This window comes from Oryza sativa, chromosome 5 (assembly GCF_034140825.1).
Source record: "Oryza sativa Japonica Group chromosome 5, ASM3414082v1".
NCBI classification, from domain to species: Eukaryota; Viridiplantae; Streptophyta; class Magnoliopsida; order Poales; family Poaceae; genus Oryza; species Oryza sativa.
This window is the reverse complement of record NC_089039.1, coordinates 16,536,282-16,606,870: the sequence shown is the minus strand read 5'-3', so window position 1 is coordinate 16,606,870 and position 70,589 is coordinate 16,536,282. Positions and strand designations below refer to the sequence as shown.

General features: G+C 44.2%; 4 protein-coding genes, 3 long non-coding RNA genes and 1 pseudogene across 11 annotated transcripts in view; 7 read left to right on the top strand and 1 right to left on the bottom strand.

Moving 5' to 3' along the window:
* The window catches only part of LOC4338498 (chlorophyll synthase, chloroplastic-like), a 5,773-nt gene extending 3,180 nt beyond the window's left edge, over positions 1–2,593 (bottom strand). Inside the window, exons 1-6 of one of the 2 annotated variants that reach the window (XM_066310234.1) lie at positions 2,396–2,593; positions 2,246–2,293; positions 2,073–2,158; positions 1,207–1,294; positions 613–698; positions 395–481 (exon numbers count right to left, since the gene is read on the bottom strand). In XM_066310234.1, coding sequence (XP_066166331.1) covers positions 395–481; positions 613–698; positions 1,207–1,294; positions 2,073–2,158; positions 2,246–2,293; positions 2,396–2,510 — 510 coding nt within the window. In that variant the 5' untranslated portion in view covers positions 2,511–2,593. The remainder of the gene's footprint in view (positions 1–394; positions 482–612; positions 699–1,206; positions 1,295–2,072; positions 2,159–2,245; positions 2,294–2,395) is intronic. The other variant, NM_001402519.1, reaches the window with a different exon arrangement.
* A 5,441-nt stretch (positions 2,594–8,034) lies between these two features.
* Positions 8,035–11,577, top strand: LOC4338497 (nuclear pore complex protein NUP50B). Its single transcript, XM_015784487.3, has 2 exons — positions 8,035–8,264; positions 9,807–11,577. Exon 2 carries the CDS (start codon positions 9,826–9,828, stop codon positions 11,242–11,244), a length of 1,419 nt encoding a protein of 472 aa, XP_015639973.1. The 5' UTR covers positions 8,035–8,264; positions 9,807–9,825; the 3' UTR covers positions 11,245–11,577.
* A 14,471-nt stretch (positions 11,578–26,048) lies between these two features.
* LOC4338495 (probable AMP deaminase) lies at positions 26,049–37,033 on the top strand. The gene is made up of 20 exons (XM_015784515.3): positions 26,049–26,518; positions 27,524–27,705; positions 28,449–28,638; positions 29,072–29,250; positions 29,336–29,387; positions 29,483–29,610; positions 29,706–29,885; positions 29,988–30,055; positions 30,155–30,297; positions 32,528–32,589; positions 32,680–32,793; positions 34,204–34,344; positions 34,969–35,121; positions 35,193–35,246; positions 35,315–35,425; positions 35,596–35,769; positions 35,974–36,054; positions 36,236–36,334; positions 36,435–36,557; positions 36,673–37,033. The coding sequence occupies exons 1-19, from the start codon at positions 26,071–26,073 to the stop codon at positions 36,501–36,503; spliced, it is 2,628 nt and encodes an 875-aa protein (XP_015640001.1). The 5' UTR covers positions 26,049–26,070; the 3' UTR covers positions 36,504–36,557; positions 36,673–37,033.
* A 1,681-nt stretch (positions 37,034–38,714) lies between these two features.
* LOC107281031 (uncharacterized) lies at positions 38,715–39,907 on the top strand. Its single transcript, XR_001545917.3, has 2 exons — positions 38,715–38,918; positions 39,037–39,907. It is a non-coding gene; the product is annotated as an uncharacterized lncRNA (long non-coding RNA).
* A 527-nt stretch (positions 39,908–40,434) lies between these two features.
* LOC112939071 (uncharacterized) lies at positions 40,435–41,619 on the top strand. The gene has a single exon (XM_026025796.2). It carries the CDS (start codon positions 40,519–40,521, stop codon positions 41,491–41,493), a length of 975 nt encoding a protein of 324 aa, XP_025881581.1. The 5' UTR covers positions 40,435–40,518; the 3' UTR covers positions 41,494–41,619.
* Positions 41,620–41,851: 232 nt separating this feature from the next.
* LOC107280831 (uncharacterized) lies at positions 41,852–46,614 on the top strand. 4 transcript variants are annotated; one of them, XR_010741710.1, is made up of 4 exons: positions 41,852–42,754; positions 42,862–44,343; positions 44,436–45,780; positions 45,900–46,614. It is a non-coding gene; the product is annotated as an uncharacterized lncRNA (long non-coding RNA). The 4 variants fall into 4 exon arrangements; XR_010741708.1 differs by having other exon boundaries at positions 44,433–45,780; XR_010741709.1 differs by having other exon boundaries at positions 42,862–44,598; positions 45,267–45,780.
* Positions 46,615–47,988: 1,374 nt separating this feature from the next.
* Positions 47,989–48,914, top strand: LOC136356652 (phospholipase A1-II 6-like; annotated as a pseudogene).
* Positions 48,915–50,999: 2,085 nt separating this feature from the next.
* LOC136356705 (uncharacterized) lies at positions 51,000–51,629 on the top strand. Its single transcript, XR_010741620.1, has 2 exons — positions 51,000–51,444; positions 51,552–51,629. It is a non-coding gene; the product is annotated as an uncharacterized lncRNA (long non-coding RNA).
* The last annotated feature ends 18,960 nt before the right edge of the window (positions 51,630–70,589 follow it).

The following is a 70,589-nucleotide window of genomic DNA, read 5'->3' as shown; positions in this document are numbered from 1 at the left end:
GTAGTCGTGGTGGCAGTAAGTCTGCCATCCCACCACCACTTCTTTAATCGATGAGGTATTGTGTAGATAGTTGATCAATAAATATATATGGCTTGTAATAAGATTATTAGTTTATTACATGATATATATATATATAACCTTTTCAATTTTACGACTTATGGTATATTGGTATACCCCCTCTATTTTTCTGTATGATGTTGGTTAGTCTTATAAAGAAAAATGGAGGGAGTATTTTGTCAGAAACCCATTGCTAAAGGTGCTTCCCCAATGTTAAAGTGATAGCTGATGGCACATAAATCAGCAGAGTAGTCATTTGTCATTAGCTGATGAAACTAAACAAAACTGTGAATAAATATGAGCACAGAAAAGAAAGGAAAAAGCTCCATTGGCATACCTCATTTTCTGATATAGCGCCTGAAGGAATAGGACGGTAAGGTTCATTTATCGCATCTATATCTCGATCATACCAGTCGTTAATTGTCTACAGTCAGGAACATTTGAAAGCTGACATATTTGTTAGCAGCAGTGCAAAAAGTTCTCCATGCAGCATAATATGAAGTTATGAAGAGAGTCGATAAAAGTATAAAACATATCCAAGTCCTAACAGCAAACCTGTGTGTATCCTGTAAGACATGGACCAGACATTATCATGCAGACAATAGATTTTGCAACATCTTCAACTGTCCAGTGGAAATTTCCTGAATACAAGAGGTTAGAATAAACTATAAGCAAATAATAAATTTATGGTTGTACACCAGGAGGAACACTGTTCATAAGTACAGGTACTGTCAGCAATGAGCTAATAGTATGCCATTGCCACCCTAAAGAACTCTTTTGGCTGGACTTATCTCGCATAGAGCCTAGCCCACATATATTCAATCTTTTGGCTGATTCCACTCTAATACAGCGATAATCAGGAAGTAACTTCATCACAAAATAAGTTGCAGACCTACAGATCTTGTAAATTATGCAAATTGGCAACACAGTAAAATTACTAGGGTTCAGTAAATTCATCATTTAGGGACGATGCACACTTTTAAACCGTTGATTAGGTCTTATGAATGCTTGCAATGTAGTGACAGGCACACATGATTATAAAGTAAAAAAAGTAGTTTACCAATTCTACAGGTGCTCAAATGATTATTAGGAAGTAGAAGAATAAACTCTCCAAACAGATAAAATCAACGAAAGGTACCATAGGCATACCAGAGGCAGCTGCTCCACAAAGCACTCCCCATACAAGCGGAGGCCATGTCACTGGCTTAGTAAGTTGAAGGCGAATCTTCCATATGTCCTATATGCACCATGTGAAAGAGTTAATTGATTAGCAATATAGCATTAGTTGTTTCCATACATGAACATATTGATTGCAAAAAGAGAAAAAGATGCATATCTTATCAGCTTCTAGAAATGTGAAGTAGAGTGCTTAAAACATGGTTTTGGGGGAAAAGCTTGCAAACTAAGGAATGCTTCAAATTGAAATCCTATTTTCTATTTTGAATGATTATGTATCGACATTCCAAGCCTTCCACAACATGAGCCATTAGTACTAAACTTGTCACAATCTGGAGAATCGTCTATTGCCTTAACAAAAACTGCGAACTACTACAAACAAGAAAGATGCATAGAGCAAAGCGTATCACTAATCATCAATCTATTGAAGAACGAACGGCATGAATGTCCATAACTTGGTCAAGGCACCTAGCTAGTATACACATAACTAAAATGACCCAAACAACAACAACGCGGTAAGGTAGGGCGTGCGCCGGCGTGGCATCATAAGCCGCAGCTGCATATAACATTTGTGAAAAATGCTCCAATGCTCTCCCAAAAAGGTAGAGAAAGGGCCATGTATGGCATCCAAAAACAGGAAATTTTCGAGGAGGACGCCACTGGGTAGCGCATCGGCAATCCCGCTACAGCACACACCAAGAACCCAGTGTAGGACATGCTCAATGCCCATGCATATATGCAGCGCTCTATATGCTGCTAAAACCCCAGTGCCCAGTGCTCTATATGCATTCTGCAACCAGATTAGAACGTAGCGCAAGGGAGCGGGATGGGAGACTCACGTTCTCTTGCTTGGCGCCCTTGATGCCGAGCAGCTGGTTGAAGCTGGAGCCTCCCGCGGGAGCTTTCTCGGGCGCATTGGCCTTCGCTGCGCAGCCAACCCAAACCGCACATTAGGAAAACCCGAAAACGCCATAGAAATCAATCGAACAAACAGGGAGACGCCCGAGCTTACTCTCTTTGTCGGTCTCGGCCGCGCGGACCACCTGGAAGTGGCGCCTGCCTGCGAATGGAGGAGCTCAGACGCATCAGCCACACACAGCGGGGCTAGCTGCAAGAACAAGAAGCTAGAGAGAGAGAGAGGGAACTGAGGGGGAGGCAGTACGGTTGAGGCGGAGAGAAGAGGGCGGCGGGGAGCGGAGGCTGAGGAGGGGAGGGCGGAAGGTGGCGGAGGAGGCGGCGGTGGAGGAGGCGGCGGCGAGGAGGTGGGAGGTGGCCATTGGAGACTGGGGGTGGGTGGGGAAGACGCACACCACCGAGGCGAGAGGAGGGAAGGATAACGCGATGTTTTTGACCCTTTTTCGGCCTCGTCCTCATGCGTGTGTTCATGCCTTGTGCCTGTTCTCCTACTACAGTACTACACAAGCACTCCGGTCATCCGACCAACCGTGATGGCGTGATCGCTTGACCGGAGTACTCCCTCGGTCCCTCCCTCCCTAAATCATTTTCATGCAATGTGACATATTAAAATAAATCTGAATAGACATCCTATCAAAAATCTCTTATATTTAGAGACGGAGGGAGCACATAACTATACGTGTTTCCTATGTCTCTTTCAATCTTAAAGAAAATTCCTAATGTTTGTGACCAACATTGTAAGAGATAAAATTAAATAATTGATATTTGTGATTGGATGAATAAGTAGCTGAAGAAAATAAAATCAACGATGGTTGTGATTGGTTGAGATGAGCTTAGATGAAGAAATTATTATATTCTTCGAATTGGAGGATTCCAACAAGATTTTTAGAGGATACTGTGTATGAGAGCTTTTTTTAAAAAAAAATTCCTTTCTTGCTGTTCGGATGTGGAAACAGATCGTAGAAAATCCAAAGGAAAATTTCATTTAATGCTAATTTCACATGAAAAGTACGAGAAAAATCCAACCACCTCAAGCTCTTTTTTTTAATTCATATCCTATAATCCGAATGCTCTCAGCTTTTATATTCCTTTGTTTTTCATTCTTATGTTTTACAATTGGATTTCTTTTCTATTTCTATCGTAGTAATATGTTTTGTCTATCTTGTAATCCGAATAAGCTCTAGATATAACTATATTTTTTGGGTAGGGAAGGAAATATTATTTTTGGAGACTAACTAGCTTGCATTCCACAGATTTCAGAGTCGATATTACACAGAATTTTCAACCCTTAGATCAAGATCCGACGCACATCAATAACAGCTACAGTAACTACTTGATGGGCTTCAACCTAACTGGACCAACCAACGGTGCTCGCACGGGCTAAAAAAAATTATAAACAGACTCATAGTCAAACTTTTTTTATCACAACTTATTACAATATAACTGTAATATAATTACACTGAAACTACCATAGTACAGTGTATCTACACCATAATTACAACCATAGTACATAGTACAGTGTATCTACACCATAATTACATTGGAGTTACTCTGTAATTATTGTGTAATTTTGGCTATGCAACTAAATTAAATTATTCACTTGTTCCACTGGTGAAGTGCAAGTTCTAGCAATTGGAATTCATATGCTCATCCCACAAAGGCATTTGCTAGAAGATTTTGTCAGCCTACATTAACACTAGTCGGTTACTATGGTCAACAGACAAGAAAACTTATGTTTTGATGTGGTAGGTCAAAGAAAAAAAACCGTGTGATTTGAAGTAAGAAATCCGTCGATATATTTATAGTAAAACCGTTAATTTTTTTTTTGCACCTGCTGACTTTATTTTTAAAATACTACGACAACCAGTATCAGACAATCATTTGGGATAGAATAAATTATATAAAGGTCCTAGATTTTTCAAGGCAGGACAAAAGAAAATCTAAAAAACACAATCAAGACCTTCTTGATTTGTCTTACGCAATTGCTTCATCTATGTTGATGACAAAGGTGGCAAGAGCAACCATGGCAAGCCGCAACAGAACAAGCATCGGCACGTTTCCAGACAGGGCCTTACATGGCCTTGACCGGTAGAGAATCATTTAGCATTGAAAAAAAAAACACCGTCGAAGATACAATGAGCAGGCAACCTTGCAACCGATCTGGTTGCTAGAACGATCCCACCAGGAGCAAAGAGAAGCAAACAAGCAACAACAGAAGAGGCCTAGAAGCTTACCCTGATCGGCCTAGGAACTAAAATCCAAAGAGTGGAGGTAAATGCTCCTTCAACCATTCTTTTCTAGCCCAGCAGTAAACTTATTTTTATTGGGCCTGTTCAGCTACCATTATTACGGCAACGCTGTAGCTGAGACGTTTTATATTGTACGGCTGCAGCTAGCTGCAGAAAATGCCAATCGAATAGGCCCATCAAGACCATTGATATCAATCCTTGATGAGCAATTTTTTATTGACTTGATTTGCTATAAGGTATTGTAGTGTTACAGTATCATAGGACACGCAATCCGTTATTCCCAACATACTTGTATCACGTCTTTTATGATTAAACCATTGGCACATACAGTTTAGGGTATGTTAGGCTCGGCTGAACAAATTCAGGTTATTTTGCCACGGAAAAATATGAGTAAGTATTAACTATTATAACTTAGATAGATTTATTAATTATTTTAAAAGAATATCTCCCCGATCTGTCCTCTCCTTTTCCCCACACGGGCACACGGCGATGGCGGCAATGAGCTCGAGCAAGGGCCGAGGGGACACAGGTAGACGGTTTTGGTGGGCCAAGATCTAGGTGCTAGCATGCCCCGACAAGCGACGATGCGGCCTCAAGGCGGAGCGGTTGAGGAGGAGAGAGCTGGCGGTGAGGAGGAGAAGGAGGAGAGAGCGCCACCGCCGGCTCTGCCATGCCACCCTATGTCGTATCCCCTCCATCTCTGCCTTCTACAAGCTTTACCGATGATGTTGGCCTCCCCGATGCCATACTCCATGGCCGCTGCTAGCTCCGCCGATGCATCCCTTCTTCTTCCCTGACGATGTCGTTCTCGTGCAGCACAATGACTTTAGCACGTGCCTTCTCCCTTGCATGCGCGGGAGCGGAGGGAGATGGGATCAAGGGAAATGGTGTCGATGTGGCCTAGCTCGTCGACCGCATCTTCGCTGCTCGCCGAGACACTCGGAGAAGGAGCCAGGGCAAAGCGACTCGAGGTCTACCACTGTAGGGAGAGTGGGCTTTGATGGTACACAACCCAAGTGGCGGTGGTGGCCTTTTCGTCTTCCTCCACCATCCTCGCTGCTCGCCTCCTCGACTCTTCAGTGCAGGGGGACAACGATAAGCGGGCCTGCACCGCTGGATTGTTGCGCCCATGTGCGAAAGAAAGAAGAAAGAACGACAATAAGAGTGGGATTGACATGTAGGCCCCATGGTTTTTTATTTTCCCCCCTTGTTACTTACATGTGGGCCTATATCTATTTTTAATTGCTTTGATGACTGGATTGTTACATGAACACCATACCAGTAAAGATTGCCCTCAAAACAATCGATGGGGACGTTTTGTATGGTTTTAATAATTGAGAGGGTTGATGGATATGAATTAGATTCGACTGATATTTGAGGAAGTCATGGACTGTTTTCCTATAATGTATGGCCTATTCAGATTGTAGCCAAAATAAATCTTACCAAATTTTGGCAAGTTGACAATATTACCAAAATTTTGGTAGGATTTCTTATGTATTTACCAAAATTTGACAACAAACTAAACGTAGAGACATTTTTAGCAACCATGCCAAAAAATGGTATGGTTAAAAATGGCATCAATCTGAACAGCCCCGTAGTACTCTCGAGCTAGGTTGGAAAAAGTACACTGAAGGTCCCTCAACTTGTCATCGGGATACAAAATCGTCCTCCAACCACAAAATCAGATATGCGAGATCCCTTAACTATACAAAACCGGTCACAGTAGGTCTCTCGGCGGTTTTGATCCCGGTTTTGTTCTACGTGACTGCTGAGTCAGCGTGGGACCTACGTGGGCCCCACATGTCAGCCTCCTCTTTCTTTCCCCTCTTCTCTGCCTTTTCTCTCTCTCACTCTTCTCTCTGTGGCAGCGTCCTTGACGCAGTTGCGGACGGCAACGCGGTTGGCGGGGGTCGGGGCCATCCGGTTGAGCACGCACGAGGCTGTTGCGGCAGATGCCGTAGGGCGTCATCCCGGGGGTGCTGGCGAGGTATGGCATGCACGGCGCCATCAGCTGCGTCACCTGCCCGCACTGCACCGCCGCTGACGCACCCCTGTCGCCGCCGCCTCGAGCATGAGGATGAGGAGGAGGAGGGGCACTGTCTGAGAGGCCATCGACCGGCGAAGCGAGGACATCCTGTATCTCGACGTCGTTCATGGATGCAGGCAATCTTGGCGGCGTTCAGGGCCTTGTTCCGACGACCCTCGGCGAGCGTGCTTCGGCAGGGTAGTACTCCCTCCGTTTCAAAATGTTTGACACCGTTGACTTTTTAGCACATGTTTGACCGTTCGTCTTATTAAAAAAATTTGTGAAATATGTAAAACTATATGTGTACATGAAAGTATATTTAACAATGAATCAAATGATATGAAAAGAATAAATAATTACTTAAATTTTTTGGATAAGACGAATGGTTAAACACGTACTAAAAAGTCAACGGTGTCAAACATTTTGAAACGGAGGGAGTAGCATTCTTCTACCGAGTGGCTCGATGATGAGCGTGAGGCAGATCTCTCAGCACCATCTTAAGGAAGAGGACAGCGCCGTCGAAGATGAGCAACGCCGAGGTCGCCGAGGTCGCGGCCTTAACTTGATCAAATCAAAATCTTTACTTTGATCGACTGAGTTTATCCGGCCGGCGGCGCGTAAAATACGATAATTACTTCACCCTCAATACGATAAGCATGCATGGCGCATGCATGTACGTACGTAATTGCTCCACCGGCCAATTAGCAAATGCTAGCCCTTGATTCTCTAGCTAGAGTATATATACGGCATGTACATTCGTATATTCGCATGGCTCATGCATGCACAGAATGACAAGCTAGCTAGCCTCACATATACTACTATTTGTTTGCTTGCTAGCTAGCCGGTAGCCGGAGCAGCCGCCGCAGGAAGCACTAGCGCTCTTCTGCCGCGTCGGCTTCGCCTCCGCCTCGCCCTGCGACGGCGGCAGCGACGCCCATGACTCCGACCACCACGCCCCGCCCATGGGTCCTCCGAGCGTCACCACCACATCATCATCAGCAGCAGCCGGCACAGACCGCTGCCGTCGACATGCAGGATGCAGCAGGCGCCCTCGCCGCGCAGTTCCTGCCACAGGGCTGGGCCGTCGACGAGCTCCTCCAGTTCTCCGACTACGAGACCGTCGACAAGGCAAGCCCGCCCCAGCCGCCGGCCAGATTGCCCAAAAAAGAGAAGAGAGGAGTGAAAGAGAGAGAGATGAGGAAAGGAAAGAGAGAGGAAGCTGACGTGGCCACGCTGACATGTGGGGCTCATGTGGGTCCCACGTTGACTCAACAGCCACGTAGGATAAAACCGGAATTAAAACCGCCGATGGACCTATTGTGACCGGTTTTGTGTAGCTAAGGACCTCGCATATCTGGTTTTACGGTTGGAGGCAATTTTGTATCCCGATAACAAATTGAGGGACCCTCGGTGTACTTTTTCCAGCTAGGTTTGTTTTTCCTATCAGAATTGGGCTTTAAAGTCTGAACCCTTAAAAGCCCGGCCCGGTCCGACTCCTATGTAAACCTGCCGGCCTTTTGGGAAGTCCGGATACGACGAAGGCCCAAATCGCCTACAAAGCCCAGCACCCAGCCGCCATATAAAACGAGCCACTCCCAATCCCCCAACCCTAAATTGCCAGATCTGTACTCCGGAGGCGAAGGGTCGGAGCCACTCGCTACTTGCCGCCGCCGCCGCCGCCGCCGTCGTCGAGGGCGAGGCAGCGGCGCTCCGCCTCGGCTCGGGCGGCGCACCGGCGCCTCTGAGCGGCCACGCCCCGGTCTCCGCCATCCGCCCGTCCGCCTCTCCGTTCGACCTCGTCCCGTGGTCCCTCCCTACGCCGCCGTCGACCGCCGTTTCTGGTGAGTACGGGCTTGTTTGGTCAGTAGTAGTTCGGTACTGCACGCGTTTGGATTGAAATTCTATTGAAGTAGCGATGAGCTGATGATTTCTGAATTCTAGTGAAGTACAAAGGACAATTTTCTTTTTAGTCAAGATAAACTGAAATTAGGGTTTACTTCAGGCTTTGGGGCTTTTACCTGTGCTGGGCTTGGTCCTGAGAAAAATGTAAAATATCAAACAGAGTCTACTGTGGAACACACCATCATCCCAACTCCTTTTAAAGGAGTTTAAAGGAGTAAAGTATTTTTGAAATTGGTCCTCTTATGGTACCTACACTACTCTGGGAATGCATGAATTTTCAGCTTGTTCATGTTTGTTTGGTTAGCTGCAAATTTTTTACCTCCTGAGTATTGATTATACCTTTATACTTCTCTCTGTCGGTATGTAGAAACTTTTGTTTTGATTTAGCTGATTGGTAGCTGTAGCAACAACTCTTCTGAGTATAACGTTGCGTATACAATTTTGGAATTCCTATAATGTGTACTAGAATCTGCTAATTCTCAGACGTTTGCTGAAGCATAGCTTCCAGTTAGTCAATACCATGCGTCCATGCCTATGTTGTTCCATTGCTGTCTTCAACTATATTGGAGGGGTCCTTACTGTTAGGGCAACCGGTTTTTCAGTTGTGAATCTAGTTAGGATGCCAAGCAAAGATAGAAAAAAAGAAGTTTTTTTTTTACTTGCCCTAGGCCCAGGTGTAAATACTGCACTGCCCATAAACGTACATGCTTCAGATGTTCATCACTAGATTACATAGTTTGGCCATGTTTCTTTTTTCAATGAAAAACATGAATGCTCTTGTTCAGCGGTAGATATTTTTTAAACGCCGGTAGATATTCTTGGTCATTTACAACATTTAGTTCAAAAACTATGTATATAGTATTCATGGGCCAATTGAAATGACTTTATAAACTTTGGTCTCTCCAACTTCAACCTTAATTTTATTAATAACTGCTTATGAGGCCTTTGCACATATCTCTTATCTCATGTTATTGATCAATTGAGTCCTTGTCAGAAACTATTTTTATGTGCCCTAGAGGATTGAAGGAAAGAGCTAAAAGTTGCCGGAGCCTTTAAACTAGGATATTATACTTCACACATATATTTTAGAAAAATCATGTAATTTTGTTCAACTCTGCCTTCAATTGCTGTGTACATGCACAACCATTTTTTCGTTTCAAGTTCGCTGGTTTTTTAGTTCTTTTCTGTGCATAGATTGATGGATTGTAAGGAATTTGCATGGTCATAATGCTATTGACCTGTACAGACATGATGTTTTGTAGTTTTGTGTAATTAGAGAGCATGTTGAGCCTTTTCTGTTAACTCTCTTTTAGAGTTCATGCTGCATTCATGTTTTGACTCATGCTACGTACATGAAAAGACTGCATATTTGATCTGGAATTTTGAAACCCACTAATAGGTGTTTTAATTGCAACGCCTGCGTAAGTTTTACGACATCATTATTGGTTTGCTAATCTCTGGTCTTTTATTTTGATTTCCAGGTAATCTCAGGAACTTGAAATGGCAGACGAGGAGCATGCTCCAACGTCTAGGAAGAGGGTTGCAGGTACCCAAATCAACAAGGATAATCCTGAGCCTGATGATGACTCAACTGAGCAAGAGATGGGGACATTTAAGAGAGCTAGTGAGGAAGTGATGGCAACACGGAGAATTGTAAAGGTTCGACGCCAGCAGCCCTCATCAGCTCCTTCTAATCCTTTCTCTGCAATCAGATTTACCCCCAGTGATACCAGCGCCCAAGCAACTATCCCTGTCTCAGAGCCTCAACCTTCTGATGTCATTACAGCGAATGCAAAGGATAGTTCAAGTGAGAAAGCTGATGAGGGAAGCAATGGCAGTGGGAAAGATGCTTTACCTGTAACTGACAAGAGTGCAGGTTCTAGTGAGGTAGCTGAGACAGAAAAGGATGGATCAGATCTGAAAGGATCAGATGAAAAAGCCAAGTCCAGTGACTCAATTGAACCACCTTCTCAACCTGTTGAGACCACTGACGAAGCAAAAGACTTGGGGGGCGGATCAGTGGTAGCTGGAGAGGCCAAGGAAGATAACAGCAAGGCATCTGATATCGAGGACAAAACAGCAAAAGAGGGAGATGCTGAAGAAGAGGATGGAGCAAATGAGGCTGGAGCTGAAGACAAAATTAGCAAGGGTGATGATGAGAAGAAAGATGGAGATGAATCAGAGACAAAGGATGGATCGTCTGAGGAGCAGAAGGATGCTGATAACAAGGGGCAGTCGTCATCACCAACACCCCTTTTCTCTTTCAAGAACCTGTCGAGTGGCCAAAATGCCTTCACAGGACTGGCTGGAACTGGATTTTCAGGCTCTTCATTTTCATTTGGATCAGGCTCTAAAGAAAGCTCGAGTGCTCCCCTGTTTGGGCTAAAGACTGATGGCTCATCATTCCCATCTTTTAGTATTGGTGCTTCGAATAATGGGAGTTCCTCCCCTGCGCTTGCGACTTCGGCAGAAGCTCCCAAGAAATTTGCTATGCCAGAGGGCCCAGTTGAAACTGGTGAAGAGAATGAGAAGGCCATATTCACAGCCGACTCAGCATTGTATGAATACTTGGATGGGGGTTGGAAAGAAAGAGGAAAGGGGGAACTAAAGTTGAACATCCCAGTATCTGGTGGCGAGAGGTCTCGTCTCGTCATGAGAACCAAGGGCAATTACAGGCTAGTTCTTAACGCAAGCCTTTACGAGGACATGTCGCTGAAGGACATGGACAAGAAGGGCGTGACGTTTGCCTGTATGAACAGCATCGGCGACTCGCAGAGCGGGCTTGCCACATTTGCTCTGAAGTTCAGGGATACCAGCATCAGGGAGGAGTTCAAAGCTGCGGTGGAGATGCACAAGGCGAAAAAGGCGTCCGGCACACTCAAGACACCCGAGAACTCCCCGAAGGCATCAGATGATTGAAGGTTGAAGCCCAACTCTCGCCACAATGCACCGAGTCCATGAAGTGGAGGAGCTGAGATACGCTTCTTGTTCTTTTGGGGGGGTTTATTTAAGTAACATACCGTACCATGTCACTACGCTGCCTTAAGATGATGATGCGCTTGCATACGGTTTCCTGTCGCTGTTTTTGGAACAGTGGGTAGAGTCCTGTGAAACTTTAAATTAAAAGTCCTGAAATCTTAGTAAGTGGAGAGATGAGACTCCTATTGCCTACTGTGATGACCCCAGCGGACACTCACTAAGAGTATGCCGCTGAGTGTTTGATATTCTATTTGGGGATGAGATCTTTATCAATCGGTGTTGTACTGGTGTATCATGTATCCGTGATCTGCAGCGTCAGCGTCGCCTTACCTTTACCTTCTACTGTTGCTGATAATCTTTTCTTTGAGAAACTTTTTGCTGATGATAATAAGAGTACCTTTTGTTGGAACTTCGATACTGTCCACGCTTGTTCCTTGGTAATAAGATGGGCCGGGTCGTCGGATGGATGCTGCTGGGCCGTCCTATTTACTTACTGCTGTTTAAACAGCACAAGCACATCGTTATCTTTGGGCTTTGAAAACCTTTAAATCTAGAGAATTTGATCCATAGCATAGGAAAAAATAAGTATAAAAAATAGCACAATAATTTTTCGCTTTTGATCATAAGCATAGGCTACCGGTTTTTCTTCGCCCCGTAGCACTTCCGTCGTGGTCATCGTTCCAGTGAATTGTTTAGTTATTAGTCAAGAGTTAGAAAGACCATATTGCCCTTGTTCTATCTATGCTTGGTTGGGCTGGACCCCTAGCACAGTCCTGCGTTGGTTTCGCTGATTAAGCTGAAGAGAAAGGGTGACGGCGGCGGCGGCTGTTAGAGGGGAGACACCACTCCAATAAACCAACAATACATGCCTACGATATTGCGGTAGAATTAGGTTTTGACTCACATTGTTTAAGACAACGGTAATCAGGTTTGACCCAAATGGGCATCCAAGATCATTTATCGACAACTAAAGAGTTTATTAAAGCATGCGTAGAACCTCACATGCATTTCCGCAAGCACCTAGCGTGCAACACAGACTAAGGAAGAGAATCCCACCTCCAGCGCCGCTACTTCTTCTCCTACTCCGCAGCATCCTCGTCGGCGTTGGAGCCATGGTCGTACTCCAACGTGAAGCCCTCCCACTCCTCCTACGCCACGATGTCCTCGACGAACTCCTCCGCCGCCTCCTCCTCCTCGTCCTCCTCGCTGAAGTACTTGCCTAGCCCGTCCACCTCGCTGTCGGAGGTGGAGTAACCCTCAGGCCTGATGGGAGGCGCCGAAGCTGCACCGTCGCCGCCGCGGGGCGGAGGCCAGGATGGACCGGCGGATGGCGCTCGAGCATCATCGCTGCAGCAGTCGCCGGCCGGGGAGGGAGGCGGTGGAGCAGGGAGGCGTAGGCGCCCCGCCTGCTCAACGAGCTAGGAGGCCACCCGCCGGAGCATGTCATCGTGTACTCGTGTCGAGGCTAATAGGGTGAAAACGGAACGGGTAGATGACACGGGGAAAATGCGGCGAGGAAGACAAAGGGCAAATGGGTCCAACGAATTTTTTCTGTACTTCAATCTAACGCTGTTAACTCCAAACCTAACGGAAATGCTACGGGGCGAAGAAAAACCGGTGGCCTATGCTTCTGATCAAAAGCGAAAAATTCTTGTGCTATTTTTTGGGCAAAATTTGCTACATGACACTCAAAAAATGTGTAATTAGCTGTGGGACACCGAAAAGATGTGAATTTGCCCGAAAACACTTCAAAAGTGTGGTAATTTACTGCAGGACACTAGAAGCATTAAAATATAATATCCATCCAATTGATGAGAGAGAAACCACACAAAGCGACAGTTTTGCCCTTTTTCTTCTCCCTTCACCCGGTCGACATGGTTGCATTGCTCGGAGCACGCTCCCGGGTGTCCATGTGTGCGGCGGCGTTCCCGTTGACTCACTGCATGGAAAGGGATGAGGTTAGAGGGAATGAAACCGGTGTCTTGAGGAGGTAATGGAACGTGGATGAGATTGGGACGATGACTGCTTGACAGCGATCGACGCCATCCTTCTTCTTGGCAGCCATGCGTCGAGGAAACTGGAGTTCTCTCTCTCTCTGGTTTCTTCGGCACGAGGGTGATGTGTGAGAAGAGATGACACGGTTTGGGGAGATAGAGGGCGAGCCAGGCGTCGCCACGTCGAGGCCATTCATCGAACAAAGCCGACGCTAATCTCTCTCTCTCTCTCTCTCTTTCTCTCTCTCTCTTTTTCTCGTGTTCTTGAGCGGTGGAGGATGGTGTATACTGTATATAGCCTGGGCAAGCTCAAGTGTCTGCCAAGTGTGCCTAAGGCATATTAGGCTAGGTATGGGTTGGAGGGTAGGATAAGATAATAAGGGTAAAAGTGTCATTTTGTGTGGTTTCTCTCTCATCTATTATATAGATATTATATTTTAATGCTTCCAGTGTCTTGCAGCAAATTACCATATTTTTGAAGTGTCCTCGGACAAATTCACATCTTTGCGGTATCTCACAGCTAATTACACATTTTTTGAGTGTCCCGTAGCAAATTTTGCCTTTTTGGTATCGCTTTCTTCCCTATGCTATGGATCAAATTTTCTCTTAAATCTACTTCAAGATTTATGCATTGTCTTCGTCTCTAGCGAGTTTCCAACTTTGGTAGAGAACCTTGAGATTAGCGTTTTGGGGTTGAGATGTGATGGAGGGTAGGGGTCTTGGGGATAGTGACCGACGGTTTTGGAGGGATGCCTAGGGTGGTGAAAGCCCAATGATAACAGTGGAGGCGAGGAAGGACCGGTGGGATAAGGGCATCATATTGCTAGAGTCAGAGAAGAAGAACACCGGGAGAGGGGGGGTGCTCAACGGTGTTGTTGGAGAAGATGGAGGATGGACGTACTGGAGCCGACACTAGAGGAGATGCACAAGACGGAGGGTGGCGGTGGAGTCAAAGAGTGATGAAGACAAAAAGGATAGGATATGGTTAGGAGGTATTGTATGAATCTTAAATCAATCTTGGCCATTTTAAATTCGTGTGATTTGAAAAGGGAATTGTGTCGAGTGATGTATAGAGTATAAGTCCCAATAGCAACGATATTCATTCATGTTTATTACTCCCAATAATAATAGTAATAATAATAATAATAATCACACTTATTTTTCTTCTATGTTGCCAGAGCAAGATGAGAGCATCTTTGGAGGCACTAACAAACAGTCTGAATAAAAGCTAATGGTACATGTGTACGAAGCAATTCGATCCACCTCACTATCCACGCACGCGCCTCGTCGGCTCATCTGATCCGTCCCGTTCGACAGGGACAACGATGTCCACATCGACTAGGAGACACGGTTGAAAGACAACAGCAATATTGACGACTAGCTAATCCTCTTCTATCCAAAAATATAACTTCAAGATGGGTATTAAAGAGATGGATAAAATTAGTATACTATTATAGCTTTGATTTTTTTTTAAAAAGGCAGAGATGGGTGTAGGGTATTTTGTTTACTAAACAATATATATTATATATAAATTGCAAAAACTAATACTATATTTTAGAACAGAGGAAGAATGTTTCTTTCATTTTCAAATAAGTGAGCAGAGTACGTAGGTTATTATAATTGCACGCGAAAACCACGAGGTTGTTGGGGAGCACTTAATTTAATCTCGCTCTTGCGTGCGTTTGGTGGCGCCGTGGCACTGGGACCATGGCCTGTCATTTTCGCATCGCCGAACGGCTGAAGAATTCTTCCCTCTGTCTGGCACTGTGGTTGCAGTGCAGGAGCTTTACAAGAATTAATCACGTCTAATTCAGTTTCTTTTTAATGTCTTCTTTAGTCTAATTAAAGTTCCTTTTTCTACTAAAGTCCTTTTGGTATCTCTAGAAAGTAACACCTCCAACGTTCCTCACTCCTGTCATACGTTTGAAGAAATTCATATGAATGCTTTGCTTTCATAATTCATACACGTGCAGCTCAATTAACCATGAAGTTGCTGCATATTTGGAGAATTGGAGAAGAGATTGATATTTCGCTTTCTGAATCGAACAAGAAGAAATGCTCACCAAAGGTCAAGTGGCTGCATGCATGGATGGGATGGATGGATGCAAAATTGCAAAGATAGGCTTCGGAGATAGTTGCACGTCATTTTCTCTCCCATTCTACCAAGGATATTTGCGTACTGCAAGAGGGGCAGCAAGCATCAGATGCCATAAAGGATCCAAATTTCGGAACATTGCATATTAAGGCTATGTTCTTTCCTGGGTGATCTGGGTGATTGTGAGTGAGTTTGTTTCGTTTTCCACGCGCACGATTTCCAAACTACTAAACGGTGTGTTTCTTGCAAAAAATTTCTATAGGAAAGTTGCTTTAAAAATTATATTAATTCATTTTTAAAATTTAAAATAGTTAATAGTCAATTAATCATGTGATAATGACTCATCTTGTTTTGCGTGTCTTCCCGATCTTCTCTATCTCCTCTCCTCAAACACAGCCTAAGACCGGTTGGAAATGTATAGGCCGGATCGGAACAAATTAGATTCGAACTTGAAATTTAAAATCGTGTGAACTATTCACAACTTCATGTGTGAATGTATTATATATATATGTTGGTTCTATGAAGTTGGGCATTAATTGGGGTGGGAAAAAAATAGCTCGAAGCTTATGGCTCAAATCGGTTTTGATTGAGCTCGACTTAAACTTGTAGTCATAATCAATCGGGTTGAGCTAAGCATTTAGCCGCCAGTTGCTCATTTAGCTTGCTAGTACAAAAGATCACCTTATCTTCCTTAATGAGTGTTTATTCTTTTGATAATATCCAAATTATTAATTAATTTATGTTTACTGAGTTTTTGATAGCTAGTGTTTATTATTACGGTAATATAGGTAAAACGATAAGTTTATAATTATAAAAGCGATTACTATGGTACCACAAACAATCCTGATGAGTGAACCTGTGGGCCTAGCTGTGGTAATCCCTAAGCTACAATTCATACGCTAACTGTTCTTATTGGCCCGATCTTTCGGTGAGTTAAAGATAACTATGATTTGGGAGAGAAGTTGTTGACACGACTACAGCCATACGAGATATTGTTGTGTTGTGCCTTAGCGATCGATACATCTCTCAGTGAGTTATTGATATTGCCGGTGCAGATCAATCTTATTCCTGCAAGCAAATCGAAGAAACAAATAATAACAAGATACAAAGCAATCTGAACTGCAAATAGGAATTAGAACTCACGATAATGTGAGGTTCCGAAGACGAGTAATTAGGGGGTCTAGCTGACATGCGTAATTACAAGGCAAAATAGTAATGGCTAAACTTTAATTTATAAACAAAACCCCGAGCAACCTTGAAGGGGTACCTAGCTATTTAAGGAGGCGGGAAGACGGCCAAGGGATCCCTACGGTTGTGCTCGACCTGGCTGTGACGCACCCCACATGGGTCCCAGATGAAGTTATAAGCTCATATGCCCATTATAGGTGACACAATACTTTGTTTCTATGATTGCGACCGACTGAGATGAAATTTGAAGATAAGGCTTGATCCGTTGGAAAGAGGACTCTGGTTGCTTTTCATCAGGTACTCATAGACCCAAAACGGAGTTCGTATGTATATTTAGTGGCCGTTTGAAGTCAACACTGTAGTAGGTAACCGAATTGGATTGTAGAACTTGGACAACTTGATGACGTCTCCCTTGAGCTATGATGCGAGCAACGGTTATCAATGATGGTCACATCTAGTTGTGTTAGTCTTGGAGCTCGCTAAGGTTAACGAGTTGAGTTGAGCTGGCTCGTTATTCACCGTTAAACTTTGGCGCTGTCTAGCTAGATTTTGAAAACTTTTATTTGGTAAAAACCAGCAACTAATTTTGGGTTACTGGTAGTATAATTTGTTTTTTTTTTGAATTAGTACTCGGAACCTAATTAAGATGCCTGGATGGATGGACGGGTTTCATACTTACATGGTGCAAACCAGAGACAGGAACCAGGAACCTTCAACTCGCTTTCATGTTTCATGTCCTTTTTAGCCGGCAGCTTGATCATGCACTGGCCGGCCAGCCAGCCAGCCAGATGGAGTAGTAGGCAGGCAACTTTTACATCCTGCCACTCAAAAAGAGGGCGATTGCTTGATTGGATCTCCTTCTTATTACTTTTCTAGGTGCAGTTTTTAGTGTTTAGTGGAGGGACCTAACCAAATCCAAACCTTGTGACTGTGTCTTGTGTGGTCCCTTTTCAGATAATTGATTGATTAATAATTTGCTGCAGTAGTCAGAGTGAGCGGTGGTGTTGGCATGCAACATAAATCCTCTCACCAAATTAAAGTTGGAGTACCCTGGCCGTTTCAAAATATAGTAATCTATATCCCTTATCATGTTTCTTATAGGATATATATAATTTGATTTTAGCTTACTATATTTTATATTTTAAAATGAGGGAGTAGTATATATGCTTTCTTTTGGCTTTTGAAAAGAAAAAGTAACCAAGGAAAGTGATTTATTTAGGGAAATTATGTTCAAGAAAGTATCGATACCGATGCTGTTGGCACGACCGAGTTCCTTTTTCATACATGCAACTGATAGAAAGTCCTATATAATTTTGTTTGCTTTTGTGCTCTTAAGTCGTGGTTCGTATTTAATTTCCTCGACTTAAAAGATAGTACTTCCAAATGGAGAAAATTCCTCACATGCACCTAAGAGTTTTTTTTCTCAATCCCTTTCATGCCCCTGAATTTTGCCCCATTCCTTACATGTCTATATGTTTTTATTTTGATCTTCTCTATACACATTTCGCTACTTGAACATGAGTTGATCATTAATTTTTCTTCAAAATGGCTATATTTCCCCCCCCCCACCCTATACTCATGTGCTAGCTTGCTGAGAAAAATACAATTCCCAATATGAAAAGAATGCATCTGTAAGAAAAAAATGAAGGTGATAAATTAGAAATTGTAAATTTATTTTTTTAAATAAATTTCAAACAAATTTGATGAAACTCATACAACATTTTCGCCATAATTAAACTAGAATAAAAACTAATTTGATTTTCAATTTCTTGGTGAAACTATTTTATGGATTTAATAAAAAAATAATGTATGAAAATTTAAATTCTGTTTCAAATTTTCCATCAAATAATTCTTTCTTATTTGGTGTTATTATAAATTAAAAGTTTTCACATTTACATTTATGTTTTAAAGTAGGTAACACATAAGTTTGATACTAATAAAGGGGCAATATGGCCATTTAAGAAAAAACTATAATGGTCAACAAACATGATATGTATAGTGGGGATTAAAATATATTAAAAGTTAGGGGCATGTAGAGGATGTGATAAAATTCAAAGACATAGAAGGGATTGAAAGAAAACTTATAGGCACATAAAAGAATTTGCCCTGACGTCCACTTCGAAATGGTAAGAATGAATGGACCATTCAAATTATTCAAACCCCCTTTGGCATTTGGATCATATGACAGAGGGCTCCAGCATGGCAGCATGTGGCATTTGGATCAAACCTATGCCATTCGATCTGCAGTGGAGGGTTTAGATGGAATTGCTACATGAGATAACAGAAAGTACTAAAGTTCGCCATCAGTACATACTGTTGCTTCGTTAATTTGACACCATGCTACTGTAGAGAACTGTAGTGCAAGACTCATAACACAATGTAAATTGTACTCTGCAGAAAACGCAGAGGATCGGATCCCATCAGCATACCATGATAGAGGCTATAGTAGACACATCTAGTAGTATATATTCTCTTTCTTTTCCTTCCTAGACTAAATAATAATATTCTATATTCACTATTTTCTATTACTTTATGATGCTTGGAATATAATTCAGTTGACCCTACCAAGAGCTTGGTACACAAAACAAAACTACTATTACGATTGGCGAAACAGTGGCAGTTCATTTCATTCCCACAATATTAATTAAAATATAAATAAAGTCGTTTTGGAATTTTTCCTAGGTGCCTCTTTTGTGTATGATGTCCGCCTATGTTGTTCTCTCATCATGAGATTCTGGTGAACAAAAACATCGAGATGCTTATGCAATAATTCTAATAAGTGATGATACACCTATACAAAATGGCATTAACTGCAAGATGGTTGTATACAAGTAGACATCGTTCAGTTGTAGTGCTTTTCTTTTGAGATGCCATTCTATCTTGGTTCTTCGGTATATGCTCTAATAAACATCATGAGCAAGTGTTGTTATCGTAAAGCTTATTATAGATATGTCAAATAAGCATGTACAAGTGGAAAGGCGATTAGAAGATATGGTAGCTCAAACTAGCTAATAGTAAATCTTAACAAGGAATTATAGTCCACACTATGATTTATATATCTTTTTCTATGGTAAGCATCATTTTATTGATTATGGTTGTTGAAACTCTAATGCAGAAAAAAAATTTGAGGCTACAGGGAGTACAATAATATTGCACTTCTTGTCATGTAGGTACTACAATATGCATCAATTAGTGCAGCAACATCTTATTAAAAAAAAGAAGTGCATAAACACAAGTGAACTCAAAGCATAAACTATTTATGGATTTGGGTTTAAATATTCTTAGTTCCATTCATTAGTTTGTAGGAAAACATATTTAGTTTGTAGGAATACATATAGGTTCCATACAACTTCATCATTAAACAAGCTAAATAACAAGAGAATGGTGATGCGCTTATTTTTATTGATAAGACATAAAAGGGCTATATGGAAGCTTAATCGGTTATCAAGACATCTCCCGCGCTTGCCATAGTTGGAATATTTTTATTTAATAATGTCCTAGCATTCCTTCACGTGCCTTGGATTAATCCCAAAAGAATCTTGCAATCTTGTTTAAATGACTGTTATTTAATTATCCTAGACTACAAGTACTAGAGAGGCTTGTTTTCAAGATTGTTTTTCTTTCATATTCTTTTTACTTAAAACAACAAATTTCTCCCATAATTCTACCTTTTATGGACACTTTTTTTTACATGAACACTAAAATAGTGGAAATATGCACTTCAATTGCTCTGAGTAAATCGTTCTTTTAATATAATATCAATGAGGCTTTTCTGAGATGAAAAATAACATATTTGAGAGTCATCCGTCTTTCCTTCATATTTCCTTACAATATAATCGTACTTTACTTTTTATCAGTTTTTGGAGGCTTTATTTGAAATTTTTGACTGGTTAATGTATCAATCTTGATACACACCTAACCTTTGTTGTATCTTTAATGGTTACATAATTTCTCATGAACATTACACACCTACATATATCACATCATTCATTTCTCTATAGAAACTAGTTGTTTTATCTTTTTGTGTGCTTTCAGTTCTGATTCCATCCTTCTCTTTTCACTTATGTCATGTCCATCTTATCTTCATGTAAAATTTCAAGAAACCATGACGAAAGCAGAAAACAAGTCCACATTTTCCTTATCTTTCTTTGTCTTGGCCTATCCTTTAGCCTTCCTTTATCTTTACTCATTTATCAAGGAATCACACAACAAATTGAACGGTCTTGGATTTATTATCTTAGCATGCAATTGACTACCATAATTATCTCACTATTTATTCCTTTGTAAAATTTTTCTACTTACTAAATTTCACACATTTAAATAAAAACATACCTCCCAATATTTAGATCAGAAATATGATGATTGGCAAGAGGAAATAAGGTTCTAACTGTTCTAAAACATGTAAATCTAATTTTATTTCTTGACGAAAAAAATGTTCATATATAATTACAAGACTGCCAAACCTTTTACATCTAAAAAAAAGTCACTTGGGAAGGAATACTTAAGTGAAATTCTCTATTTTATTTATACCTTATTTCCTAATGATTGCACCATATGACATGATATTATAATTACTTGGAAGCTTTCACCAATTTTTTTGGCCCTTATATTTGCACTTTAGTTTCCTTAGAACTCACCTTATCCCATAAACATACAAGAGTTCATGAGTATCTCTTACTTGCACATATCTAAATCCAAACAGATACAATTTCATTTTTATGCCTTTTTTTGTTGTAATTTCATCCTTATTCCCTTTTCATGTGTATCATTGTTCATCTTAAATTAAATAAAGCAACCACTTGAGTTTATTTGCTTACTGAAGCAAGTTTCACAACTACAATTACGGTCCTCATATTTCTAATGTCATTTTATAACCTTATGGGAAAATTTTTAAGAAACTATGGCGGTAGTGGAAGAAATAAATTGTTGTTTCCATTAACTTCCTTTGTCATCCTTGCTAATAGAGTAGTCCTGAATTTATTATCTTAGCATGTGATTTAATACCATACTTTTTGATATTTTTCTTTATATTCAACCTACAAAAATACATCAAATAAAGATTAAAAAATGTATAGCCGATGCATTCAAATTTCGTACACCACCATGAGGATTGATAATATGGAAATGATGTTTGATGTACTAGCTCCGATGTTAAACTCTAACCATTTTTTTCATACTATACCCTTAGCAACTATCAAATTAATATCATATGATATATATTCAAATACAAATCTATTAACACCACTGTTGTGGTTCTAAACATTTATGTTATTAGCTTAATCATCAGTAAGAAATTACAAAAAGTTGACACAGTCATTGCACACCTCGGATGAAATATTCTAAAACATGCAAAATTCATTGAATTGATCGAAGCAAAAAAAAAAGGTTCGCATAGGTGTAAGTACAAGACTATTATACCTTTTACAATTTAAAAGTCATTCTTTGAAGGCACAATTTAGGTGAACGAATTATTTTGTTTGAAGCTAATCTCTTTAATATATCATCACAACACAACCTTATCTTTAGTTAATAGCTTACATATTTTTGTTCCTTACATGTTAGGTTCCTTGCAATTCATCTTATTCTGTAAAGATAAAAAAAGAGTCCCAGAAGTACCTCTTATGCCCAAAACTAAACAACTATGCCTAACATTTATGTCCTTAGTTACATTATGCTAATACCAATGTCATTCTTACCTTTCTTAGCAAGTTTAGGTTTGTACTTACGTGTAAGGTTTTTCTTTGTGGAACTATAGAGAAAAGGTTAAAAAAGAAGAACACTCATTACTTCCTTATATGACCTATACAAGTTTAGATTTGTCCTTACATATAGTTTTTTCTTTACCAAACTATGAGAGAAGATTAAGAAAAAAAACACTAAGTTACTTTCGTGAATGCCCTTCACAAGGTTAGAATCATCATACATATATATTTTTTCGGAAAACGCTAGCGATCGGGCGCCCGATCATTAGCACAAAAATCAGGCCCCTGCCGCCTCCGCTGTCTCCCCCACGCGCCCCACTACACGCGCCGTTGCAACAAATCACCCGTATATTATGGAAACGCTCTATTAAGTGAATCCGTTTCATTTTTTTGTTCCACCAACAATGCTTCAGCAAGTGTAATCGTGATGTTTCACTATGTATGGATCACGTTGCAGTGAATTGAAATATCCTTTCGCTATTTGCTAAATATTGTTTTTATATAGGGTGAAACAACGCCCAATTTTTTTTGGAAACTGTTATTTCATACGTTGTAGCAAAATGTTTCACGAGGTGATTTGGTTGTGTTTCAACTTTTTTAAAATATTGAAACATTTTTTATCTACTTAGTGAAACAATTCCGATCTACTTGGTGAAACAATGCCCGATTTTTGCTAAAAAAATCGGGCCCCCGATTTGTAGGTGGCCCCCTATTTTTTCTTTACAAAACTATGAATGAAAGATTCAGAAGGAAACAGTCCTTGCTTCCTTACATACCCTTCTTAATCCTGCGTTACATATACCTCACACATGCAAGGCCTTAAAATTAACCCCACACTTAGGATATGTACAACAACACTCAATAGCTGGCACATAATCGGCCAACTAGACCAATAAAATTTTAGAAGAAGATAAGGAGAAAAATTTCTTCATGATGCTGGAAAAGAAAGAAAGGATAATAAAATTATTTTGTGGGTAACTGTTAGAACCTTTATTGTCTCAATTTTTAGAAGAAGATAGTCTCTACTTAACATTTGTTGCCTAGGATTTAATACTTAACTCGAGTACTTGCCTGAACAAGTATAATAAGAAAAAAATGGCTAGTTATAAGGAGATCGCGTAGCATGGCCGAGATATCTGGTTAAAATCATTTATTGTCTCAATTGTTAAAAAAAGAGAGTTTCTAGTTGATATATCTAGGAATTACTGTTAAACTCAATTGTTATACCTGCTATACTTGCCCGAACCAGTACAATAACAATAGAGATAATCCAAGAAATGCCATTGACAAGCGGCTAGATCCAAGAAATACCATCAACAAGTGTGAGTTCCAAGAAATGCCATCGTACAAATGACTTTGTCCCAAAAATGCCATCGCCGTTACGGTTCCGTCCATCCTGCGCTGTTAAGTGCTATAGGATGAACAGTGTATTTAACGGCACGGGATCGACGAAACCTTAACGGCGATGGTATTTTTGGGACAAAGTCGTTTACACGATGTCATTTCTTGGAACTCACATTTGTTGATGGTATTTCTTGGATTTGGACGCTTGTCAATGGCATTTCTTGGATTATCTCATAATGATAAAAGGGCTAGTTATAAGGAAACCACATAACATTGCATATCTAGCTAGAGCCTAAGGAGAGAGATGAGGAGAGAAAGGGTGAGTTGGCTACTAAATAGTACTCCTAACTAATTGCACATGAGCTCGAAGAAAGTGAGGTCCAACGCAAGTCTCTACTATTATAAAAATTGAAGATGTTTTTGTCGATACTTTGGTACGTCATCCATGCATGAGTCGGTTTTTAAGTTCGTTTGCTTTTGGAAATATAGATCTGTATTTGAGTCAGGTTTTAAATTCGTTCACTTTTGGAAATACTAGAAGTCATATAAGAAATCTCTTAAAAACACTTGTATGCTAACTTGAGATGATCGGACTCCTAAATCCTAATTATAGCTCATAATTTTCTAAAAAAATATATATCCAAGCGAATCCTCACAGTGAAACTATTATAAAAATTGAAGATGTTTTCGCCGGTACTTTGGTATGTCATCTACATATGAGTCGGTTTTGAAGTTTGCTCGCTTTTGGAAATACATATGTGTATTTGAGTCGGGTTTTAAGTTCGTTCGCTTTTGAAAATACAGGAGCAGTCGTATAAGAAATCTCTTTAGAAAAAACTTGCATGCTAAATTGAGATGATCGAACTCCTAATTGCAGCTCACGATTTTCTAGAAAAAAAATATCCAAACGAATTCTCACAATGAATTTTGCCTTAACTAAACCTATAATAACAGTAAAATTAAAATAGCCTTCACCTGTTACAATGCACGAGCAATTTTTATAGTAAATAACAATGCGTAGGATATAGTAGAGTGTGAAAAAAGGGATTTGGCTAAAAGTCTACTCCCTTTATAAAAAAATTCAAATGCTAAGGATGAATCTAGAAAAACAAATTCAAATGCTAGGGATGAATCTGGACACAAGTCAGAGTCACCGCTAACAAATACTAGCATTACATACAGGATATGGGAGTGTGTGTGAAGTGATTTGGCTGAAAATCTATTGGTAAAATATGTTTCATGATTATTGTGTCAATAGCTACCTACTATATGCTCTATTTGTATGTGTATCTTTAAATGATGTGGCACCCATTCATATTAACACTTGCCTTACAAGTTGATGATCGACTTTTTTTTTTAATAATTTTACATGGCTTCTAATATTTTTCTAAAGACATACTACTCCTTCCGGGTTGATAATACTTGTCGTTTTGGACAAGGGTGAGGTCAAATTTTAAATCTCTGGTTATAAATAATTTTAAAAATATTTATCTTTGAAATATGGTGACTATATGTATAGATTAGTCTTAAAAAAATACTCCAATAAAATCATATATTTGTTAACATTTATATACATATTATAATAAAAAATAATGGTGAAAGTTGTTTTTTTAAGACCGTGCCCTTGTCCAAAACGACAAGTATTATCAACCGGAGGAAATAGTACACTAGTATTAGAGCAAATATAATAGTGAGCTATAAGCCAACAATAAGCTTAGGTGCACGAGAGAAGTAGTGAAAAATCAAGGATGTTGGCTTTCATGCAAGAGCTAGCTTATCACAAACTCCAAGACAAATATATTAAATTTATAAGTGAGAGATAGAGAGAGGAGAAGAAAATTATAGCTAATTTATTATATATATATTGGCTTTAAGATAGGCTAATACTAGGAAGTGAGCTATACTATTATCCTTGCTCTTAGAGCAGGTACAATAGCAGGCTATGAGCCAGCTATAAACATATTTTAAAGAGATAAAGGAAGAGAGAGAAGAGCAACGGGCTACAGATCTGTATTCAGCTACAGCACGGACTCTAAGACGCAATATGTGTATGACAGGTAGGACTATCTATTAATAGTATAGTAAACAACTATTGTATAAATTGGCTGTTACATTAGCTATAGATGATTTAAAGCTAATAGGGGTAGTGGGCTATACTATTGAACTTGCTATTAGACTCTCTAACCAACATTTAACCAAAGAATCTAACTCAGTTAACTTATTAATACTCGAGCATCAAGCTAATTAAACCCTCACTCGTCCCCACGCGGAGGCGGAGCCCACCTGTGGTCCCCGCCACGTCACCATCTCCACGGGCCCCTATAAATACCCCCCCTTCTCTCGCGCTAATCCCCCACCCCCTTCCGCCTCCTCCGCCCACCACCATCCCATTACCCCCCTTCCCTCCCTAATCCCGCCCTTAAACCCACCATTTACCACCACCATGGGCTCCGACGCCTCCGACCCCTCCTACCGCCTCCACCTCGCCTGCGCCGCGCTGGTGGGCGCCTCCGTCGCCGCCGCCTCCGGCTACTACCTGCACTGCCGCTCCGTCGCCGCCCAGCTCGGCGACGGCCTCTCCCGCTCCGCCTCCGCCCAGCGCCGGGGCGGGGGCGGCCGAGCCCCACCGCGCGCCGCCGGGAAGTCCCCGGCGCCGCCGCCGCCCCCGCCCCGCCGCGCGCCCGCGGGATCGTCCTCGCTCCCCGACCTCTCCTCGCTCTACTCCGTCGGCCTCGGCGTCGGAGGGGCGGGCGCCGCCAGGAGGTACCCCGTGGCCGAGGAGGAGGAGGAGGAGGACGACGACGACGACGGCATGAAGGAGCTCGCCGACGCCGCCGAGGCGTGCCTCCCGGTTCCCCTCGGCCTCCCCAGGCTGCACGTGGGGCCCGACGGTGAGTTTTGTCCCTTCTCTGGTTTTACACGTGTGGGCGGTGTGGGGCGCGTGTGTGCGGCTTTGGCTCGACTGGATAGGATTGGTATTGGTGATGTTGGCTTGGAGTGGGAGACAGCTAAGCTAAGCTAGCTTTGCAAAATAATGGCCTCCGAGTGTGCATGCGCAGTGTGTCAGCAGGAGGAAAGCATTGTTGTGTTTACTGCTTTAATCAAGTGTTCTTCCCATAACTCTTCTGGTGGACATTTAGTGCTGAAGTTAGTATGAATTTTAATGCAGAAGAAGAAAATCTAGTAGTATAGTATGAAATGGATTTACGAATAGTTTGGATGGAACATGAATGCTAAATTCAAGCTCTAGGAACCATGAAAACTGTGTATAACAAGCTCTGGAAGTGTTTCAAAAACAGAAAGAGGGAAGGATTTCGTGCACGAGGTAATCCTTAGCATGGAATGAAGCTAGTGTGGGCTTAGATACACTAACATGCTTCTTGTGTGTAGTGGGTTTGAGCAGTACCTTTTTGAAATGCACCTATTGAACACTGGTTATCAATAAAGAAATGTGGAATTTTGTTCAAAACATAGGAGGATGATGGTAGGTCCTCATGGGTAAGGCTTAAGAGCTAGCTTAATGATGGAACATGTAACTTGCTCAGTGGAGTAGCTTCTGAAGGTTGAGTAACCTATTGATTATTCGTTAATGTTTTGACAAATGTGTTATTTAGGCTAGCAGGTTGGGCTGGTCCTTAGTGTTGCTCCAGGATCTATTACAGACTTGTTGCAAAGAGTGTTTAATCAACTCCGAAATCCATTGTCAATATGTTGATGCAAATGCCTTCGGTGCTTAAATCAGCAGCAGATACAACTGTACTCTTGTGATACACTGTCCTCTTTATTTGTCTACAATTTCTTTTGAAAACAGGCTATTTACATTAGTATGATATGATATGACATGATCATCTTTTATCTTTTAGAATGATACTGGTAATAACAGGCTGTTATTGCAGGCAATAAACAGCTTGTCCGTTCAAGTTCAAACAGAAGGGTTGGAATAATCAAACCAAATTCACCCAAGTCCCCTGTTGCCAGTGCAAGTGCTTTTGAGAGTGTAGAAGGATCAGATGAGGATGATGCTAAACAACCGAATGGTAAACTTGAAAATGGCTACCTGAAGATGAATGGAAATGTTGTAAGTTTCAGCCATCCTGTTGTCATTACAGTTTTTCTTGTTATATAGTTCCTAATTCCTTTATTAATCGCCTATATTTTTGGAGTTAAAATAGGTTTGGCATCAAGTTTTGCACGCGCAATCAGTATATCATGCACATAAAGGAAGTGAATTTGTGGCTATCATTTTCTTAATCTATTGAGCATCGATTCTTGTGGTTATCTATTTTCTTAATCTATTATTGCATTGTTTTATATGCTGTAGTTTATTGATTTATCTTCTTGTCGTTTAGATTTACCTTAGACAAAAGACATCTTACTGGCTCAACAATGGCCACATAAATCTAGCTAGGCAATACTGCTGGCATGCATTATAAAAAGGTACTACACACATTGAACACTATCTGTATTTGCTGGCTGCAGATTTTGTTAGCCTGCAGATTTTATATTACTCAAAACCTAGTAACCGGCAGGAGATAAATGTGAGTTCCTCGGACAGTCATTCTACAGTTAGTGACTTGGTAGAAGAAATCATATTGCTAACTTTAGCTGTACAACCAATAGCATTTGGTGCTGATATGAATAAAGCGTCTGCTCAGCTGGCTGTGATGCTGCTGCACTGCACAGCCGCAGCAAAGACTACCAAGTGCCCAAATATGCTGATATTTCTCTCTGTTTGGGGGAAATTTGCTGATTTTCATTTGGTACAATGGCTGCGACTGATTCTGTTTTTTTTTAATGTCTGATCATATATGTTTCAATCAGGAAGGAGAACAGAAAGGAAACAAAGTACTGGAAAATGGGGCTGCAGCGCCATTAGCTGCAGCAAGTTTGATTCGGTCTCATAGTATATCCAATGATCTTCATGGTGTTCAACCTGATCCAGTTGCTGCAGACATTCTTCGAAAAGAACCTGAGCAAGAATCATTTATTAAGCTGTTAACTGCTCCACATGGTATGGTATTAGATCTTACAGAACAGTAATATTCTCCCTGTATGAATATCCTTTAATTTTGTTATACTTCCATTTTTTATGAGCACTACCATTTTTGTTCTTAAGAAAATTTGTCCGATAAAATATTCACATGCTGTATTTTATGGACTATGGAGTTCTCCATTTCTTTGAACTATTAGGTGCAAGTCAAGAACCTGGAATACTAGTAAAAATTCATGGAGACCATATTATTGAAATGTATGCATGTTAGTTTCATATTTTTCCTGTCAATTAGTCAGTAATTCTTTTGTATTTTAATGCATATAATTTTAGTCGGATACATCAAATTTCGTTGTTAGTAAGAGTAAATATTTTTGAATTAATTCTTCTCATTTCCCTTTATTCCCAAATCCAAAGTAATTTCTTTCATAATATTATTTTACATTTTATGTAGAGATTCCGTCTCCTGATGAGATTGAGGTTTACAAGCTCCTTCAGAAGTGCCTTGAGTTAAGAGACTGTTATCTTTTTAGAGAAGAGGTTGCTCCATGGGAGAAGGAGGTCATAAATGATCCCTGTACTCCAAAACCTGACCCCAATCCGTTCACCTATGTGCCTGAACCAAAATCAGAGGTAGCCTAGTTCATTTTTTTTTCAGTATTTCGATTCTTCCTCTCTGTTTTGTCCTTCTGATTTCTGCCATTGATTATGATTTCAGCATGTTTTCCAAATGGTCGATGGTGTTGTCCATGTCTATGCAGATAAAGACTGTAATGAGCACTGCCCGTTAGCCCTTTTGCTTCATATGTTTGACCAGATGCTTTCAATTTCCTATGACTCATTTATTTTCCTCATTTTGCCTCAGATACGGAAATACTTTATCCTGTTGCTGATGCGACAACCTTCTTTACTGACTTGCATTATATGCTCCGTGTGATTTCTGCTGGAAACACAAGAACCGTGTGCCATAACCGGTTAAATCTTTTAGAGCATGTAATCATATTGTCAAATCATTGACCCCTTGCTTACCTTGGTGAATAAACTTGACTCCTAAAATTCTGTATGTGTGAATGTTTTTTCATTTCTAGAAATTCAAATTTCATTTGATGTTAAACGCGGATAGGGAGTTTCTTGCCCAGAAGACTGCACCACATCGTGATTTTTACAATGTCAGGAAGGTTGATACTCATGTACACCACTCAGCGTGCATGAATCAAAAACACTTGCTGAGATTTATAAAATCCAAACTAAGGAAAGAACCTGATGAGGTATATTTTTGAAACAATTGCTGAACTGACTGTTGCAGCTTGTACTTATGGACAAACCATTTATCATATTATAATCATAACTATATATGGTATGCCATTCAGGTTGTCATTTTCAGAGACGGCACTTATATGACTCTGAAGGAGGTTTTTGAGAGCTTGGACTTAACTGGGTGTGTTTTGAGAGCTTGGATTTTATCCTATGTTTATACTTTATATAATGATGGAACCACTATTTAGTTGATTATCAATTCTTCGTTTTCTTTTTCTAGGTATGACTTGAATGTTGATTTACTAGATGTCCATGCGGACAAAAGTACATTTCATCGTTTTGACAAATTCAACCTTAAGTACAATCCGTGTGGCCAAAGTAGGCTCAGAGAGATTTTCCTCAAACAGGACAATCTTATCCAAGGTATCGCTTGTTTCAATTATTTTGTTGACACTTTTGTGCATCTTACCTTTTTTGTTGTTGCTAAACGGGCTTGCAGTTTCTCCTAAAATGTTTGTCCTTGGGAGTCATATAGATGTATGTCCATATAAAAGCAGGGTGCATTGCCTTGATGCAAACATTATCACATTCAAGCTAGTGGTTACATTGAAAACTACTTGTATTTTGTAACCTCTGCTTAATCCTGTCCAGTTGTTTTTAATGAAGCACAGTTACCACTAATATTTCCATTGGTATATCCTCCAGCGTTATGCTAATGTTTTTATTTAGGTCTTATAAGCATGTGATTAGCGTCATTTCATACAAGGTTGTACCTAGAAGTTAAACTATTGACATTTTAAGCCTTTGAAGTGTAAACCAATGTATTTGCTAGCTATTTTCATTATCACCAAATGCCAAAAGCAAAAATGGAAGTGTTTAAGCTGTTGAGTTGCATGGTTGATAAGTTGATGATTTGCCCAAGAGATCTGGTTGGTCTTGGTTTTATGTTGGTTTATGGCATTTTGCATAAAAATAACAAATAATAATGCATATCTTGCTGGACATCCGCTGTTGTTTTTTTTGTGACCTCCATGAGAATTTCTTGTCATTCAATACTACAATGGCATCCAGCAAATGCAATTTAAGGGTAATATTTTAGCAAATTGAACTCCACAGGTTATTGCACAAGCGCACTAGCAAAATTAAGATGGAAACACCACTTGAGTTGTTTTGTTCTGTAAGAGTGCATCACACAAATACTTGATCTTTTGTGTGTTGGCCATGTCACATATTGGATCGTGTCTCACGTGTTGATCAATGCCCAAAGGGTGCTGGGCCATGTCTCAGCTTTTGGAAATAAAAATTAATTTTAGAAAGAGCATATGATTTGGCATGCCCTTGAGATATATGAGACAGTTGCGAAGCCAGAACCAAAACCCTTTTCTGAACTCCTTTATAGTATTGGAAGTTTTTTGTGTTACAAGAAAGCAGTACTGGATTCCAAAAAACTCTGTTCACCTGGCCTCACAGGTTTGGACGTGACTCTGCCACTGATGACTGGCATGATGAGGTTCAATTTAGTTACATTATGTATGCTTAGAGGAAGTGGCCATTCAGCATTGCTGCCTCACAGGGGTAGGGAATTGTGGAAAATCAAAATGACCATATCTGAAAGTCAATTTGTGAATATGAAATGGCTGTAAGGCTGTTACAGATTTAGTATATAATCTGGCAACAGATTAATATATTGATTGATTGTTAAAAGAGAAGCGATGCTATAGATCACTTCTTGGATAACTATATACACAACAAATAACCTCCCAAGAAAGCTTAAACATTTTTCTTTAGGAGTGTCTACTAGAATAAATGCACTTGTACCTTCAGATATGGCAGGTACATTAGAGCTGCCATAGTACATGTTCCTCCATAATGGTGCTAACTTCATCCAAATTCTGCAGAAAAGCTGTGAAATTCTTGCGCTTCGTGCTCAGATTTTCTACAGTAGCCAGCTTAAAGCCTTAAGCTAGGCCTTTATATTGGTATACATTTTTTTCTGGTGGGGGATATACATTGTTTGTTAACCATATAATTCACACCCTATCTAAAATAAGTTGATTTGCGGGGTTTGTAAACTAGATTATATGATAAGACCTAAATATATTTGGTGACCTTATGGTCTACTGACTCCTGACCATATAAATCCATAACCTACCCATCCTTAAGCTTCAGCTTCTCTTTGAAGAATGGACTTCCACATAAATATAAGCTAAATGTAAAGCGCTTGTTTGGTACTGTTTCCGGTTTCTATCAAGTTTGGTGAAAAATACCTACATATTCTCATTTGGAAGACTTAGCGCATATTGTATATGTAGCCACATGCCCATGCATTGCAAGGGAATTCTCAAACCCATCTATAGTTGAGTTTTTGTAACTGTACGTCCTGAAATTTCAGATGGGAATGCATAGCAAAGGAATGGGTGCAGAGTTGGAAGTGAGATGGCAAAGATGGGTAATTTTAGTAAAAAAAATGTGTGAACTCACCATTACGGATGTGTTCTTTTGAAGTAGTAAAGAAATGCACTTATTCTGTTTTGAGAGGGAATCACCACGATTGATTACTATATCCACTCGTGTCCTATATTTTATGTTTCCTTGAGAGCTGTCTTGGTTCCTTTTATTAACATTTTATCTGTTGCTGTTTGGTTTAAACTAGGTCGTTTTCTTGCCGAGCTAACAAAGCAAGTTTTCTCCGACCTTACAGCAAGTAAATACCAGGTAAACTCCTCTTTTTTTTTTGGTATATGCAAATGTAATGCTTATTTGAGATATCCATATTTAACCTGCTCTAATTTTTGTTTTCACCAGATGGCTGAATATAGGATTTCAATCTATGGGAGGAAGCAAAGTGAATGGGACAACCTTGCAAGCTGGATAGTGAACAATGAATTGTCCAGTGAAAATGTTGTCTGGCTGGTTCAGGTACCCTTTCACTATTTCTGCTCGTACTTAGCTCTAGAAATTTCTATAATTGTCTTGCAGTTATTGAACCTACATACTCTGAATTGATTTTTGTGCTTTACTCATCTGTTATGTCTGCATAATGCCACTGCTTTGTAGTAAAGCGTGAAGAAAAATGGGAATAGTTAGGAAGATTTACCTTTCTCTGCTTTAATGAGGGCCAGCCGGCCTGGCTGCCTGGGATACCACAATTTTGTGCTTTTGTTATCTTGCTGTTGTTTTCTTGATTTATTTCTGTGCTATTACTGTAAACTAGTAATATGCCCGTGCTTTGCAATGGGTCAGGCCCATATAATTGGGGAATGGGGATTGGCTGGATGGGACATGGGTGGGTGGATTGAGGAGAAAGTGATCATACGGTGGTTATGCACACACGAAGAAGCGCACAACCTCCGCGCACGGTGAGAAGGGGATGAAAGGAGGACGACTGTGCTTTTAAAGTAGTACAGAGATAACCATACTTTTGTAGATGTATTTCTACCTAGCATTTACAATGATGACTTAGCATAATATCAATTCTTATCCATGGCTGTTTTCAAATCCATAAGCTAATAACCGGTAGGTTGCATTTTTTTAATTTCATTTGACTAGTTCTGTTAGCCCACACTTTCACTCAAGGTGTGGTAGCAATATTTGGGCCACCTTCTGCTTCTTCAGTTCCCATACGGCAAGTAGTTTGCTACTACCTCCGTTTCATATTACAAGTCATTTTGACTTTTTTCTATTCAAACTTCTTTAGGTTTGACCAAGTAGAAAAATTTAGCAACATCTACAACACCAAATTAGTTTCATTAGATGTAACATTGAATATATTTTGATAATATATTTGTTTTGTGTTGAAAATATTGTTATATTTTTCTATAAATTTGGTCTAACTTAAAAAAGTTTGACTAGGAAAAAAGTCAAAGCGACTTATAATATGAAACAGAGGGAGTACCTTTTTGTGTAAGTAAAGTAATAAAAAAGATGAAACTGTGCTAACAGAAGGGTAAATTACATCAGATTTGTGCACCTTTATTATCTTGAAAGTTCCATATCTGCTTCCTTTTGATCTTTTGCAAGTTCTATCTGATATTTACAGGAAATAGGCTACCTGGATGACTAGTTGTGTTCTGTATCTGCTTCCTTTTGATCTTTTGCAAGTTCTATCTGATATTTATAGGAAATAGGCTACCTGGATGACTAGTTGTGTTCTGTATTGGTTTATGATCTGTGAGCGATCTTAATAAACAAACCATTAATTCTTTGTGAAATTAAATCTTTAGTTTATTTATTCAAAGTGGTATACACCTCGTTATGTTACTGATATATTTATGATATTTGATATTCGGAGTTGCATTCAGATAATTGTTTTTCTACATTCCTTTGCAGATCCCACGCTTATATAATGTGTACAAGGAAATGGGTATTGTTACATCATTCCAAACTCTTCTGGACAACATTTTCCTTCCTCTGTTTGAGGTCACCATTGATCCAGCTTCTCATCCGCAGCTTCACGTCTTCCTAAAGCAGGTTCAATAGTTTTCTCACTATTTTGTGATTTGCATAACTGTTGTTTGTATTGATGCTGTGCATTTTGTCTCAGAATTAACACATATGTAGTAAAGATTAACTCGTTATTTTTTTAATGTAAATTCATGTTTGGTACAGTCACTATTATGTAGCACAAGTTCTAGCCTTCTAGGAGATTACATGGTGACTTTGCTTTAACAAATGATGATGGGCGACATGTCATGTTTATTTGAGGCCTGTATGTCATTTGGACAGCTGTTTTGGTTTAGTTGGGAGGCTGTTCAGTTGTCTAATTTCTAAGGAAAAAAATCCAGCTGTCTAATTTCTCACCACAATTTCAATTTTCACAGATCAAATGTTGTGAATCAGTTCTTTTCATGTCAATCATGACTTGTTTTAATACTCAAAGAGCCATCTTTACACTGTAGGGTAGTTAGGCAAGTTTCATGCTCTTTCGTGGGCTTCATAAAACTATACTGGTTAATTTAACAGCTGAATTTCATTTTTATCTTGGAAATGACTAGGGACTAGGTAATTTTTATTTTTATTTAAAACTACTAAATATGTTAATATCGCACACATCACAAGCAGGCAACTTTAGGATACTCTTTTTTGGCCTTGCAGGTTGTAGGGTTAGATTTGGTTGATGATGAGAGTAAACCTGAAAGGCGTCCAACAAAGCATATGCCTACACCTGAACAATGGACCAATGTCTTCAACCCAGCATTTTCATATTATGCATATTACTGCTATGCTAACTTATACACACTCAATAAGGTAGGAAAATTGCCCTCATACCTCTAATTTTCCTCATTTTGCTGGAAAAGTAACACTTCTGTGCAATTTAGTTGCGTGAATCAAAAGGGATGACCACAATCAAATTCCGTCCACATGCTGGCGAGGTAGAATCTCTTCAATGTTCCACTGTCTTTCTGTTATTGTGTTTGTCTATAACTGTATGGTGTCACAGGCTGGAGACATCGATCACTTGGCAGCAACATTTCTTCTTTGTCACAATATATCGCATGGAATCAACTTAAGGAAATCTCCTGTGCTTCAATATCTATACTATCTTGGCCAGGTAATTCTTCATATTTTCATAATCCAGCATGATTTTTAAAAACCTCTGTAGCTGTAATTTTATGAGTAAAAAGCATGACAGATTTATCTAATTAGTGCAGTTTGGTTTGCTTTTAAGAAACTTTTTAAGTCACTATCATTTCTTCAATCTGTTGCTTTCAATTTTATCAGATTGGTCTGGCAATGTCCCCATTAAGCAACAACTCCTTGTTTCTTGATTACCACCGGAATCCTTTCCCAATGTTTTTCCAACGAGGCCTGAATGTTTCCCTGTCAACGGATGATCCATTGCAAATTCACCTGACAAAAGAGCCATTGGTGGAAGAATACAGCATTGCTGCTTCAGTACTCCCTCTTTCCCTCTCCCCTCACCCTATTCATCTTATGCAGACACTAATGTACATACTTATGTTTATATATGTGCATGTACAAGACATACATGAATGCAGTTCAGTGTGCACCTTTATGCTTGTTCATGGAACAAATAAAATGCTAACCACTTTTTTTCGAACAAAAGGACAAACTCACTTATTGTGGTTTTTGTTTCAGCTCTGGAAGCTCAGTTCTTGTGATTTATGTGAAATAGCTAGAAACTCTGTCTATCAATCAGGGTTTTCACATGCTCTCAAGGCAAGTAAACAACCTTTGTCAACTACTTTCAAAGCTCGTTGGTGATCTTTACCTTATTACATTCATTTCAGCCACAAACCATTTTTCACAAATTATGGTTGAGCAACTTATTGCTTGATATGCTCTGTAAGTAATGCATTATATGGCACCGTGAAGCATATCATCATTTCATCTATTGCAGGCACACTGGATTGGCAAGAACTATTACAAAAGAGGACCTACAGGGAACGATATTCATAAAACTAATGTGCCTCACATCAGGGTTCAGTTTAGGGACTTGGTACGAACAAATTTCCTTCACTTCTGTTGGACGAAAAACTTGAATTTTCATGTTCCCTTGCTAGCCGCGTTAGCTGATCAGAAAATTGCGTGATTTTCAGATTTGGAGAGATGAGATGCGTCTTGTATACCTAAACAATGTCATCTTACCTGACGAGGTGGACCAGTAACATGTACCTGGTGTATATGGCGCGGTTGCCATGGGAGTTACATTTCATGTTTGGGTAAGCATTATTCACCTTTTATCTGCCGGTTCATACTCTACATCTCATTTCATTTCTTTATTAATCGATCACTGAACTGCATGCCTAAACCGTACACTTTCTCTCAACATTGCAGTTATTGGAAGTCAGCATGAGAAGTGTTGTGATACACATCGTGTCCGGGTTCCAAGCCGACGAGAGAGAAACTTCAAACCAAGTAGTGCCCCCAAAAAGCACAACCAAAAGTACAACAAGATATACACAATAAAATTGGATCTTACTAGATTAGGAAGGATGAAGCGGCTCAGCTGGGTGCTGGATTTTGGGGTGTAGTGTAGGGGAGGCAGGCAAACAATTGCTTCGGCGTGATTGTAATTGTGCAGCCTCTCGTTTGTGAAGGATGCTATACCAACATTGCATGTACTTTAACTGGTCTTACACAGTTATACTCCTGCGAATAAAGTGGCGCCGCTTGTTTTGCTCCCCAGAAGGAAAAATGTTGGTTTGGGTTACCACATAGTGTCAAACGCTATGAATTATTGTGGGCAACATATCCTATGCACACAGGCCCTCACGTGTACACACGTGCACACCAACTAAAAAATATCACCAAAAAATCTAGAAAAAATCATACACATACTTTCAATTGTATTACACCTAGAGTTAAAATCTTAACGTCAAATTCATTATATTTTAGCCGTAACAAAAAAACAAAAAATCTGACAGTTTTAAGGTTGCAATTTTGTTAGAATTTTATCTTTTTTGTTATTTTCTATGTAGAATGAATTTGAAGATGCGACTTTGCACGTAGATGTAATACTATTGAAAGTACATGTATGAATTTTTCTAGAATTTTTTATGATAATTTTTAGTTGGTGTATACGATGTGTACACGCGAGGGCCTGTGTGTATAGGATACGTTTCCATTATTGTGACCCAAGAGTGAGCTTGCCATCACATAAATCCAATCGAGTCCCTTTCACTAGGGGGGCGACTCTTCTGAGACAACAGCAAATGACTAGGAGTCAAACAGATCCTTTGGTCCAAGAATCATTTCCATCCCCTTCTTGACCAATATTGAGCCCTCTCTCAATGTAGATTGCCTCGGAGTTTGTGGTGTTTGACTCCATAGATAATGCACCCAGTGGGAAAAAAAAGAGAGAAACTAGACCCTACGAAAACACACACCCCTTAGAAAAAGTGCCCATCTAGCTTTATACTAACATCTAAAAAAGAACAAATGTATCGTGTTCATATTGACACTTAAGAGTTCCCTTCAAAAAAAATATTAATATTGAAACTTAGAGCAAGTTAAATAGTATGGTTAATTGCTAGCTATAATAATTGACCCATCTCTTTTACGATTAATTGTAGAGCTTGTCATAGTTCCTGCTATAGCTTTCTTTTTTAACTTTGTTTTTTTGGCAAGATACTAGTACCTTGCATTCTTGCAACCAATAATTCTCATTCATGTATATGTTCGTAATGGATAAAATTAGAATATTATCAAAGCATTTTGCAGTGCAAATCTATATAAGTGTATTTGACCGCGAAAAACTATTTTGCTTACTCTTATAAGAAAAATGGCTCTTTCACAGTAGACATGAGTATATACTTCTTTAAATTTTGGAACAAAAATATGTTTCCATAAATTTTTAAAAATATATTAAGTCGTGGAGAAACTTGAAGACCAGCAAAACGTGTAGGCCCAGCTAAAAATTCTCTTCTCTACAGCCTAGTAGGCGCAACTAATGCACTAGGAGAAGCTTTCGTAGCTTGGGCCAAAAGCCCACAAAAGTGTAAGGCCTGAATAGTTATCGCAGCTTAAGCCATAGTGGGCCACCTTGCCGAATTTAGTGGGGCCCGGATTAAGCCACACGATACCGTAGCGCGCCCGTCCAAGATTGAGTGGGCCGTAAGTTTTGCGTCGAGTCAGAGTCCTATTCAAAGTCTAGTTTTTGTCACTTCTTCAGATGGAAAAAAAGTACACCGAATGTCCTTTAACTTGTCATCGAATTAAAAAATCGTCCCTCAATCGCAAAATCAGATATATGATATCTTAACTTATAAAACCGTCCGCTTTACATTCTTCGATGGTTTTGACTCCGGTTTTATCCAATGTGACGGGTGAGTCAGCGTGGACACCACATGTCAGGACGCCACGCCATCGGGCTCTCTTTCCCCTCCTCTCCCTTCCTCCTCCTCCTCCTCTCTCTCTCTCACTCATCTCCCTGGACAGGCCGGCCGGCGGTGGTGGCGCGACCGCGTGCCTCGCCGGGGAGACCGGCCAGCGAGTACCGGCGCCAGCTCGGCTCCGCCGTCGACATGCCGCTCGACGCCGACGTCTTCCGCGCCCCGCCCGGCCACAATGCGCCCCAGCAGGTAACCCGCACTCTGCACTGCCTGTTCTTTTCTGCATCGCGGAAGGAAGACATCGATAGACTCCTCCGGGGTGTCGTCGGGTTTCGAAGCCCTCGATTTATTTCCAGCATCTGTGCAGCTTCGGAGAAATCAAATGGTCCCGCTTGTTCCTTTTTGTGATCGATGCTTGAGATAGTAGCGTCCTGCATCTGTTCGTGATTCGTGACTCGTAAGCCGCACTTCGATTACTATAGATTGTAATATACTCTCTCATTCCAAAGGTTTAAGACCTATTTCATTCTTTGATTTTTTCCAAAAGTCTAAGTTCTATTTATAGTTATTATATTCTAAATTAAATTGTTGATAGGAATTAAGAAGTCATTTTAGTGTTTATTGGTTTTATCACATGATGAATAAATTAATTGTTTATTGGTCTTGATGAAAAAGAAATAGGAATTAAACTTTTGGAAGGAGGGAGTACTACTACTAGTACGGAGTATTTTGCTTTTCGTTCTGTACTCGCGCTGGTCCTGCTGAGTGCTGAGTGGTGGTCATCCATTTGCATATGCTTGTGTCATGGTGTCTCCATGCTGATGAAACAAGCGCCAGACCGGCGACTGCGGCGGCCACTTGGAGTGCGGCGGCAAGCCGCCGGCGACGCTGTTTTGTAGGTCTCTCATCTTGTTACCAAATTAAAAATCATCCTTTAACCCAAAAAGCAGCCGCAAGCAGGTGTGACGAGAGCAACAACTTGGGAGGCGACGGCGAGCAACGGCGGCTTGGCAAAGTTGAGGATTTTGCTCAAATCGATCGATCGGCCGGCTCGGCGAAATGGTGCTTTCTCATTTGTGATTACTGATTATTGTAGTTGAACATGTAGAGCTAATTAATTTCATTGGTCCGGTCCTATCAGTTGTAGACATAGATGATAGATGTATTTATCATTAACATCGATGTATTCATATTCATTGATTATATCTAATAAAAGGATTGACATCTATTTATGTGTTTGTAATGGCTGAACTTGCAATGACTTCCTTCCGATAAAGAAACCATTCTCATGCTCAAGATCAAATCTTTATATTCTCGAAGAGGTACTCTGTTTCGTTAACATCATATACTATACACAGTACTCTGTTTTTCACCTTCAGTTTCATGATTTTCAGAAATAAAAAGAAAAAAAACTCTGTTTTTCCTCCTTCAGAACTGATCCCTTGTCCCTCATCAATAAAATCCTTTAGAACAAACGGAAGAACTGGACATTGTGTAAAACCCTTCAAAAGTTCAGGGATTGGCACTAAGCTGCAGATACTAACATTTACAGAAATCAGAATCACCATGGCAAATAAGCTCAGATTTCTGCTCGAATTTTGAGACTAACCCAAACAAGTACCAAAATCAAGATTCACATTCACCCGGTTAAACCCTCAACCCCCGCGCGCGTGCTGACAACGCTATGTCGCGCTGACGTCAGCCATTTCTATATATTGAAATCCCGCCTTGCCGACGCGATCCACTCGCACCTGCTCTCTTCTGCTCCCCCTCCCCATCTCGAATCCTCTCGCCCACGCTTCCTTCCTCCCAAAAACCCTAAATTCTTCAGCTGCTGCGCGCGATCGAGATGATGATGACGCTGTCGGCTGCTGGCGCGGATGGGCTCCTCCCGGGCCTCAGGTTCAATCCCCTGAGCGCGCCGCCGCCATGGATGCTTCTCGCGGATCACGGCCGGGGCGACGAGGCCGCGTTCTTGGAGGACGCGCGGGCCAAGAACGCCAATGGGAAGCGCCAGAATCACACCGCCGATGGCGGAGGGTTCTGGCAGGGGAAGCGGATGTGCGTCGGTGGCCCTGATGACGGCGGCGGCGGCGGCGGTGGTTTGGCTTTCTTGCCGCCGACGATCTTTCCCTCGCCACCACCTGCTCGCCATTGCTCGACGCCGCTGTCCCCATCCTCACCGCCGTTTCAGCCGAGAGGACTGCTCGTCCGGTGGGCGCCGCCGCCTGCTCCCCGCTGCTCGACGCCACTTTCGCCTTACTCGCCGCCATTTCGTCCGGCGAGGCTGATCGTGAGGTGGGCGCGGCCGCCGCCGGGGTGGCACAAGCTGAACTTCGACGGATCGGTGTTCCACGACGGGTCCCGACAAGCGAGCATCGGCGGCGTCATCCGCGGGTGCGACGGCGGCGTCGTGCTGGCCTTCGCCGAGACGACGGAGCACCGGGGGGTGGGCGTGGTGGAGGCCCGCGCCATGATGCGGGGCCTGAGGCTCGCGCTGTCGTGCGGCGTGGACCGGCTCGTGGTGGAGGGCGACGACCTGGTGCTGGTCGAGCTCCTGCGCGGCGAGAAGCCGCACACGAGGATCCCGGCGGCGATGCACGAGGAGATTCTCTCCCTCCTCCGCCGCTTCGCCGAGGTGGAGGTGCGGCATATCTACCGGGAGGGAAACTCGGTGGCTCACACACTCTGCCGGCAGGCGTACGTGTGTCCCGGCATTTGGTCGGAGGGAGGAGGAGGGATGCCGGCGGTCGTCTGGGACAAGGTGGACGATGATCGACGCGGCGTGGTGCACGAGCGCCTCCGCAAGAAGAAGACGAAGTGAAGTCGTCAAGACTGAAGAAGAACAAGAAGCACTGACGCAATTCGAGAGTCAAAGATTCTGCTCAGCTCGAAGACTTTCCACTTTGTGATTTTTATTGTATAGATAGATTTGTAGTTGTACATTTAGTGTAGTTAAGTTGTAGATAGATGTAGTAAAAGGTAATTATTTATTGTATGTAAAAATTTATCATTATTAACTAATAATAACATTGATGTAATTAATCACTGATTTTGAAAAGAATAAACTTTTATGTGTGGTCTTCCTTGTTGTGATTCGCGCGTGTTGGCGGCGATGGATTTGTTGGCGCGTGCCGGTGTGTGGCGCTGCCATGGGCGTTGGGCCTCTATGTGGGCTGCCTGATTGGGCCCTCTCGGCTGGGAGAGTGGCTGACTGCTATTGTCCCATGGGCGGATCGATCAAGATTCAAGAACTGAACTCTTGATTCTCCACCTCAAAATCTGGTTCTCTGATTCTCTACCCCTCTGATCCCCTGTTTCTTGCTAATCTATTGCTTATTCCCACCTTACACTTCTATTTCCCCCAATTTCTATCCTCAGTTACTAAGTATTTGCATTTGGAGGTGGATTTATCTCTTGTGCTTGTGCTTGATTTGTTGAGAATTAAGCGGGTTCTTGACAATATTGTATCAGGGCCGTCGATTTGTGGGGTTTCTGGTGTTGAGATGGTGTGTGATAGCACCGATGGCCAGAGAAGCGGTCAACAGCTTGATGGAGGTGCTTCCGAACGTGATGCCCACCACCTGTTCGGTGAAATGCCGAGCCAATTGGGACATGACTCAAGTGCTGTTCTTCACGTCGCTGTGAGCCATGGTCTATTCCCGGTGACCCACGAGGTGCTTAGTCAGGTCTATGACGCCTATGGTGCAGTGGCAGTGCAGGTGCTTGCCGTGAGCTTGGGGCATTGAGGCTCTCATCTGATTCTAGACTCTAGTCAAGCTACGACACCGGGAAGGTTCGGTCTGCCACTAATGGACGCAACGTCTATGATGGGTGCTGCCTGCTTTGATGTCCAGCGTGCGCAGCTCTTCCCTCGGAACGGGGCTGACGTGACACCCACCAAGAGTTCGGCGTCGGGAACAAGTGGCACCATCACCAAACCAGTAGCTGAGAGCACCGCAGTTGCAGTAGAACACGTGTTCCCAGCCACCCCGGCCTCATCTGCACCCTTAATTTCATCGACGGCCATGATGACACCGATTTCCCTCACCATGACCAAGGAGGCTGATGCTGACATGGGCAAGGTAATTTTAAAAAAAAACAACTCCATTGTAGAATTTACATTGATTAATAGAGTTATTGAAAAAAAATATTCCATCTCAACAAAATAACGCAGTTACTAATCTTCTAGGTATGGTAGATCTCAGAAAAAATGGAGATTAAGAGCTATATCTCTGAATGTTCAGATTTGGTTTTACCTCCGGTTATAGTACTAAATCAATGAAGATTGTTAACTCGTTAGTTCAGCTGGCCTCTAATTATCTGAAATTGTTCAGGCATTGACCTTTGCATATCTCTATCTGGTTCCCCTTCTTTGATTTACTAGTTCCCTGTGGAAAACAGCAGACAAAACACACAAAAAAGTGTCATGCTTAGAACATGTGGGGACTCAATGTCTAAAAAAAAAAAATCAGTTTTGTGTGTTTTACCTCAATAGTGCATTACTGAAAACTTTTTGACGAAGAAGGTAGAGCCAGCTCTACCTTATAGTCATTTCATTAATAGAAACGAGATTCAAAGTTACAAGATTTTAGGTTAAGTGAGATAGAGAAAAGGAAAGAAACAAGAAGATTACAGAGATACAGGGTGAGAGGAAAAATAAAGAAATAAAATAAAAAAAAGGGGGTGGGGGTGGATTTACAGGGGTATAAACAGCAGGCTGTTGCCTATGACGCACACCAAGATTGAATTTCGTGGCTAGTTCCTGTGTTGCTTCGCAGACACCATAGCTTTAGGGTATCACAGATTTGTTGTGTGATGTTCTGAATATGGTCCATGTGTCTTTCGAAGACCATGTTGTTTCGCGATTTCCACAGCGTGTAAGCACATGCTGCAAACCAGATTGGTTCTAACCTTTTTGTTGATTGGGTCCTGTCAATGACTGCTTGGATGAAGTCAGAGATTGTTTCAGATCTGTTGGCCGAATGCATAAGTCCTAGTCTTTTCCAAAGGTTGTTTGCATTTCTGCATCTTAGGATAATGCGGTCCGCTGATTCCAGGGCCAGGCAGATTGGGCAGTGGGGATCATTACTCCATTTTTTGTTGACCATATTGGCTTTGGTATTTAATCTGTCTCTAAAAGCTAGCCACAGGAATACCTTGCAGTTCTGAGGAATTGTGTAGATCCATATGTAATCAGCCGGATTCCAAAGGGATCCATGAAAAAGTCAGCAGTCTATAAGCATTTGCCGTTGAGATCAAAGGCTTGGGATACAGGAGTTCTCTTGTGTCTGCTGTCTCTGGAGAGGGGCTTATAGTTTGTAGGTTTTGTAATAGTGCTTGTAACTCTGTTTCTGCCTGGTAGGAGAGGTTGGGATGGAGTTGTAGCTGCCAAGTATTGTGACTAAATTGTGATTCAACTGCGCACTCTTTGTTTATGGCAAAAGAGAACAGAACTGGGTAGGTATATTCCAGATGTTGTGGCATCCATTGGTCTTTCCAAAATAGAGTTGTTCTGCCATTCCCAAGCTTTACCTGTGCTACTGAGCTTAGGATCTGGAAGTGAGACAGAATTAGCTTCCAGGTTGGCGTGTCATTGTTTCTGGGCTTCAGTTGAATTGTGCTCTGTAAATATTTCTGGCGAAACCATTTGGCCATTGGATCGTTGGAGTCTGTAAGTACCCTATTTGCTAATTTTAAAATCAGTGCTGTGTTATGTGCCCTCAAGTCTCTGATCCCCAAACCTCCCTGCTGTTTTTGTAGCAGTACAGTCTTCCAAGCCACAAGACAGTGACCTCCCTTTATGGATTTTTCTCCTTGCCAAAGAAAGGCACGTTTGATCTTGTCAATTGCTTCAATTGATTTTTCTGGCCAAATACAACAGGACATGTAGTAGGTTGGGATTGCCGAGATGATTGAATTTATCATGGTGAGTCTTCCTCCTTTAGATAGAGGCATCCATCCAGCCAGATACTTGTCGACCTTTGAGATGACTGGTAGCAGCATATTGTGTGTACTTTTTGTGGTTGATAGGGGTAATCCAAGATAGCTGCATGGCAGTGAGCTTGTTGGGCATTGTAGAATCTGTGTCACCATTTCCTTGGATTCTTCAGCTAGGTGTATTGGCACCAAGGTGCTTTTGTGGTAGTTGATTTGCAGGCCTGAGAACCTTGTAAAAGAATCCAAAATCTCCTTCAGTGCTGTTGCTTGATCTGTTTCCCCTTTTAACAGAATTAGGGTGCCGTCTGCGTATTGTAACGTTGGTGGTGCCCCGTCGATATCTAGAGGGTGTTTTAAGACCCCTGTGTTGTAGGCTTGCTGAATCATCTTTTGAAGCACATCGGCAACCAGAATGAAAAGATAGGGTGATAGAGGGTCTCCTTGTCGAACTCATCTTTTGTATTATATATGTTCTCCTTTTTGTCCATTGATGATAATCTGAGCCTTGCCTGAACATAAGAGTGTCTTGGTCCAACCAATCCATTTCTCCGGGAAACCTCTCGTTTCAAGAACTCTAAACAAAGCATCCCAGCTGACAGTGTCAAAAGCCTTGTAAAAGTCCAATTTGAGAACTAACATTGGTTTTTTGTTCTTTAGGGCTGATTGTACTAGCTCTGAGGCGAAGATTAGATTTTCCGTGATTGATCTGCCTTTAATGAAGCCTGACTGCATAGGGTCAATCAGCTTTGGTATTTCCTTCTGCAACCTGATTGTGATAGTTTTGCTGATAAGTTTTGGTACACTGTGCAATAGTGAAATAGGTCTGAAGTCTTTAATCTGAACTGCTGTTGCTATCTTCGGTAAGAGGGTAATATATGAATGATTAACACCAGAGAGGTCGATGCTGTTGTTGAACAGGTCTTGAAAAATTGCTTGCAGATCAGGAAGTAATTTATTGACAAATTTTTTGTAGAATTCGTTTGTGAATCCGTCAGGTCCAGAGCTCTTGTTATTTGGTGCACTGTGAATGACCTTGGTAATCTCTTCTCTGGTGAAAGGCAGACACAGATCCTGTAGGTTTTCTGGCTGAGGGTAAAGCTGAGATAGAGCAAAGTCTCTGTCTGATGAAGAAGATTCACTGAATATCTGTCGGAAGAAAGAAGTTGCAATGGTCAGTTTCTGGCTATTGTCGTAGAATTCAACCCCATTATCAATCAGCAATCTGATGGAATTTTTTTGTCTATTTACTGATGCCACTGTATGATAAAACTTTGTGTTTTCGTCTCCCAGGGTGCAGAATCTGATCGGGCCCTTCTTTTCCATTTTAGTGTGATGTGGCCGTTCAGTCCTGTGACGTTTGTTTGCAGCCTTTGTCGAAGATAGAATTCCAGATCAGTTAGTTGACGGCATTCCTCAATCTTGTCCAGGTAGTCCAGAGTGTCTTTATTGGCTGCCAGAAGCGTTGGAAGGTTTCGTTTATTTCTGTTCCAGAATCTTGCATTGGCTCGCAGGCGTCTGAGTTTGTGGTTGAAACGGGGGATCGCTGTCATTGTTCTAGTTCCTCTGCTCCAGCTAGCTTCGGCCATAGAGATGAAGTCTGGTGTTTGTAACCAATAGTTCTCCAGACGGAATATATCTGATTTTGTCCAGTTATCTGAGAACTCTGCTAGGATCGGTATGTGGTCAGAAGTTGTAGCCACCAATGCCCTAGCTGATGTGGCTGTGAAAGCTTGAGCCCAGTTGGTATCAATGAGCACTCTATCTAATTTTACCAAAGTAGGACATCTTTTATTGGACCAGGTGAACTTTCTATTTGGAATGTCAATGTCTAATAACCCAACTTCATTTACCAGTAGTTGAAATCCTCCATTCCTCTTGTATTTAAATTGTTATTATTCTTTTCATGGGGTAAACGATAAATGTTGAAGTCTCAGATACACATCCAAGGTTCTTGATTTGCTGATGTAAACGTTGTGAGGTTATCAAAGAGTTCTTGTTTTGCTGATCTAAACTGTGTTACTTGTTATGAACAGTGGGAACTCAATCTGTGGGAACTAAATGTCTCGAAAATTCAGTTTTGTGTGTTTTACCTCCCTAGTGCATTACTGAAAACTATGACTTGTTGCGTCAGTAGTTCAGTTCAGTTTTCCCAGTACTGAAAACATTGATAAACCATTCACTATATATAGCACTGGATTAGCACTATAGAAGATACTTGTAATTGATAGTTCCATGCTTGTTTTACCATCCACGGTACAACCCTATTCATCCATTGAGATGAAGGTAAGCGCCCGTTGCAGAGATTTTTTCTGGTTTGGCAGTGAATTTGAATCCACCGTGCTTAATTGTTTTTCTTTTTTGGGCTGTTGGCTCTGCTTTGGGACCTATAGGTGAACGGCCTTCCAGTGTCGTAGTGGAGGGCTACGGTGGATTGGCTCGATTCAGTGCGCGGCGGTTCCGGCGAAGTCCGGCCGTAGAGAGCTCTCTGTTGAGAGAGAGCTCTTGGATCAGTTTGGTGTGGGCAATTGACAGACAAATACCATGGAAATTGTCAACATGACGACGATACACATATTTGTTGAGAGCTGAGCTTGCTGCAAAGCTTCGATTTTTTTTTTCATCTAGCTGCAGGCAATAGAAATATATAGTGGTAACAACTGGGTAGTTTTCATCTGCATCATTTTCATCTAGCTGTTGTAACAACGTTCGCTCCAGGGCTCCAGGCCGCTTCGTACCTTGGGGCAGAAGCCCAGAAAGGTGTTAGGCCGGCCTGTTTCTGATACGAGCGAGCCTCATTGTTTTTGGGCCAGACTTGCCTATTTTACATGGGCCGATCGGTATTATGTCCAAGGAAAAAGTACACCGAAGGTCCCTCAACTTGTCGTCGAGTTATAAAAACATCCTCCAACCACAAAACCAGATATCCAACTTCCCTTAATTAATCAAAACCGGTCAGAGCAGATCCTTTGGTGGTTTTAACACTGGTTTTGTCTTACGTGACGGCTAAGTTAGCATGGGACCCACGTGGGCCCCACATGTCAGGGTGCTGAGTCACAATAGGTCCCTTCCTCCTCTCTCTCTCACTCTTGTGACCACGTCGGACAAGCATTCCGCTACGGCGAGATGGCGCAGGCGACGTACGACGCCTTCAACCGCGAGAAGCTCTCGCCGCATGCGGGCCTCTCGAGGTTCGCCATACGCCGCTTCTTCGAGTGGGCGCAGCTGCGGGGCCACGCCGCGGCGTACCGCGTCACCAGGTTCCTGTACGCGACGTCGTGCGTCGCCGTGCCGGTAATGGCCACAACAAGGACAGTGCTCGAGATCAGGTAATGGCCGGAGTAGCGCGGCACTGTCACCTGCAACATTGTTACTGATCGACATGGATGTTGCCATGCAGGTGTTGAGCGAGGTGGCGAGGCTGGTGAGCATGTATCAGGACGAGGAGCTGAGCATCACGGCGACGGGACACAACCTCGGCGCCGCACTCGCGACGCTGAACGCGTTCGACATCGTCGCCAACGGATACAACAGGCACCCCGGTCACCGCGTTCGTATTCGCCAACCCGCACGTCGGCGGGCACGGCTTCAAGAGTCGCTTCGACGGCGCACGTGGCCTTGGCCTCCGCCTCCTCCGCGTCCACAACGCACGCGACGTCGTCCCCAGGTACTCGACGGCGCCGCCGAACCGCGGCGTGGGCACCGAGCTGGCGATCGACACGGGCGAGTCGCCGTACCTGAGAAGGCTCGCGAACGAGCTGGTGTGGCACAAACTCGATAGCTACCTGCACGGCGTGGCCGGCGCGCGCGGCGGTGAGGCCGGGCGGTTCAAGCTCGCCGCGAACGCTGGCGAACAAGGCCTACGGCGCGCTGGGCGAGGAGCACGCTCGAAATCAACGGGCGGCGGCGAGCGGGGCTGAGCGGCGGCCGGCGGCGTGCGAGCGCGCGGAAGCCGACGGAGCAGAGCGGCGGTGGGCGAGCGCGTGGCAGAGGGCGGAGCGAAGCGGTGGCGCGGAGCGGCGGGCAAGCGCGCGGTGGCCGACGGAGCGGAACGGCGGCGGTCTGCCGCCGGGGGAGGAGCTGGGCGAGGGCGGCAGCCACCGAGCCACCGCCTCCTCTGGGCCCCGCCTTCGAGCTCCTCGCCGACGACCGCGGCCACCCCACCTCCTCCCTTTCCACGCGGTGGTGCTCGCCGGCGACGGTGGATTTGGACTTGGGAGGAGCTCGCCGGCCTCCCCGTGCCTCCGCCAATTCCGCCTCCGCCGTGTCTTGCTCACTCGCTTGCTCGCTCGCTGGCCTCTGCCGTAGGCCTCGGAGCCGCCATGCTTCCCCGTGACCGCCGTCGCGGCGCCGCGCCCCTCCTCTCCCGCGGCAAAGAAGATTGAGGGAGAGAGAAAGGAAGGGAGAGAAGAGGGGTAGAGAGACGACGTGGCATCCTGATATGTGGGGCCCACGTGGATCCCACACTGACTTAGCCGTCTCGTCAGATAAACCAGGGTCAAAACCATTGAAGGATCTAGTGTGACCAGTTTTGATTAGGCCCCGTTTAGGTCACAAATTTTTTTTCCCAAAAACATCACATCAAATCTTTTTAACACATGCATAGATCATTAAATATAGATAAAAATAAAAACTAATTGCACAGTTAGGGAAAAATCGTGAGACGAATCTTTTGAGCCTAATTAGTCCATGATTAGCCATAAGTGCTATAGTAACCCACATGTACTAATGACGGATTAATTAGGTTCAAAAGATTCGTCTGGTTTCCAAGCGAGTTATAAAATTAGTTTTCTCATTCATGTCCAAAAACCCCTTCCGACATCCGGTCAAACGTCCGATGTGACACCCAAAAATTTATATTTCCCCAACTAAACAGACCCTTAGTTAAGGGATATCGGATATCTGGTTTTGTAGTTTGATGATGTTTGTATAACTCGGTGACAAGTTCAGGGACCTTCGGTGTACTTTTTCCTTTGTCCAACTTGCGGGTCAGTTTTATCTGGGCCGGATCGTGACTGTGACTTGGCCCACACGACAATTCGACGAGTCCCTCAACTTGTCATTGAATTATAAAATCATCCTCCAACCACAAAATCAGATATGAGACATCCCTCAACTTATAAAACCGTTTACTCTAGGTTCTTCGGTAGTTTTGACCCCGGTTTTATCCGACGTGGCTGCTGAGTCAGCGTGAGACTCACGTGGGCCCTACATGTCAGGATGTACAGTCAGCGCCCTATCTCCTTCCCCCGGAAAAAAATTCTGTGCAGACCGGCTGCAAACCCCGCACCGTGCATACCTGATCCAGATTAGCGACGCGTGGACGAGAGAGTGATCCGACGGCGCGCCTGCACAGCTCCATCCGCACCAGGAGAAGGCCCGACTCGGCTCGCTCGCGTCGGCTCCCGCTCGAGCGATCAGCCGGCTTCGCTTCGAGGCGGCAGGGATGCCGTATGCAAACTCGGCTCCAGCAAAAGCGAATCTTTTCCCGGCTTCGTCTTCCTTCGCCAGATCGCCGCCATGCGCACCGTAGCCGCCACCATGACAGGAGGAGGGACCTAGCCGATGATCATGATCATGCATGATGAAATTGCACAACAGGTCAATGATATCTGTGTGTGTTGTAGATTACACAGAACTTCCAGGCGATGACCATGATCATGCATGATGAAATTGCACAACAGGTCAATGATAAAGCTGAACAAGCTTTGATCGTTCCTCAAGTTGGAATGGATTTCGATTTTATTCCAATTACTATGTGACTCAACTGTACTCTTTTACTGTCTTCTGGCTTATGCTCGTCCTCGCCAACCCAGCCGCTGCGGCCTCCACCAAAGACGCCCGATGCTCGTGGTCAGGAGAGATGAGGAGGGGAACACGGTTCGTGCTCGCCTTAGCCAACCCAGCCGCTGCCGTCGTCACCGACGGCGCTCGTGGCCAGGGCCCAGGAGAGAGGCCGTGACGGCGGTAGTAGGCGAGAGGATTATGGGCTAAGCCGATGGCGCCAAGGAGAGGCAATCCCGACAGATGGAGGCGAGATGGGGAAGAAGATCGCGGCGGCAGCGGAAAGGGAAGCAGAGAGAAAATAACGTGAGTGAGCCGTGGAGCCAGTCCATGCGCTTCTAGTTCTAGTCGTGGGAGTCGACGTGAGCGAGTCGAGCTGGGCTTTCTCCTGGTGCGGATGGAGCCGTGCGGGCGCGCCGTCGGATCACTCGCTCGTCCACGTGTCGCCAATCTGGATTGGGTATGCACGGTGCGGGGTTTGCAGCCGGTCTGCACAGAATTTTTTTTCCCTTTCCCCCTCTCTTCCTCCTCTCTCTCTCTCGCTGTTTCTCGTCGCTTCCAGATCGGCGCCCACGCGAGAAGCGGCGGCGACCGCGCGTGTGCCCAGGCGACGACTAGGTCGAGCGCGCGAGGTAGCAGCCGTCGCCGACATCCTCTCTCCTCCACGCTTCCCCTCCCTCATCGGCTTCCCGTCCAAGAAGAAGCGACGGCGGCGGCAACGCCGACGACGGCAGTGGCGGCAGGAAGCAGCAGCGAGGTCGAGCATGCAAGGTAGCAATCGGCGTAGTCTCCTCCCTTCTCTGATTCCCCTCCCTCGTCGGCTTCTCATCCGGGAGGAAGCGGCGACAACGGCCGCGCGTGTGGCTCCAGCTCCGCCACCGCGGTCGCCGGAGAAATAGGCGCTCACGTCAGGGCTCGCCGGCATGCTCTGCAGGCTCCGGCTCAGGATCTCCATGACGGCACCGTCCAGTTAAAACATGCCGGCCGGTTAAATAGCGTGGAGCTAGCCATTTGTCTGCTTTGATGTGGACGGATCACAAGGAATTTTGCAAAGGTTAATTTAGTGTCTGGTTCTTCTAAGTGAAATGCAGTGCCAAAACTGAGTGATATGTTCAAGAACACGAAGTTGACATAGTTGTTTTTGGCATTTTTGCATGACAGCTCTGATAAACCAGTGCAAGCACCCAGTGAACTCTGAATAATCGCGGATAAATATTCCAAAGTCTCATCTTGGTGTGATGATTGGAGCATTCTCTCTGAAGCTTTCAACGCATTCGATGAAATATTTGGCATGTAAGCGGCCAGCATGCGTATGTAAGCCACATGCGTATGCCAAGCCGACGAGCTCGCCGGCCTCCCCGCGCCTCCGCCGGCCGCGCGTGTGGCTCCAGCTTCGCCGCCGCGGTCGCCCGCCGCTCCTCCTCGTCGGCGAGCACGGAGAGGAAGCTGACGCCGCCGCCTTGCTCCCCCCGCCAACGCCGCCGCCGCCTTGCTCCCCTGAGCCAACGCCGACGCGTTTCTCCCGCCTCGACGCTGACGCCGGCCTCCACGCATCTTCCCGCCGTCGTCGCCGCGTTCCTCCCGCCTCGTCGCCGGATTTGGACTTGGGAGGAGCTCACCGACCTCCGCCTGCCGCGCGTGTGGCTCCAGCTCCGCCACCGCGGTCGCCCGCCGCTCCTCCTCGTTGGCGAGCACAGAGAGGAGGCTGCCGCCGCCGCCGCTGCCTTGCTTCCCCCGCCACCGGCTTCCTCCCCACCCGTCGGCCGGCGGTGCCGTCCTGTCTGGAGCCCCAGAGAGAAGAAGAGTGAGAGAGAGAAGAGTATGGGAGAGAAGAGGGGAAAGAAAGAGGAGGCTGACGTGGACAGGCGTGGGGCTTATGTGAATCAAAACCGTCAAGAGACTTGTTGTGACCGGTTTTATATAGTTAAAGGACCCGTATATTTGGTTTTGTGGTTCGAGGATGTTTTTTTATCTCGATGACAAATTGAGGGAACTTTGGTGTACTTTTTCCATTCGACGAAGCGCGCGCCCTGTCGCGTCGTCTCCGAATTCGATTCGAAGTCGCACTGCGGTATCGTCGACTCCAACTCGGACTCGGACTCCGCTTCGAACCCGACCCACCGGCCGACGATAACTAGCGTCTCGCTCGGCTCGTCGGCGGCAAATCATTCTCTCTGTTCGCTCGCTGCATTCTGTGCCATGGCTTTCCTCCACTGCACGCCTCCATCCCTCCTGCTCCCGTCGCCTCCGTTCTTTCTCCCGCCGCCGCCGGCTGCTCCCCGCTGCTCCACGGCGCTGTCCCCGTCCTCGCCGCCGTTCCATCCGACCCGGCTGCGCATCAGGTGGGCGCCGCCGCCGGTGGGGTGGTGCAAACTCAACTTCGACGGCAGTGTGTTTAACGATGGCTCCCGGCGAGCGAGCATCGGTGGCGTCATCCGCGGCTGCGACGGCGGCGTCGTGCTGGCCTTCGCCGAGACTACGGAGCACTGGACCGTCGGGGTGGTGGAGGCCCGCGCGCTGATCAAGGGACTGAAGCTTGCGTTGGCGTGCTTCGTGGAGCGGATCGTGGTCGAGGGCGACGACCTGGTGCTGGTCCAGCTGCTGCGCGGCGAGGAGACGCAGACGAGGATCCCGGCGGCCATGCACGAGGAGATACTGTCCCTGCTCCGCCGCTTCACCGAGTTCGAGGTGCGGCACATATATCGAGAGGGAAACTCGGTTGCCCACACACTGTGCCGGCAGGCGTACCAGGGCCGTGGATTGTGGACGGAGAGAGTGCCGATGCCGGGCGCCGTCCGGGAGAAGATCGACGAGGATTGTGCTGCACGAGCGCCTGTGCAAGAAGAAGAAGTGACGCCATCGGCATGAAGAAGGTGGAGGCGATCGATGCGGGCGCCAAAGCGAGTCAAATATTTTTGATCAAATCGATCGGTTTGGCTTTGTGATTGTTGTAGTTGAACATGTAATTAAAGCTAATTAGTTGGTCCTGTTGGTTGTAGACATAGATGCTAGTATTTATCATGGCATTGATGTATTCATTCAATCAATATTATCTAATAATAATAAAAAGATTAGCATAGCTTTGTTCTTGAACGTGCAATACTTGATCAGCTGGCCTCCAATTATCTGAGATTGTTCAAGCATTGTCCTTTGCGTCTCTCTATTTGGTTCCCCCAACAAACATGGAAGTAGTGAGTGAACCGTTTTAGAGTAGTGAGATTGTTCAAGCATTGTTCTTTGCTTTTAGCTCCCTCCCTGTGGAAAACAGCAGACAAAACACTAAAAAGAGTCGCTTTGAACATGTGGGGATTCAATGTCTCAAAAATTCAGAATTGATGTTTACCTCCCTAATGAAATACTGAACTATAACTTGTTGCCTCAGTAGTTTTGCTTTCCCAGTAGAGACAATTTATCTAGAGTACATTTGTCCTCCAACATTTATTTCATCCCAGCCCTTGTTCTGCAATCTGAATCTTTTGTTCTAAAATCTGAAACCGTACTAGCACTTGTTCTGAAATTTGAAACTTTAGTACTTATTCAAAATTCTGAAATTGATTACTAGAAATTCTTTTTTCGAAGGTGTGCAATAGATCAGGATGGGGCTAGAGTTAGAGTTATATGTAACATGGAGGTGGAATTGATCGTGATGGCCTCTATTGTCTGGTTGCTACAGTGGAAGTGGCTACAAGTAATATTTTTCCTGTGGATATGTATCAGCATGCCAGATTTGGGCGATACAAAATTTGTGAGGATAGGTAAAAGCCATAACAGCATAACTGATGGGTGGGAAACTATATGAGCAATATTGGTGCATGTATGTTCCACTGCATGAAAGATCATGGGTCAATTGATTAATGAACGAAGATCTATGCATTATACAAACAATAAATTTGTGTTTAACTTAGTGCTTTGACACTTTTTTTCAATAAATTGGAATACATGTCCTTGTTTGTGGTGATGAGAAGAACGGATATGTAAACTTGCAACCTGATTTATTTTTTTTATTTCCAAGAAAATTGATAACCATATCGCTGGATTAATTATTCAGAATTTGATATTTTAGGTCAATTTAGTTCTTTTACTATCAATGCTATTAATTGCACTTTATATTTTCTAAATGGCGGACAAATTCTAAGTTCATTGCTGCGCAGGTCGCTGTTGCGGCCGTTAGCGGCGGGTGTTACCTGTTACGTATGGGAATAAGTCCACTTTGATTCCCCGAATCTAATTCATATCCCTAAACCGTAAAACTGGGTATATCGACTCCTACAAATATTAAAACCGGTGCAAAATGACTCCGCCGGTGGTTTTGAGGGTGGTTTCGCTGATATGACGTATTGACTTAATTTGACCGGGTGACTCAACATGTGGGACCCACATGTCAATGTCTCATATCTTTAAAATCGCTCTCGTCGGCACTACTGTCTTCTTCAAAATTCATCAGCTTGTTGCTCAAGGAGAACGCCGGCTGGAGCGCTACTACTCGGTGCCTGCAAGGCATCATCAGCTCTAGCTACGTCGCAAGCCATCTCGTCGGAGTTGCTAGGGACGTCGCCGAGCCACCCAAATCCATAGACGACGCAGCGCTGCCAAGTGACGCTCGTCATCATCTGCAGCTCGCCAGAGAAGGCCATTGTCATTTCGCCTCACCGGAGCACGCCAAAGGAAGTCGGGGCAGCCGCCAGGGCGCTACGTCGAGGAGCCGTCTCATGTCGCTGATGCTGGCTGTCTTGTGCATGCTATTGTCTACGGTGGCAAGCCAACAAACAGAACATGCATGCATGTTACTGTACACGATGACAAGCAAAAATGAGTTTGCAGATTCATACTTATTTGGGGCTGCTCTGTATTAAACATTCAAGCCATGACTAATTCGGCTATCATTTGTGTTGATCATTTCTACCTTTATAATCTAATTCCGACGCAATTGCTACAACGCCGAGTCATTCGAGTTACACAATTCCATGCATATCTTCAACAACAATATAAACCAACACGTCGTTCAAGACCGATGAGGCTGAGCGACAGGGTGGGCAAAGTCTACATGAAGACTACGTCACCAACACCGGCAAGGCCGTGGATTGCTGCTGGCGCCCACACACATCTACACTACCATCATCATCATACATGGGAAAACGTGAAGCGAAGACTGACAATGAAGACCAGCGTAGCTTAACCGAAGGTATCTCACGAGTTTAACTCGCAAGAGTAATTAACCGGATGTCTTCTGAGACCCCGGGAACTAGGAGAACAAAATCATCAAGTCAGATCCACCTTGCCTATAGGCCATGGAGCACATTTTACCAAGGATTTTGTATTTTTGTTATTCTTTGAGAATTATAATAAAAATGCATTTTCCTTTGTCCATTTTATTTTTGTGTACTTAGTACACTGGCACGTCTATGCATTATTATTTTATTTTATTTCCTTGGGCGGAGGGACAAAAAGTTTAATTTTTCTCTCCAAACAGTCAGAACGAATGGCGGCCCACGAGCAGGCTCATTTTAGTTGGGCCGGGTCGGTATTTTGTCTTAACGTATCGTTCCGTTTACACTGGGCCAGCGCCCCGTTCTAGTCGGGCTGGCCGTGAATTCCTGCCGAATATACAGTGGGTCCAATCAATAAGCCGCTATATGGTAGCGCACCTGTTTTAGTTGGCTTGGTTGTAAATTATGGCCAAATATAGTGGGCCCGGTCGTATGCCATGATACCGTAGCTCGCCCGTCTAGCTGGATTGGAGTGGGCCCAAGGGTTTTGGGTCAACGACTTCAAGTCGGAGTCGGACTCCGCATTAGACCTAACCTGACCTGACCTACTGGTGATAAATAGGCTCGCCCATCGTGTCGGTGCCAAATCCTTCCTCCCCTCCTGCTTTCAGTAAACACTTTGTTTTGATTATTTTCCGAAGGCTGCTGACAAGGTTGAGAACAAGAAAACCTATTCTTATCAAATACAAAATCTTGACATATTTTGAAATTGAATGAACACATGCCCAACATCAAATCTATATATTCTCGAAGACGTACTCTGTTTCGTTAAAACCATTACTCTGTTTTTCACCTTCAGTTTCTTGATTTTCAGAAGTAAACAGTACTCTGTTTTCCCTCCTTCAGAACTAATCCCGTGTCCTTCAGGTTTATTCCCCATCGATAAAATCCTTGAGAACAATCAGAACAACAGGACATGTGTAAAATCCTTCAGAAGTTCAGGAATTGACACTTGGAGGCTACAGAGCATTTTCAGAAATCAGAATAACTATTGCCAATAATTTCAAATTTCTGCCAATAAGTACAAACGAGTTCCAAAACCAGAGTCATTTGCGCGGTAGGGAACGCGCGTGCTGACAACGCTGATGTCATTGCCTTCCATAAATTCAAATCCCGCTTTACCGAGGGAATCCTGTTACAACTTTTTTTTCTGATTTTAATTCTCTGAATTCTGATGAGTCTGAATGTTTTCCACTTCTGAACTTTGGGTCCTGACAAGGATGAAGCACCAGAAGGCTACTGACATTGTTGGAAAAAAAAACTATTTTCATCAAGCACAGTATCTCGACATATTCTTGAAACTATTTACTTTTTATTGAGATGCTCTGTAGAAAAAATAACATGATCAACTATACTCTGTTTTTTCCGGTTTCACTATCTTCAGAGGTAAACAATACTCTGTTTTACCCCATTTCTGTTACCCTGATGTCCCTTAGGTTTACTCACCATGGATAAAATACTTAAGAATATGACATGAGTAAAATCATTTAGAACTTTAGGATAGCACTTCTCTGTTAAAAAATGACACTGAACTTCTCTAAATGATTTCCATTTATGAAATTTGGGTCCTGACAAGGTTAACACAACGGAAGGCTGCTGACAAGAGAAACCTATTCTCATCGAACACAACATCCCAACATATTAATGAAACTGAATGAACACATGGTCAAGATCAAATCTATATATTCTTGATGAGATACTCTGTTAAAAATTTAAACCAAATGTACTCTGCTTTTCCCCTTCAGTCTGATTGTCTTCTGAAGTAAACATGACATAGGTAAAAATCCTTCAGAAGTTCATGAATTGGCACCTCGAGGCTCCACATAGCATTTTCCAATTCTGAATTTTGGGTCCTGACAAGGGTATAATATCAGAAGGCTACCGACAATGTTGAGAACATAAAAGAAAAACTATTTTTATCGTATGTCGACACATATTCTTGAAACTATATATTACCCTTCAATTTCATTATCTTCAGAGGTAAGCAATAATCTGTTTTCGTCCCATTCAGTTACCTCAGTCTACCTAAGTTTACTCACCGTGGATAAAATCCTTCAGAACTTTAGGATAGCACTTCAGAAGTTCCTTATCCTTTTGGCCGTCAGATGTCCTTGCAGTGAAATAGCTGAACCGGCAAATTGCCTGCATATGCTTCCCTCTATATTTCAAAAAAGTTTCTGAACTGCTCTGAATACTGATGACCCTGAATGATTTCCATCTGTGAAATTAGGGTCCGGACAAGGGTAAAACACCGGAAGGCTGCTCACAATGCTGAGAGCAAGAAACTTATTCTCATCATACACAACATCTCAACATATTTTTGAACTAAATGAAGTGCCTCTCATCATCAAATCTATATGTTCTTCAGACATACCCTGTAAACGGAAAAAACCATCAACTATACTATCTGCTTTTCCCCCTTCAGTTTGAATGCCGTCAGAAATCAGAAGCAAACAGAATATGGGTAAAAATCCTTCCGAAGTTCATGAATTGGCACCTCGAGGCTGCACATTTCATTTTCAAAATCACCACGACTCCACGAGCAACAAGAATACATAGCATCAGTTATAGTTCAAATTTCTGGTCGAATTTGGAAACTAATCCAATCAAGTTCCAAAATCTAAGTCCCATTTCGTTAAACCCTCAACCGTTGCTCCGAAGCTCGCGCGGGGCACGCGTGCAGACAACGCTGTGTCGCGCTGACGTCATCGCCTCTATAAATTCAAATCCCGCATTGCTGAGACGATCCACACGCACACTTCCCTCGTCTCCTCTCAGCCTCTCACCCACGCGCCCTCGCTTCCTTTCCTCCTAAACCCTAGAAATCCTCAGGCGATCGGATGGCGATGGCGGCGGCTGCGGCTGGCGCGGATGGGCTCCTCCCGGGTCCCAAGCTTGATCCTAGCGACGACGAGCTCGTCGGCGGCTACCTGCTCCGGCGCCTCCAGGGCCAGCCCCTCCCGCTCGAGGCGGATCCCCTGAGCGCGCGGCCGCGGAATCTTGCCGCGGATCACGGCCGCGGCGACGAGGCCTTCTTCTTGGCGGAGGCGCAGGCCAAGAACGCGAAGGGAAAGCGGCAGAGGAGCACCGTCGAGGGGCAGAGCATGTGCGTGGACGGCGGGAGGCTCCGCGTCCCTGATGACGGTCGCGGCGGCGGCGGATTGGCTTTCTCGCACTTCTTGCCGCTGTCGCCGTCGATCGTTCCCTCGCCAGCACCGTCTCCCCGCTGCTCCACCTCCACGCCGCTGTCCCCGCCGAAGCTTCTCGCGGATCACGGCCGGGGCGACGAGGCCGCCTTCTTCGCGGACGCGTGGGCCAAGAACGGCAAGCGGCAGAAGCAGAGGAGCACCGTCGAGGGCGGAGGGCTCTGGCAGGGGCAGGGGATGCTCGTGGACGGCGAGAGGCTCCGCGTCGCTGATGACGGCGGCGGCGGTTCGGCTTTCTTGCCGCCGTCGATCCTTCCGTCGCTGCTGCCGGCTCCCCGCTGCTCCACGCCGCTCTCCCCGTCCTCGCCGCCGTTCCGGCCGTCCAGGGTGATCGTTCGGTGGGCGCGGCCGCCGCCTGGGTGGTGCAAACTGAACTTTGACGGCTCGGTGTTCAACGACGGCTCCCCGCGAGCGAGCATCGGCGGCGTCATCCGCGACAGCGACGCCGGCGTGGTGCTCGCCTTCGCGGAGACAACGGAGCACTGGACCGTCGGCGTGGTGGAGGCCCGTGCTATGATCAGAGGCCTGAGGTTCGCGCTGGCGTGCTTCATCGAGCGGCTCGTGGTGGAGGGCGACGACCTGGTGCTGGTCCAGCTCATCCGCGGCGAGGAGACGCAGACGAGGATCCCGGCGGCGATGCAGGAGGAGATCCTCAACCTTCTGCGATGCTTCGCCGAGGTGGATGTGCGGCACATCTACCGGGAGGGAAACTCGGTGGCCCACACACTGTGCCGGCAGGCGTACGTGTGTCCGGGCATATGGTCGCAGAGGGGAGGAGGGATGCCGGCGGCCGTCTGGGACAAGGTGGATGATGATAGGCGAGGGGTGGTGCACGAGCGCATCCGCAAGAACAAGTAGAAGTGAAGAGCAAGAAGGGCGCCAATTCGAGTCAGAGATGCTGATCAAGTCGAAGACTTGTCCTCTCCTCTGTGTTTATTGTATAGATTTGTAGTCGTACGATTATTAGTGTAATTATTATAGATGTAAAGCTAATTATTCATTGTAGGAATAGATAATTGTTAATTTATAACACTGATGTATTTAATCATTTATTTTACAATAAATAAAAGAATCAAGTTTTTTTTTTTAATGTGTGGTCTTTTCCTTGCTGTGACTTGTGCGTGTGAGCTGCGACTGCGAGCTTGTGGTCGTCGACGTTGTCAATGCAGTGGTGTGCTCTCTCGGATCTTGCTGCCATGGAAGTTGGGCCTGTATGCGGATTACTGGGCTGGCCCTAGGCCCACTCGGCTCGGTTGCTACACCAAGGGGGGAATTGGTCAAGAACTGAACACTCGTGAATTTTTTTCGGTTTTAGATTTTTTTTAAAAAATATTTACAGAAATAATCTATCGGCCAAAAAAAATTATAAAAATAGACCCTGTCGCCCACCTCTGGGGCTGCAAGCTGACGTGGCAAACGGGGGAGGAACGGGCGGTGACGGAGGGAGGGTTTTTTTTTGCAGGAAAACCCTGGGGCGGCAAGGGGCCCGAATGCAAAAAAGCCAGTCGGGGCTGGCTATTTTGCAGGCGGCCCCTTGCCGCCCTCTGGCCGGGCGGCAGGCCTCGCTGCCTATAAAAGGCCTGCTGCCCAGCCCCCAGCCCTCATTCTTCTCTCCTCAATTCCAGTGAAAAAAAAAGAAGAGAGGGGAGGAGAAGAGAAGAAGGGGCGAAGCCCTGCCGGATTCAGACGCCGATTTCAGGTAATATTCATAGATCCTATATGTGACTATTGAGTTAAATAGTGTGTATTCTTTAAAAATTTGTTTGAATAAATGCATTATATTTTTAGGGTTTTAGTTGTACTAATCTAGAAGTGCGTATTGTAGATATCGGTAACTACGTAGATCTGCTAGTTTGGAATCAATACATTACCGTTGCATTGGCTTACACAAGAAGATATTACGTTGTAGATGTTTATTGCATGAAAGAGTAATATGATCTAGTTATTTCGTTGACAGATATGTCGAACAAACAAATATTCCAAGTTTACCATGGACCAGGAAACGTCCGTTACGGGCCAACTGGGGTAGATCTGTCAGATTTTATTGTATCAGAAAGGGGAATTGATAGACCGGCTGAGAGGAGTGTACCTTCTATAAAAGGATGGTTAATGAGGGGCTTGAGAGTTGATCCACAGACAAGTGACATAACAATCAATGTTATAGTAAGTCGGGCAACTGAGGGTTTTTATTGGGAACTAATGCCAGTTCAAAACTCTCGAGTGTGGAGATGGTATTTGGAAAATGCATTGCAACGCGGGTGGCCTCTAGCTTTGGTTCCGTTTGTTCACCCGAAGGATCCAGGTGTGCAGATGAACATGGATGATGGCGAGGGACCAAGTGCTGAAGTAAACGAGACTTCTGTGGAGGAGGTCAACGCACGAGAGGACGGGGGCGTAGTAGCTCCAGTGGGCATTCAACCAGGTGGAGTGGCCGACGAGGGGGAGACTGTCGGTGCCATTGTTAATGAAATGGAGAGGGAGGATTCTGACAACGAGCGTGTAGAGGAAGGTGATTCGTCAGATGATGAGACGGATATTAATCAAGCAGAATGGGCTAGTGAGGATTTTTCTGGGCTGATCGTCTCTGAAGAGGATAGTGTGAGATGGGAGTACAAAGAAAATGAGGTTATTCAGGGAGCGATTTATAGTAGAGCAGAAGATATGAAGGAGGCGGTAAAACATTTTGCAGTGTCACTTCATAGAGAGTTTAGGGTTGCCAAGTCGAACCGGTCGCAATATGAAGTTCGGTGTGTTAAGGAAAAAGATGGTTGTCCCTGGAGAGTGCACGCGTATAAGGGGAAATGGAAGGATTATTGGACAGTGTCAGTCGTTACCAAGCATACATGTTTTCTACCTGGTGTTCAGAAATACCACAGGAACATTACTTGTGCATTTGTTGCATCTGAGATGTATGCGCATGTCATCGATAATCTCACATATGAGCCAAGGTCAATAATCCGACACATCGAAGAGACATACAAGTATACTATTAGCTATGCCAAGGCCTGGAGGGCCAAACAGAAAATAATAGAGATGAGATTTGGAACTTACGAAGCCTCGTATGACAATTTGCCATGCCTGCTTGGTGTTATCGAGGAAAGAAACCCTGGGAGCTCTTACGAATTGAAGAAATTCCCCTCAATTGAACATCCTAGCAAGAGTGTGCTGCAAAGGGCGTTCTTAGCTCTACATGCATGCAAGATGGCATTCGTGAACTGTCGTCCTGTTCTCTGCATTGATGGGACATTCTTGACAGGAAAGTATCGGGGCCAGATACTAATAGCAATAGGGGTAGATGGGAACAATCAGGTATTGCCCTTGGCATTTGCTTTTGTTGAGAGTGAGAATACCGACAGCTGGTACTGGTTCCTGAAATTGGTTAAAACAAAAGTTGTTGGTATGAGGCCAAATGTGTGCCTGATACATGATAGGCACGCTGGCATTCTGCGAGCGATAGAAGAGTTGCAGTTTGGGAGTATGGAACGAGGATACCCCGGTGTTTGGGAAGATGTACAGAGTAGGTGGTGCATGCGTCATATGGGAGCTAATTTCTTCAAGCAATTCAAGAACAAGGAGCTCATGAACATGTTCAAGAGGCTGTGCAATCAGAACCAGGAGAAAAAATTCAATGAGCTTTGGAAGAGATTAGATGAGTTGACAGCCAAATGCAGTGATCAGCGTGCAGCGGCTCCATCGACCGCTGTTGCTGACCCTCCTCAAGCTCTTGGACCTCTCCCAACGGATAGTCCAACATTGGTTAGAAGAACTAGATTGGAGATTCGGAAATTTTCTCAGTGGATTCTGCATGAACCAAAAGAGAAATGGGCCAAGGCGTATGACACAGGTGGTGCTAGATATGGAATAATGACAACAAATTTGGCAGAAGTTTACAACTGGGTGATGCGCGGTGTCCGTGGACTGCCACTAGTTGGCATAGTGGAGTTCATTTTACATAGGACATGCAGGTATTTTAGGGATCGGTTCCAGGCAGTTCTTCCCTCTATGCCGAACAACAGCATTTTGTTTGGAGCTTTCATGCAGAAAAAGCTAGAGGAGTTGCGTAAAAAGGCCATGAAACATCGAGCTGTAGTGCAAGGTACCCAACAGCACAGGTTTGAGATACTATGTCAAGATAAGGCAGGCAGGGGTATCTACCGCAAGAGAGTGAAGCAGGAGTGTGTTCTCAAAGCCGACGGCACATGTCATTGCTCTTGTGCAGAGCCGAAGCTGCTCCACAGGCCATGCACCCATGTCATTGCTGCCGCAGCGGAGTGTGGCATACCAGATGCAGTATATGTGTCACAGTACTTCAGTAAGCAAGCAATATATCATACATGGAGCGGCGAGATTTATGGATTCGGCATAGCTGGGGAGTTCACAGAGACTAACGATGAAGTACTTAATATTCCTGACCCATCGAAGCTCCGAGGCAAGGCTGGAAGGAGGAGGACTCGTCGCATCCACAACGATATGGACGAGTCAGAGGCTGGCAGGGTGAAGCGTTGCAGAAAATGCGATGAACATGGGCACACCTACAAGCATTGTCCTAAAGACAAGGAGAAACCAAGTGCGGCGGAGGCAGGACTATCAGGATCAGCAGCAGATGTAGCTCGCCCTAAGGGTGAAGGCACTACCTCCACTCGACCACGTCCTAGGCATCGTCGTGCCACGTCTGGCTACGTGGTGTAGTTCTTATGTTCTATGTCGGCATGTGGATTTGCTTGTAATTCGTTTCGAACTTATCGATGTGTTTATGTTTCGTCGTGTAATGTCAGACTTCGGCATGTCATGTCTTTAGGTCTCGTGATGTAACGTCGGACTAAGGCGCCTAACGTCTTTAGGTATGCTGATGTATGTCGGACTTCAACACGTAATGTTATGTTATATTATTGAACTCTACATATATGTTAAATTGCACGTCATCGTTATGTACCATTAGTAACGTTTGCTATATTTAAATAGCCTGTACTCTTGTTGTATATAATTAATCTCATGATTTTATTACTATTTCATAATTTTGCAAGTTATCTTTTGTTTTACATTACTATTTTTTGAATTGTTATAACACGAAACACTATATTTTTCAGAGATGGCACGTCAGGATACACCTCAGTTGTTGGACCCGACGATAGATCACCGACACCGGTCTCACCTTACTGCGGTGCTGGGGGCTCAGCTTGGGACGTTCCGGGCACGGACGTGCGGTGAGCTACTCACGGTTCACGACTCCTTTGTCGAGAGGTACGAATAGTGTTTTACTATAAGTTAGTTGCACTGTAATATTTTTTATAATGACATATTAATTTGTTATTGCAGGCTACGTGAGGCCAGCCTCCTACCGATGTGTCGGCTAGTGGAGGCTGCGGCCGGCGACGCGGACCCGGCCAGACGATGGACTGTGGACAGGTCCCTCCTAGCAGCTTTGGTCGATCGATGGAGGCCAGAGACGCACACTTTTCACTTGCCGTGCGGTGAGGTAGCCCCTACCCTACAGGACGTATCGTACTTGTTAGGGCTACCGCTCGTGGGAGACGCTGTTGGGCCAGTGACCACGGCTGTGGACTGGCAGGACGATCTGACGGCACGTTTCGCACTAGTACAGCGCGCACCGCACCTCCCGCTCGAGCCGTTGGCACACCACCGCAACACCGGACCTACGAAGAGGTGGCTGCTTCAGTTCACCGTGAGTGTTTTTGTACCGAAATGACAATCGTATTACATATTTAGTCCGCAGTTATGGTGCCTAACATTTTATCGACTGCTTGCAGGTTGAGCAGCTATAGGCGGAGGCCGACGAGTACTCCTACAGCCGATGTTTGGAGGCGTACTTGCTCTGACTTTTTGGCTGGGTGATGTTCTGTGGCGGTCACGGGCACGCGGTCGACAAGGGACTCGTGCACTACGCCAGGAGCATCGCCGACGCCGCGGTAGGCGAGGTGCCTCAGTGGAGCTGGGGTTCCGCGTTGTTGGCGGCTCTGTACCGTGCACTTTGTGAGTCTTGCACGAAGACGGATCCCAGCGCGACCTTTGGTGGGTGCCCTCTCTTTCTTTCTATCTGGGCAGCTGAAAGGATTGCGATCGGCCGCCCTGAGGTGGACCAGCACGCGTACGAGGAGTCACTGTACGAGGAGCGACCAGAGGTCGACTACCCTACGATGGGTACTATGTGGTGCCGTCGTCAGGTACGTTGCATCGATCTTATCGTATTGTTAAGTTAATTGCTAAGTTCATTGTACATCACATCGATCGTCTCGTATTGCAGCGCCGATGGGCTCATGTCCAGGTTAGGCGGTCATATCCTGAGTTTGTTATGGAGTTCGACCGCCTTCTGCCGACTGACGTCGTGTGGGAGCCCTACAGTGCCGCGGCTACCCAGGCTCGTGCGCCGTTGGGTCTGTCCTAACTCTGCACCAGGGACCAGGCGTACTGGATGACTACGGTTCCGATGGTCTTCGACATCTGCGTTGAGCCTCACGCCCCTTTCCACGTGATGCGGCAGTTCGGCTTCCGTCAGCCCTTTCCAGTACCGTTTCCGACCACCGTCCCAGCTGCTGTTCACCGGTAAGATCTTACACTACGCTTTCCGTTGTTGCATTAAAATCTGCCTGTTCACAATAATTTGTAACATCTGTCGTTTCACACTAATATTACACATTAATTCGCAGGTACTCGCGCAAGGGTCAGCAGTCAGCTGGCGACTGGCCCGCCAAGTTGGCGACTTTTGTTGAGGACTGGTTGCTCGCAACCGAGGAGGTCGTGGACCACAAGGGAGAGCCACACACTGAGGAGTCGTACCAGGCCTACCTACGCTGGTACCAGCCACGCACCCGTACTAGGGTCACCTTCGCTCCCTTGGAGCAGCAGCCCCACATTGCGAGCACTAGAGACCTCTATGCCAGGCACCGTGACCAGGACTTCGCTCGTGCTGTGAGTACCCTGCATCGCACCATTCCTTTATGTTTTCATGTCTTTCTCTTCGTCAAATTTTACGAATATTTACGAACAAATTAACCATGCAGGTCGACGACATCAACCGGGTCGTCGTTGACGGTTCAACGACGATCCAACGTTTAGGCGCGGGGATTCCGGTACCCGTAGAGGAACACCTGACGACGTACACGCGGATGGTGGAGTCGATGCACTCGATTCTCCGAGTGCTCACCTGTCGTGCAGACGACGTTGCTCGGGCAGACGCAGCTGTACAGCGGCCACCCGTACCGACTGGTCCCCGTCCAGCTGCTCACATTCCTAGGCCGACTCCCCCTCCGCACGGAGGTAAGTATTTTTATTACTATTTCTGTACATGCCTCGCACATATAAGTGAGCCGTTTCACTTGCCGATTGCTTTAGGGTTTCGTGCACCGTTCAGCACCCCGCCTTCCTCGGCTAGGCCTTCTGTTGTGCCCCCCACAGGTACTTAAAAAAACAACATTACTTCGACAATCAATTTACATACATTTTATGTCTTAGCTTACAAGGGTCCCGTTGTCGATGTGTAGGTTTCGCCCAGTTCGCTATGACGCAGGCCGCCCACTTCTCCCAGGCTGCAGGGTCAGCGTCACAGGCAGCCGGCACGTCGAGTCAGGGTCCACCACTGGACCATGCTGGGACCTCGTCGGACCGCTTGCTGCCTTCCACCTTGCTCTTCGACATCACTGACTTCGACTTCGCTTCAGGCTCGACAGAGGACGTCATTGGCCCCTCACAGCTGGGAGGCGCACCGCCGGTGCAGACGCAGGACCAGGCGCAGGCCACTCCTCCGCGGGACACTCGTGCTACCCGTGCTGTGCCACCGGATCGTTTCACCTACTCCCAGGACCACGTGCGAGCACAGGCCCGGAGGACCAAGCGTGGTCGCGGCGCGGGGCAGGGCCAGTAGAGCAGTCTTCTCTTTGTTTACTTGCTTCACTTTCCAGTACTGTATGCTTGTGTAATGACTACGTTGTTGTTATATGTGCACGATACCTTTCGGCGCATGCACGATACCTTTCGGTGCATGCACGACTACTTTCTGCCGCACCGATGCAGCCTCCTTTATTCGCGTGTGATACGAGTATTTGCCCGCCATTTGGCGCATACGACCAATGTAACTTTCGGCGCCGATCATGCATGTATCTTTCGGCGCCAATCAGGCGTACCCACCATACCCCACCACGTTCACATGTCAGGGGTATCACTCGATTTTTTGCGCCTATATAAGTCGCCTTAACGAGTGAGGCCTCACAATCTTTCAGAACTCAGTCACATTCAGTACTCTCTTCCCCACTTGCTTCATTACAAATCCGACCGGCTTTCGTCAATGGCTAGACGCCGGGGTGTTGAGGATCCAAACTGGCGTAGCGATCCTTGTGTATACCTACTACCACCTTGGTGCCAGCGTCCTCTCTGCCTATGCGGTGATCGATGCCAACTAATGGCTTCGAGGAATCCTGATATTCAAGGAAGGCGCTTTTTTAGGTGCCCTAACTATGACCGTGAGGTATTTTATTATCTGCATATGCTTATTCATTCCGTATGGGCAATCGCTTTATTCTTCGTAACACTACTCTATTCGGCAGACCCGCACTACGGCTTGCGCATACATCGAGTGGGTCGATACAGAAAATCCCGTTCTCGACCTAACCACTTGTTTACAAGAAGGTCGCTGGTATTTCGCATCCGAAAGTACTGAGCAATACTTACAGAGAAAAGCGGCTTATGAACGACAATGTCGTGAACAACAGAGCGACTGGCGGGTGCTAACTACGGCACTCCCTCCATGGGAAGCCCGTCCAAGATGCAGGTGTGGTGATCGTTGTCAGGTTCTTCGTTCCATAAATCCTACAACATTGGGTCGAAGGTTCTTTGTTTGTCCAAATATTCTTGACGACGATTTCATGGTAAGAATATTTTGATTACATGAATCCTTATTTTCTCACAACATTTACTAACTTTGCTTGCTTTACATCTATTCTTTCCTCCCAGGAACCACCAAGGAGATGTCAATACAGAGAATGGATAGACACCAGAAGGGTTCTAACTCCACCTAGCCGTGTTGTGCAGCTTGAACTACCAGAGCAATACAGGGTTACTAAAGCGCGGTTTGAGAGAGGAGAGGGATCCTCACGTAGGGGTTAGCTATTATCGGACAACTTGGCATATTGAAATTTCTACTATCATGCTTCCTTGTCCCATTACTACATCGTCGTTGTGTTCAACTATTGCACTACCTCCCTCCTAGTTCGAATCTAATATCATCTATGTAACCGTAATGCAAATAGTCGTATCATGTTCAAATTGTACTACTATTACTTCATGTTACATAATTCTCCTTGTTTAAGTCCATATAATGTTTCTACGACCCAGACTGCGATAGGCCTATATAAATTATCCGAGTAATAATACGTCGAATAAGGTACAAAATAATACCTCACTTAACATATGAAATTGCGCAACAACCAACTTCAATACATTTTTATAACAATATTAACAAGTTTTACCAATAAATACTTCTTTATTTATTATTAACATAACATAGAAAATTCTTTTGGCCGTACTTTTTTCATCTGGGTCTCTTGCCGCCCTCTATTGGGGCGGCAAGGGACCCAGATGAAAAAGTACGGCCGCAAGCTCTTTATGGGCGGCCAAAATTGCAATTAGCTATGGGCGGCAAGGGCCTAATCGCAATTTTGGCCGACGGCGGCAGACGGCGCGGTCGACCCACCGTCTGCCACGTCAGCTTGCCGCCCACCATTAGGGCGGCAGGGGCTATTTCTGCAATTTTTTTGGTCGATAGATTATTTATGTAAATATTAAAAAAAAATCTAAAAACGAAAAAAATTCGAACACTCGTCCCCTCCTTGTTGTGTGTTGTGCTGTGAGTTGTGCGTGAGTTGCGGCTGTCGTCGATGCGTGAGAGCAATTGGGGATTGGATTTTGTGGCGGCGGCACGTTGGCTGCGGCGGGCAAAGATGCCGCCACGGCGGTCGTCCTCTCCTCTGTTTCTTGGTTTATTACTATGATCGCTTCCTTGATTGTGCTCCGCCTTGGTCGTCCTCTCGCCGCCGGTCAATTCTCTGTCGCTGCACTCTGCTCCTCCCTGCCTGCCCACGCACCATCCAGCCATCTAGGGAAGCTCTGATGCTAGTTATGCGTCCTCATCTCCATTGAGTTTGGGTGCACGGGAGGTGTTTGCTGTATTGCCTAAGCGAGTATACTGTGCTTATTCGTACATTTGACACTGTTTTGGGACCTATGGGTGAACGGCCTTCCAGTGTCGTAGTGGGGCTCGACTCAGTGTGCGGCGATTACGGTGAAGTCAGGCCGCAGCGCTAGGTTTGTCTGCCCTTGGCAGTCGTTCACACAAAGCGAGGGGCGCCAATTACGGTGGTGCTGGCTTTGCAATAGCGCTACTAAGGCGAAAAGCTAAAGGGAGCGCAGAGGGATCAGCTGTCGAAGCATCTCAGAGGGATCTCTGGTTGCAGCGGTAGCGTGCTCGGTGCCGTCCAGACTCAACGTGGTGTGGCAAAGAGGTTTGCTCAAACTGACACTGTGGCGCACAGCAAGACGGGCACTGGATCAGCACTAGAGCAGATACTTGTAGTTTCATGCTGGTTTTATCATCAATGGTGCCACTATTCCTCCATCGAAATGAAGGTAAGCATGGGTTGCATAGATTATGCAGTGAATTTGAATCCACCTTGCTTTTCTAGTTTTCTTTTTTGCTTTCATAGCTGGAGATGAACAAGGTGATGCACCAGTGGACCCATGGAGATGAACAAGGAGAGGGAGGAATTGCTAATTCTTCTGGTTCCATTGTTCTTGAACACGGTATATCTTAGATCCTTGTTTTGAAATATGAAATTGTATTAGCACTTGTTCTGAAATCTGAATCTTTTATTCTTAAATCTGAAATCTGAGACTATACAAGTGCTTGCTCTAAAATATGAAATCTGAAACTGTACTACCACTTGTTCTGAAATTTGAAAGTTTGTTCTAAATTCTGAAATTTTACTAGCACTTGTTCTGAAATTGATGATTAGCCATTTTGTTTTCTAGAAGGTGCAACTGATCAGGATGAGGCTAGAACTATTGTCTGATTGCTATAGTGGTTACAGATTTTGTGCAGAAGTTAAGCTGAAACTCTAGTTCAAAATGTGTACTGCAGTATTGTAGTTCAAGTTCTCAACTTTTGGAGTTTGGATATAATACGAGTATAATTTGGTTTTTCCCTCGTTGATTTTACTGTTCTAGGAAGTTGTCATCGTTAGCTTCCAATACACTTTCCCTACTTTGGAGTAGCAGTTAGGCTACCTACCTTGTTTATCTTGGCTTACAGATGCAGGCAAGCTGGCAATTCAGAGTACCAGTCCATGAATATTTTTCTTCAAAACAAAGTTTTACAAGGAGTACATGAATAAATATTCAGACTGATACTTTCCCCTAAAATATAGATAGTTTTACAAGTACATGGATTAACCAAATTTTGTCTAATTGCTACAGTGCTTAAAGATTTTGTATAATTCAGATTGAGTACTTTAGTTTCAGATGGAGTACTGTAGTTCCAGTTCTTAACTTTCAAGTTTTGGATATAATCTGAATATAATTGGTTTTCACTAGTTGATTTTACTGAATTGAAATTGGCAAGTAAATGAAGTTAAGTTGTCCAGTTCTGAATTTGCTCTAGTTCTGATTTCGTGATAGTACTGAATTTAATTGTTGATTTGCTTTTTTATTATTATTATGCA

Bases quoted from the DNA above. Each gene is read 5' to 3' on its own strand.
- LOC4338497 (XM_015784487.3), top strand. From the start codon at position 9,826: ATGGCAGACGAGGAGCATGCTCCAACGTCTAGGAAGAGGGTTGCAGGT.
- LOC4338495 (XM_015784515.3), top strand. From the start codon at position 26,071: ATGGGCTCCGACGCCTCCGACCCCTCCTACCGCCTCCACCTCGCCTGC. The intron at 30,056-30,154 runs GTGTGTTTTGAG...TTCTTTTTCTAG, and splicing joins GAGAGCTTGGACTTAACTGG to GTATGACTTGAATGTTGATT. The intron at 35,247-35,314 runs GTAGAATCTCTT...ATGGTGTCACAG, and splicing joins TCCGTCCACATGCTGGCGAG to GCTGGAGACATCGATCACTT.
- LOC112939071 (XM_026025796.2), top strand. From the start codon at position 40,519: ATGATGATGACGCTGTCGGCTGCTGGCGCGGATGGGCTCCTCCCGGGC.